Source organism: Stylophora pistillata, chromosome 9 (assembly GCF_964205215.1).
Source record: "Stylophora pistillata chromosome 9, jaStyPist1.2, whole genome shotgun sequence".
Lineage (NCBI taxonomy): Eukaryota > Metazoa > Cnidaria > Anthozoa > Scleractinia > Pocilloporidae > Stylophora > Stylophora pistillata.
Window position 1 is genome coordinate 24,470,262 of NC_142527.1, and position 72,089 is coordinate 24,542,350.

A 72,089-nucleotide genomic window follows, 5' to 3' on the forward strand; every position below is an offset into this window, starting at 1 on the left:
TCGCCGTGACGAGTCATAGCGACGTAATGCATAGCATGTCCTAACCTTTTAACATTTAGTTATGTTTCACCACGGTCTAGTTGCATCCGCCTTCTTTCGGCTCTGTATAAGGTCTCTATTATCGAGAATGGAGACCTTAGTGCTTTATTTTAGCTCACTTGAACGTATCGCAAGTACAAAAAAAATCTTCATCCTCACTTGAAAAAAAAAAAGACCCCAACTGACTAACTCAACCGGTTAAAGTTGGGTGACAGGCGTTTGATGGGGGAAAAATTATATGTCATAAAAGACTTGTCTTATATATGATAAAGAAACAGGTATTTTAATAATGTCTAGGTTTACATTTATTAGGAAACAGAGTTACGTAATACAACCTTAGAAATTAAGAACTTCCGTTTGATCATTAACTATTCACGGGGGGTAACAGGTTTGTAATTAGGCGAGATTCCTCAGATGTCCTCAGAGTTTAGCCTCCATAGTTTCCAAGTTGCCACGCTTACGAGTCCCAATATTTCATACCATCCGGTTTCCCTCTCGCTGTACATTATGGTCTGATGCATTTTGTTCCTGAACACAGGGCAGCCAACGAAAGGTGCGGCGAAAGGCTCGGCGAAAGTCACTATTTCTGAAGTAATAGATCAATGGGTTCATCGCTGATGAAGTAAAAGCGATTGCCTCACACCAAGGCATTGCAACAAACCAAATTTGCTTTGCATTGCATTTCGGTCCTGCATTTTTCTTATAAAATTTTATCGAAAGCAGAATTAAACTGGGCATCCATGTGATGATACAAGCACCTAAAACAAAACCGACTGTTTTGATAGCTTTAAAATTTTGCATAGTACAAACTCTTATATTTTCACCGGAGTCAGGATGTGGATTGGCTGGAAAAATTCTCCTAAATTGTTTTCTGGCTAACTTGAAAATGAATATATAGCAAAAGGAGACAACTATTAATGAACCTACAAACACTATACATACAGGTAGTTTCAATTCTCTTTCTTTTAACAACGCCATCGTCAACAAAGGAAGACTCAGTGAAATAAACCATACCAAAATAATGACCACAAAGCATCTCCTTTTACTTAAAATGTCCTGATACCGGAAAGGAAAGCGAATCGCGATAAAACGGTCGATTGAAACACGGCAAACGTTGAAAGCAGTGGCTGTGGTTGTGTGAACCCACAACACTTGTCTAATCATCAACAAAGCGCTTTAAGGTGGTGGCTGAATCCAACATCGGATAACAATCCAAACAGGATCTATGACAAGGCCGACAAAACCGTCCGCCACAGATAACGAGGCTAAAAAGCGGTTGGAAACTGTTCGTAAAGACTCGTTTTTGTACAACAGCCACAAAAAAACGACATTTCCAGTGGCAGCGGCTAAACCAGACAAGGAGAACCACACTGATAGAACGATGGATGCTGCACTGCTGAGATGTTCGTCTGTGCAGTTACCTGTCATGCTAAGTTGGTGTAAAATAACAACGGAGTTCGTCGAGAAATAAGTTTGGAAACCGTCCGAAACTTTCAATTGTCCGCCCTCGCCAAGGAACAGATGTTATTGACTGTTGCTGATATGCTTCTTCGTCCTTTTTTATGAATGCAATTATTCAAAATTTTCTTCTTAATAAGCAGCTTATTGACTGGCATCTCTAACTGTTTTGCGGCGTCTATTTGAGGAAAGATAATTGTGACATTAAAAATATCTCAAAGTTTTTTAAAAATATGCTATGAAACTTAAATTTTGTGTTATCCGTCTCCAGTCCATCAGTGTATAAAATAGTTACATCTAAGCCTATCGGTAGAAGTTTAATAAAAATCAACAGACGTTTCCCATCGATAGGCAGCTGCTTTATTGACGAGAATTCCACAAAACAACAGTGACTCAAACTTTTTGAAACGCTTTAAGAACCTTTCTCACGCTAATCTCATAATTGGTCACACTCGTGAACAGACTCAGGGGCCCCATATTTGAATCTAATTAAACCAAATGTTAAGTTTGTTGCGGCATTTTAAAGTTAGTAGCCTAATTTAAATGAAGAAATGTGTTGAGTTTTAAGTCGATCTTAAAATAGTCGGTCATTTAATACGTGCTGTGAATAATACGCAAGTTAAACAAGTTCAAATTGGGGGGAGGGGGTGGATGGGGGGTTAACGGCGTTTTAAACAACTGCTTTGTTAAAAAAAATACGTAAATAAATGAAACTTCTCGTTTATTTCAAAATTTCACATATGAATTAACTCAATGGGTCGTTTTTTCGATACAACATCAGTCTAAATTTTACTTGATTGGAACTTGGGCCTATCAGGCCTCACAAGAATATAATAGAATTTTCTGGTAAACTGTTTGTCTCCATTCAAGAAAGAAGTCGTTATATGTTAGTCTCTTAGTTTTATGGTCCGTGATGCGCTCAAGAATCGATTACCACAGTACCTGAGGTTGTGTAACTGGGCTCTGACGGGGAAATCTTCGATAAGAGAGGTTTTAAGGAAGACTTTTATGGCATTTGGTTAAAATTAAAAGAATAGACTTCGCCCCATCTGGTTTCCGCCCCTTGTTCGCTGAAACGCAAAAATTTGCACAAGTCTTACCCGACTTACACCAAACTGGTAGTTCTCATTCATCTTGTTCGTTTAAGAAAATAAATGGTCAAACTCTAATAAATATTCTCCAACATTGTTTCAACCGTATTTTTTTCATTTCCAGGCCAAAACTACCCTTTAAATAGTTCAAATCTAGAATCTAAATATGAAACAATTTTTAGTGTAATAGAAAAAATCCGAGCCCCAGATGGGACTTGAACCCACGACCCTTCGTGATCTAGTCGGACGCTCTAACCACTGAGCTACTGGAGACTCTATGGTGAGCAAGGGTCAACTTGTGGGCCTCCACTGGAACCGCATCGCGCGGCTACACAGCCATGTATTGGTAAGCATCTGTGAAAACTCACTAACATCATCACGCTGTCACATTAAGGCATATCAAGATGCGGCCAACTAACCTCCAAAGTGAGCATGTAAATATGAAACAATTTTTAGTGTAATAGAAAACATCCAAGCCCCAGATGGGACTTGAACCCACGACCCTCCGTGATCTAGTCGGATGCTCTAACCACTAGAATCAGTCACGTTTCCACGTTGAACCTGATAAGCACCGTTTCCTGTCCCCAGAACTTAGCTCATCCACAGTCATCGTTTCAACATTCATACAATGATTTTATTTGCTTTCGGTATTTAGGGTATTAAACAAATATAAAATTGATATGCACGCCTAGTGTAATGCGACCAACCAAAACAGTAAGTCAAACGATAAAACAAAGGCTTAATTAAAAATAACTCATTTTTAGTGATCATAGTATGAATCATCTCATTGGTCGATAGGCGTATTTAAAGGAGGGTTTTTAAACTTGGTTGCGACGGCAGGTTTTGTAATAGGAATGAGGAACTTTTTCTGTGTCACCTAGCCTCACCAAAACGCTCGTGGAGTTGGGAGGATTCACGAAAATTATGCGTACCCGCTGTTAAGTCTTGACTATACATAACTCACTCAAATTTTCCTAACCTTCCTTTTGTTTGGATGAGGCTATGTAAACACGGAAAAATGAAAGGCCTCTCATGGAAGTTGTAGTCACTGTGATACACATTACTGTGTAGTCGGACAGAAACGTTGGGAACGGGCGGCTGAATACAACATCCGATAATAATCAACCGAGGGTCTGCAAAAAGCCGAACTAAAAGTCTCCTACGGACAATGAGGCTAAAAAACGATTGGAAATTGTTCGTAGAGACTCGTTTTTGTAGAACAATCACAACATAACTGCGTTACCAGTTACAGCTGCAAAACTGCACAAGGAGAGCCCTTGTAATGGAATAATAGATTCTGCACAGCTTAGATGTTCGTCCAGGCGGCTATCATTCATGTTAAGATGGTGTACTGCTAATAGTAGAGAACAAAACGTTAGCTTGGGAAATGCTTGAAATTGTCTTTTCCTCTCTAAGAGCCAGATAGATGTTACTGAAACTCAAACGTTCTTGCATGATTCCTCATATCCATCTTCTTCAGATGTGCATATGCTTATAAAGGATATAGACTCATTACAATAGGCATGCGTATGAACTCTAAAGGCCGAAAGAAAGTAGAGGTACGAGACGATGACTGTGAATAAAGGAAGCTCTGGTGGACAGCGAACGGCACTCATCAGGTTCAAAATGAAAACGTGAATGATTCTAAATTTGAACCATAAATGGGATATTTTTGGCCTGAAACTGGAAAAAGGACGGAATTCGGGGGGGCAGACATCCATTTTTATTGAAATAAAAATTTGGCTGAACCAATGACTTGGCTCCGAAAAACGTATAGCAAACGCCGTCGGCATGGGGGCGCAATAGGCGATGGGTGAATAGAAAGTACCCCCTACTCTTTTCCTTTCCCATCATCCCTTTCTAGGCCGGGAATGGCACTCCCGTGCCGCAACTGTTAAGTAAACGTTTGCAAAGAGTCAGCCTTTGGCGACCCTAAGCGCAGCATCACACGAAAATTAATTCTTACAAGAAAAGGCTTTTGATACTCTACATAAAATCTTTTGTAGTTAGCTATTTACCCTCAGAAGAAAAACATTTTTTTATTTAGTAATTAAAATAAGTAGCTAGTTAAATGAATAAATAATGGATACGTAAGAAGTCAATGATATGTAAAAAAATAAAAGATAAACGAACTGGTAAATACCAATAATAAACGATCTAATGAATCAATCAGGTGAAGTTCAATAGAATTCTTGTTCAGGAAACTTTTCAGTTAAAAGATCCTAATTTCTCTCTTATCACAGTGACTACAACTTCGATGAGAGGCCTTTAATTTTTCCTTCTTTACATAACCTCATCTAAAAATAAAGAAAGGTTGGGAAAATTGGAGTGAGTTACGTATGGTCAAGACTTAACAGCGAGTGCGCATAACTTTCTTCAATCCTCCCATCTACCCGAGCGTTTAGATGAGGCTAGTTGACACAGAAAAAAGTTCCTCATTCCTTTTTACAAACGTGCCGTCACGACCAAGTTTAAAGAACCCCGTTTAAACACGCCTATCGATCAATAAGACGATTCATACTACCTTAAAATACGTTGTATTTGTATGTCCTTACTTTTTTTTTCACAATGATGAAGACAAACCAAGGAGTCGCGATATTCGCTGGAGGTCTTCATAATTAGGCAAATATAAATTAAAATGAGTTATTTTTAATTAGGCCTTTGTTTTATTGTTTGACTTACAGTTTTGGCTGATCGCATTACACCAGGCATGCATATCAATTTTATATTTGTTTAACACCCTAAATGCCGAAAGCAAATAAAAGCATGTATGAATGTTGAAACGATGACCGCGGATGAGCTAAGTTCTGGGGACAGCAAACTGTGCTCATCAGGTTCAGCATGGAACTATTTCAGGGATATTTTTTGCTAGAAACTGAGTAAAATACGGTTGTAACAATACTGGAGATTATCTATTAGAGTTTAATCATTTATTTTCTTAAACGAACAAGATGAATGTGAACGACCAGTTTGGTGTAAGTCGGCTAAGACTTATGCAAATTTTTGCGCTTTAGCGAACAAGCGGCAGAAACCAGATGGTACGAAGTCGATTTTGTTTTCACCAATTGCCATAAAAGTCTTCCTTAAAACCTCTCTAATCGAAGATTTCCTCGTCAGAGCCCAGTTACCAACCTCAGGTGTCGTGCTATGTGATTCTTCAGCGCAACATGGACCGTAAAACTAACAGACTAACGAGTAACGACTTCTTTCTTGAATGGAGACAAACAGTTTACCGAAAATTCTATATATTGTATTTTTGAGAGGCCTGATAGGCCTAAGTTCCAATTAAGTAAACTTTAGACTGAGGATATATCGAAAAAATGACCCATTCAGTTCATTAACGCTTGAAAATTGAAATGAGTAAGAGGCTTTATTTATCTACGTATTTTTTTTTATCGAAGCAGTTGTCTAAAATGCCGTGAACCCCGCCTCCACCCCCCGCCCATTTGAGTTTGTTTAACTTGCGTATTATTCGCAGCACGTATTAAATTACCAACTATTTTAAAATCGACTTTAAACTCGAATAGTGAGATTCCAATAGTGAGATTAGCGTGAAAAAGCTTCTTAAAACGTTTTAAAAATTCTTAGTCAAATTTGTTCTGTGCGCTTCATGTCAATAAAGCAGCTGCCTATCGATGGGAAACGTTTGTTGATTTTTATTAAACTTCTGGCGATAGATTGAGATATAACTATTTTCCCATTGATGGATTGAAGACGGATAACTGACAAAATTTAAGTTTCATAGCATATCTTCAAAACATTTTGAGATCTTTTTCATGTCACAAGCACCTTTCCTCAAACAGTCGCCGCAAAAATAAATTAGATGTGCCTGTCAATAAGCTGCATTAATAAGAGAAAAATTGTGAATAATTGCATGCATAAAAAAGGAAGAAGAAGCATGTCATCAACAGTCAGTAACATCTGATCCCTGACGAGGGCAGGTAATTGAAAAATCTCAGACAGTTTCCAAACTTATTTCTCGACTTCTGTTGTTACTTTAAACCAACTTAGCACGACAGGTAACTGCCCAGACGAGCATCTCAGCAGTGCAGCATCCATTGTTCTATCAGTGTGGTTCTCCTTGTCTGGTTTAGCCGCTGTCACTGGAAATGTCGTTGTGATGTGGCTGTTCTACAAACACGAGTCTTCACGAACAATTTCCAACCGCTTTTTAGCCTCGTTATCCGTGGCGGACGCTTTTGTCGGCCTTGTTATAGATCCTGTTTGGATTGTTATCCGATGTTGGATTCAGCCAGCATTTGAAAGCCCTTTGCTCATGATGACTTCAGTGTTGTGGATTCACACTTCCGCAGCCACTGCTTTGAACTCGTGCTGTGTTTCAATCGACCGTTTTATTGCGATTCGGTTTCCTTTCCGGTATCAGGACATTTTAAGTAAAAGGAGATGCTTTGCGGTCATTATTTTGGTGTGGTTTATTTCATTGAGTCTTCCTTTGCCCGCGTTGTTGTTGGAAAAACATAATGAATGGGAACTATTGTTATCCTTTGTATGTACCATAGCGTTTGTTGTTCCATTAATAGTGGTCTCCTTTTGCTATATATTCATTTTCAAATTGGCCAGAAAACAATTCAAGAGAGTTTTGCCAGCTAATCCACTTCCTAACTCCGGTGAAAATATAAGAGTTCGTAACATGCAAAATTTTAAAGCTATCAAAACAGTCGGTTTTGTGTTAGGTGCTTGCATCATCACATGGATGCCCAGTTTAGTTATGCTGTTTGTTAGCTTATATAATTGGGAAGCAAATCGGAAGTGTAATGATAAGAAAATTGCATATCAAGTATGGACTTGGGTTCAGGCAATAGCTTTTACTTCATCAACGATTAACCCATTTATCTATTACTTCAGAAATAGCGACTTTCGCCGAGTCTTTCGCCGTACCTTCCGTTGGTTGCCCTGCATGTCTTCATGAACAAAATGAGTCAGACCAGAGTGCATAGCCAGAGCGAAACCAGATGGTATGAAACGTCGCGACTCGCACACATGGCAACTTAGCAACTAAGAAGACTAAACTCTCAGGACAATCCTAGCGAAAAAGCACTCTCGTGTAATTTCAAACTTGGTGCCCCTCATAAACAGTTAAAGATCAAACGGAAGCCTTAATTCCTAAGCTTGTATAATGTAACTGTTTCGTAGTAAATGCAAAGAAAAACAATAAAAATACCATTTTTTGTCATATCAAACGATTCTTTCATGACATCTAATTTTGCCCCCGTCCAATATTTGTTATTCTGTTCTAACAATAAATCCTGCAAGATGTATGGAGAAAACTCTTATATGATGAAAGTTTACATTGTTTGGATCTAAAAAATTAAGAAAAGAAAGAAGATTCATCATTTCTATAATCTTGGCAGCATCGTAAATATCCACTCTCAAACTTACCTTTTCATTTTTCTGTTCTTTTTATTTTTTCGAGTAAGGATGACGAGCCTTTGTACTTATGTTAATGTGAGCTAAAATAAAGCACTTAGGTCTCCATCTTTGATAATAGAGACCTTATACAGAAGCGAAAGAAGGCGATTGCAACGAGAACGTGGTGAAAGAAAATTTAATGTTTAATGGTCAGGACACGCCGAGCAATACGTCAGTACGACTTGTCACGGCGATAAGACGCCCTAACATACCGCCTCCCGTGACAAACTGAATGTTTGTGTAATCCGTCGGTACAACTAAGTCTTCTCAACGCACATTTGTTTACATTCTTCTTAAATATCGCATTCTAAAGGTTGGCTCCCTATAGAACAACTGAGTAACCGGGGCACTGCTAAAGAAACTCGTAAAATTTAAGGAATGTGAGGGTATAAAACAAATTACCCAGAGACAACCAAGGTAAACATTGCTACCAAGAGAAAACTTTTAATCAAATTCCAAATGTACTCAAGGAGCGGTCTGTTTCAACATCACCTATCAATAGCAACAGCAACAGAGTCCTTTTCCCTTTTGTTATATTCTTAGAGCCCAGTCCCTCTAACCGCTAAATCTTCAGATCTTACCTCATTTCGTGCCATAAAGTGTTCTGCAAGCTGCTAGTTCCATCCTGGTTTTTCTTGTACTTTCCTTGCTGTGTCCACAGCGCAACAAGCGAAAGGCAAGGCGAAATTCTCTATTTCGAAATTTTTCAAAAGCTAAACAATTTGGCGAATTTCAGCGCGCTTTAATAATAACTGACCAGCATATACATATATATATATATATATAGATATATATATATATATATATATAACTAACTGCAGACAGTACTGTTTCGGCCTTCTGGGCCTCATTTAGGCCTTCTGGGCCTATTTAGTAGCACAGTACGCGGAACGAAGAAAATCGAAAGTCGCTAAAAAGAGCGTGACGACCACAACTACAGAATAAAGGTAATTAAGGAGACTTACCACGTCATATTCATCGCGTTTCACGGTATCCTTTATATTTTTTCCCTATCTTTTGAGTGTGTGCTTTCGATTTCGCGGCACACACTTACGCTTAAAATTCAAACTTAATATGTTAGGTATTCCCATTAATGGCCTTTAGATCCTAAACACAGTACACCTGGGCTGCTTGTGCTATGATTTGTGCACTCATAGCTTAAAACATGAGGGGATACTCATATCCAAAATGTTATAGGTATCCCTTCTCAAAAAGAATATTTTAGCATTTACAAAGGGACAGACATATGCATCATCATTTAGTTACTATAGAGAAGGGGAAAGGAGGTTGCTCAACCTCAGTTGTTCAACCTGCATTTTGAAGAGGAGGGGACACCTGTATCCGAGTGATCTAAGTATTCCTTACAATACTCACATTATGAAATAGTGGTACTTCCCAATCGGCATGGCATGCATTCTTGCACTCTCGGCACCCTAGATACTTTGATTCAAAGGAGTAATCTGAAAAATAAGTTAACAATTTCCGTTCCGCTCGACTCCGATCTCTGCTGACAATTTTTCTTGGAGGTTTCTTGCACATAACAAGTGAACCCTGCAAACTACTCAAAAAGAACTATCATTACGCTGCCAAACTGACCTGACCATACCAAAGGAGATCGCTGAGTCGATGTTGAAAACTTAATATCAACAGACGTTACAAAAGGGAAATTATAGCGTAGTACAAACGAGTACAAGAACGATGATATCACAATGGTTTTAATAAGTATCATAAAAGCCCGCCATTACTAGGCGTAATACAACAACAACGACATCCGGGATACCTTTCATTCTACTGCGCATGCCCGAAGGGCTTATGACATTACAACATCGTTACAGAAATTGCTTAAAACGATTTCTAGAGAAAGAGAAGACCTGCTCCGCATTTTTTTTACAAACATTTAGTCGAAGTTGGTTCCATATATGGGAAATGGGCAACTGCCATAGAAACTCGTAAAATATAATGAATGTGAGGACATAACACGTATTATCAAGAGAGAACAAAATTTAGGACTAGTGCAAAGAGAATTTTTTTTTGTCAGATTTCAAATCTATATTTTTACAAAAAAAATTGGAAAATCTAAAGTTGCAGTCCAACATCGTCCATCAATGGCCGAGTCAAAGTGATAGAGCGATGGACGCTGTTCTGCTGAGCTGAACTGAACCACTGGGTCGCTATCATTCATGGTAAGATGGTGGGCAGCAACAGCAGAAGAATGAAAGTAAGCTTGGTGAATGCTTGAAATTTTCCTTTCCCCTCTACACACCAAACAGATTTTTACAAAACTGAATGTTTTTGCATGAATTATCATGATATCTTTTGAAAGATGATATATTGTTTATTGACAGACGCGTCTGATTGATCGATCTTTTTAAGTTCTGGGAGAAAACGGTGATAGAGATCGGATGAAAATAAATACAAATAACCCAAAATTAAATCGTAATCTTAGTCTTAATTATTTGTATTCGAGAGTAACAACGCATGTGGGTCAGAAGAAACTCGTTTTACTTGATCCCAATTTCCTGTCGATTTCAGAGTGGAAGTCGAATGGGACATCCATTTTTATCTACATTAAAGCTTGGCTGAACCAATGACTTAGCCCCGTAAACGTGTAGCAAACGCCGTCGGCATGGGGGGGGCACTAGGGGATGGGTAAATAAAAAGCATTTCCTGCTCTTTTCCTTTCCCATCATCCCTTTCTAGGTTGGGCATGGCACTCCCGTGCCGCAACTGCTAAGTAAATGATTAGAAAGAGTCAACCTTTGGCAACCCCAAGCGCAACATCACACGAAAATTGTTACAAGAAAAGGCTTTTAATACTTAACATAAAATCTTTTGTAGCTAACTTCTTTCCCTTAGCAGAAATAACTTTTTTATTCAGTAATTTAAATAAGTAACCAGTGATTGATTTTGTAATTAAATAAGTAACTAATTAAATGAATAAATTAATGATATGTAAAAAAAAACGATAACAAATCAGGTGAAGTTCAATAGAATTCTTGTTCAGGAAACTTTCCAGTTAATAGATCCTAATTCCTCTCTTATCATTACAACTTCCTTATGAGGCCTTTACATAAGAGGTCTTTACATAGCCACATTTAAACAAAAGGAAGGTTCGGAAAATGAGTGAGTTATGTATTGTCAAGACTTAATAGCGGGTACGCATAACGTTCTTGAATCCTGCCAACTCCCCGTGCGTTTAGAGGAGGCTAGGTGACACAGAAATAAGTTCTTCATTTCTTTTACAAAACCTGCCGTCACAACCAAGTTTAAAATACCTAGTTAAACCCACCTATCGACCAATGAGACGATTCATACTACCTTAAAACATGTTGTATACATATGCCCTTACTTTTTTACAATGAAGACAAACCAAGGACTCGCCAAGCTCGCTGGTGGTCTCTATAATTAGGCAAATATGTAAACTAAAGATCCGTTCTTTTTTAAGCCTTTGTTTGACTCACTGTTTTGGTTGGTTGCATCACACTAGGCATGCGTATGAATTTTATATTTGTTTAAAACCCTAAATGCCGAAAGCAAATAAAAGCATGTCTGAATGTTGAACAGCAAACGGTGCTCATCATGTTCAACATGCAAACGTGACTGATTCTAGATTTGAACTATTTCAGGGGTATTCTTGGCCTGGAAAAGAAAAATATAAGGCGCCAGACTCAAGTTCTGGTCTCCAAATGGAGGCGTGGGTTCGAATCCCACTCCTGACACAGTTTCTTTTTGACTAGCACGTATGGTTCGTCAGTTCCCTTCTAGTCTTCCCCACTGCCTTGTTATGTAACCCAATTTGTTATTATTGTGTGTTCTTTTGTTTTATTTTCCCATATATTTGCAGTGAAATGGAAAAAATTATTAGAGTTTGACCATTTATTTTCTTAAACGAACATGATGAATGTGAGCTACCAGTTTGGTGCAAGTAGGCTAAGACTTATGCAAATTTTTGCGTTTTAGCGAACAAGCAGCAGAAACCAGATGGCATGCACGAAGTCGAATTTTTTAACCAATTGCCATAAAAGTCTTCCTTAAAACCTCCCTAATCCAACATTTCCTAGTCAGAGCCCAGTTACACAACCTCAGGTATCGTGCTAATTGCTTCTTCAGCGCGTCACGGACCATAAAACTAACAGACTAACATGTAACGACTTCTTTCTTGAATGGAGACAAACAGTTTACCAGAAAATTATATTCTATTCTTGTGAGGGCTGATAGGCCTAAGTTCCAATCAAGTAAAATTTAGACTGATGATGTATCGAAATAACCACTCATTCAGTTCATTCAAGCTTGAAAATTTGAAATAAACGAGAAGTTTCATTTATTTACGTATTTTTTTCAACAAAGCAGTTGTCTAAAATGTCGTGAACCCCCCACCCACCTACCTCCCCATTTGAATTTGTTTAACTTGCGTATTATTCGTAGCACGTATTAAATGACCAATTATTTTAAGATTGACTTGAAATTCGAAACTCGACACATTTATTGATTTAAATTAGGCTACTAACTTTCATATGCAGCAACAAACTTGACATTTGGTTTAGTTAGATTCAAATAAGGGGGCCCCCTGAGTCTGTCCACGAGTGTGACCAATTGTAAGATTAGTGTGAAAAAGCTTCTTTAAGCGTTTTAAAAACTTTTATTCGTTGTTGTTTTGTTGATTTTAATTAAACTTCTACCGATAGACTGAGATATAACTATCTTTACAATGATGGACTGGAGACGGATAAAACAAAATTTAAGTTTCATAGCATATTTTCAAAAAACTTTGAGATATTTTTAATGTCACAAGTACCTTTCCTCAAACAGACGCCGCAAAATAAATTAGATGTGTCTGTCAATAAGCTGCATATGAAGAGAAAATTGTGAATAATTGCATGCAGAAAAAAGGACGAAGAAGCATTTCAGTAACTGTCAGTAACATCTTTTCCCCGACGATGGCAGACAACTGAAAATTTCAGACGGTTTGCAGACTTATCTCTCGACTTCTGTTGTTACTTTACACCAAGTTACTATGAAAGGTAACTGCACAGACCAACATCTCAGCAGTGCAGCATCCATCGTTCTATCAGTGTGGTTCTCCTTGTCTGGTTTAGCCGCTGTCACTGGAAATGTCGTTTTTTTGTGGCTGTTCGGCAAAAACGAGTCTTTACGAACAGTTTCCAACCGCTTTTTAGCCTCGTTATCTGTGGCGGACGCTTTTGTCGGCCTTGTTATAGATCCTGTTTGGATTGTTATCCGATGTTGGATTCAGCCACCACCTCAAAGCGCTTTGTTGATGATTAGACAAGTGTTGTGGGTTCACACAGCCGCAGCCACTGCTTTCAACGTTTGCTGTGTTTCAATCGACCGTTGTATCGCGATTCGCTTTCCTTTCCGGTATCAGTATATTTTAAGTAAAAGGAGATGCTTTGTGGTCATTATTTTGGTGTGGTTTATTTCACTGAGTCTTCCTTTGTCGACGATGGCGTTGTTAAAAAAATAGGATTGAAACTGCTTCTATCTATAGTGTTGGTAGGTTCATTAATAGTTGTCTCCTTTTGCTATATATTCATTTTCAAATTAGCCAGAAAACAATTCAGGAGATTTTTTCCAGCCAATCCACTTCCTGACTCCGGTGAAAAAATAAGAGTTCGTACTATGCAAAATTTTAAAGCTATCAAAACAGTCGGTTTTGTGTTAGGTGCTTGTATCACCACATGGATGCCCAGTTTAATTCTGCTTTCAATAAAATTTTATAAGAAGAAAATAGAACCGAAATGCAATGCAAAGCAAATTTGGTTTGTTGGAATGGCTTGGTGTGAGGCAATCGCTTTTACTTCATCAGCGATGAACCCATTGATCTATTACTTTAGAAATAGCAACTTTCTTCGAGCCTTTCGCCGCACCTTCCGTTGGTCACCCTGTGTTCACGAACAAAATGTATCAGACCAGAATGTACAGCGAGAGGGAAACCAGATGGTATGAAAAATTGGGACTCGTAAGCGTGGCAACTTGGAAACTATGGAGGCTAAACTATGGAGGCTAAACTCTGAGGACAATCCTAGCAGAAAAGGAATCTCGCCTAATTACAAAGCTGGTGCTCTTCGTGAACAGTCAATGATCAAACGGAAGTCCTTAATTTCCAAGCTTGTGTTACGTAACTCTAATTCCTAATAAATGCAAACCTAGACATTATTAAAATACCTGTTTCTTTGTCATATATGAGACAAGTCTTTAATGACATATAATTTTGGCGCATCAAACGCTTGCCGCCAAACGTTGGTTGTTAGTCAGTTAGGGCCTTTTTTTCTTTTTCTTTATTTTTTTTTCGAGTGAGGATGAAGATTTTTTTGTACTTACGATGCGTTTAAGTGAGCTAAAATAAAGCACTAAGGTCTCCATCCCCGATAATAGAGACCTTATAAAGAACCGAAAGAAGGCGGATGCAGCTAGACCGTAGTGAAGCAAAACTAAATGTTAAAAGGTTAGGACACGCTAAGCATTACGTCGTTATGACTCGTAACGGCGACAAGTCGACTTAATATATTGCCTCGTGTGACATGCTGAATGTTTGTTAAATCCGTCACTGCGACTGAATATTCTCAGCGCACGCCTGTTTGTATTCTTTTTAAATATCAACCCCTAAAGGTTGGCTCCATATAGAGCAACTCAGTAACTAGAGCACTGCTAAAGAAACTCGTGAAATTTAAGAAAACGTGAGGGTATAATACGAATTACAAATAGACAACCAAGCTAAACATTGTTACCAAGACCAAATTTTTAATCAAATTCCAAATGTACTCAAGCAGCAGTTCGTTTCAACATCGTCTATCAATGGCGACAGATTTCACATCATTTCGTGCCATAAGGTGTTCTGTTAAAGTCCCGCCCAGTTTTTCTTGTGCTTTCCTTGCTGTTTCCACAAGGTAACAAGGGAAAGCTACGGCGAAAGGCTCGGCGAAATTCTTATTTCGAAAGTAACATAGAAGTGTGTTACAATAAATTTGAAGGGCCAGTGGTCCATCCACATAGGAGGGTTCAGTCCCCTCGCGTCAGTGTATATGTTAGTCTTCGCCCCTAAAGTTTCATTAGTGATATGTAGTTTGTCGTTGTATTTTCGTAATGCTGCGTTTCGTGTACCTTTAGAGATCCAAACAGTCAGGTATGTGCACACACCCGCTGTCACTACTTTGAATATGTGTTGTCTCTGTCGACCGCTTTATTGCCATTTGGTTTCGTTTCCGTCATCGCCACATTGTAACAAAGAAATGATGTTACACATTGATAATTTGGGTGTGGTTGTTTGGGTGTGGTTGTTTGGGTGTGGTTGTTTGGGTGTGGTTATTTGGGTGTGGTTGTTTGGGTGTGGTTGTTTGGGTGTGGTTGTATGGGTGTGGCTGTTTGGGTGTGGCTATTTGGGTGTGGCTGTTTGGGTGTGGTTGTTTTCATTAGGTCCTCCCATCCTGACCCTGTTCATAAATTAAAGGATAAGATTTTGTCGAAACGGTAAATGATTAATCTTGCAGTGCTGTGGATCTCCGTTGCTTTTATAAATACATCTTATTAACCAAGCGCGAGGGTCGTACTGGGAGAATATCGGCCCGAGGTCTTGACAGTACGGACCTCGCTGCGCTCGGTCCGTACAAAAAAGAACGAGGTCCGATATTCTTCCAGTGCGGTCCCGAGCAAGCTTGGTTAATAAGAGATTTATTATACGACTTAAGTTCAAAGGGACACAAGTGCGGTATCATTCGGGACCATTCTGGACAATGCCCGGTCCAATACTGAGAGAATATTGAACGGCAATAGAGCATTTTGATTGGTTGATTTTAGTTATTGGCCCTCTGACTGCCCGAGTCGTATAATAATGTTTGTTATTCCTTTGCTAGTGGTCTCAAGTTCTTATATTAGTATTTTCATTATCGGTACCAGACTTTTTGGTTAGGCTTCTTGCAATGAGCCTCGGTCGATTATTATCGGATGTTGTATTCAGCCGCCCGTTCCCAGCGTTTTGTCCGCGTAATGTTGTGGGTTCACACAACCGCTGTCACTACTTTGAACATGTGCTGTGTCTCTGTCGACCGGTTCATTGCCATTGAGTTTCCTTCCGTCATCACGACATTGTAACAAAGAAAGGATGTGATAATTTGGATGTGGTTATTTTCATTAGGTCTTCCAATCCTGACGCTTTTCATTGAGGATCAGATTTTGTCTAAAGGGTACATGATTAATCTTGCAGTACTGTTGATTTCCGTTGCATTTATGTTTGTTGTTCCTTTGCTAGTGGTCTCAAGTTCTGATATTAGTATTTTCAAATCGGCAAAAAACAGTTTTATAGAATATTAGCAGGGGAAAATCTTACAATATTGAAAGACAATGTTAGAGTTTGTACGATGCTGGATTTTAAAGCTATTAAAACAATCGGTTTTGTTTTGGGTGATTTTATTATCACATGGATGCCCAGTTTAGTTATGCTGTTTGATGACTGTTATTATAACGTGGTAAATTACTAGGATAAACCTAATGCATTGTGGCCCTGGGTTGAAGAAATTCCTTTGACTTCATCAGCAATCAATCCACGTTGTAACGAACGCGTACGTAACATTTCTCAAAGGTTACCCGAACCACACATTTTATTCTTTACCAGTGGTTTTTGAAACAGAATAAATTACACTAAATCTTACTATCAACGATAAATGACAACAAACGAAATAAACCCGGCGAAATGAAAGCTTAAAACATAACTGACGGTTTGGATGTCTAAAGGGACACGAAACGCAGCATTACGAAAGTACAACGACAAACTACATATCACTAATGAAACTTTAGGGGAGAAAACTAACATATACATTGACACGAGGGGACTGAACCCTCCTATGTGGATGGACCACTGGCCCTTCGAATTTATTGTAACACACTTCTATGTTACTTTCGAAATAAGAATTTCGCCGAGCCTTTCGCACTACCTTTCGTTTGTTGACTTGTGGGAACAGCAAGGAATGTACAAGAAAAACTGGGCTAGAACTAGCAGAACACCTTATGGCACGAAATGATGTGAGATCTATCGCCATTGATAGACGATTTTGAAACGAACTGCTGCTTGGGTACATTTGGAATTTGATTAAAAGTTCGGTCTTGGTAACAATGTTTAGCTTGGTTGTCTATTTGTAATTCGTATTATACCCTCACTTTTCTTAAATTTTACGAGTTTCTTTAGCAGTGCTCTAGTTACTGAGTTGCTCTATATGGAGCCAACCTTTAGGGGTTGATATTTAAAAAGAATGCAAACAGGTGTGCTCTCAGAAAATTCAGTCGCAGCGACGGATTTAAGAAACATTCAGCATGTCACACGAGGCGATATGTTAGATCGACTTGTCGCCGTGACGAGTCATACCGACGCAATGCTTAGCATGTCCTAAAATTTTAACATTTAGTTATGTTTCACCACGGTCTCGTTGCATCCGCCTTCTTTCGGCTCTGTATAAGGTCTCTATTATCGAGGATGGAGACCTTAGTGCTTTATTTTAGCTCACTTGAACGTATCGCAAGTACAAAAAAAATCGTCATCCTCACTTGAAAAAAAAAAAAGACCCCAACTGACTAACTGAACCGGCTAAAGTTGGGTGACAGGCGTTTGATAGGGGAAAAATTATATGTCATGGAAGACTTGTCTTGTATATGATAAAGAAACAGGTTTTAATGATGTCTAGGTTTACATTTATTAGGAAACAGAGTTACGTAATACAACCTTAGAAATTAAGAACTTCCGTTTGATCATTAAATATTCACGAGGGGCACCAGGTTTGTAATTAGGCGAGATTCCTCAGATGTCCTCAGAGTTTAGCCTCCATAGTTTAGCCTCCATAGTTTAGCCTCGATAGTTTCTAAGTTGCCACGCTTACGAGTCCCAATATTTCATACTATCCGGTTTCCCTCTCGCTGTACATTATGGTCTGATGCATTTTGTTCCTGAACACAGGGCAGCCAACGAAAGGTGCGGCGAAAGGCTCGGCGAAAGTCACTATTTCTGAAGTAATAGATCAATGGGTTCATCGCTGATGAAGTAAAAGCGATTGCCTCACACCAAGGCATTGCAACAAACCAAATTTGCTTTGCATTGCATTTCGGTCCTGCATTTTTCTTATAAAATTTTATCGAAAGCAGAATTAAACTGGGCATCCATGTGATGATACAAGCACCTAAAACAAAACCGACTGTTTTGATAGCTTTAAAATTTTGCATAGTACAAACTCTTATATTTTCACCGGAGTCAGGAAGTGGATTGGCTGGAAAAATTCTCCTAAATTGTTTTCTGGCTAACTTGAAAATGAATGTATAGCAAAAGGAGACAACTATTAATGAACCTACAAACACTACACATACGAGTAGTTTCAATTCTCCTATTTTTAACAATGCTATCGTCAACAAAGGAAGACACAGCGAAATAAACCATACCAAAATAATGACCACAAAGCATCTCCTTTTACTTAAAATGTCCTGATACCGGGAAGGAAAGCGAATCGCGATACAACGGTCGATTGAAACACAGCACGAGTTCAAAACAGTGGCTGCGGAAGTGTGAATCCACAACACTAAAGTCATCTTGAACAAAGGGCTTTCAAATGCTGGCTGAATCCAACATCGGATAACAATCCAAACAGGATCTATGACAAGGCCGACAAAAGCGTCCGCCACAGATAACGAGGCTAAAAAGCGGTTGGAAACTGTTCGTAAAGACTCGTTTTTGTAGAACAGCCACAAAAAAACGACATTTCCAGTGGCAGCGGCTAAACCAGACAAGGAGAACCACACTGATAGAACGATGGATGCTGCACTGCTGAGATGTTCATCTGTGCTGTTACCTGTCATGCTAAGTTCGTGTAAAATAACAACCGAAGTCGTCGAGAAATAAGTTTGGAAACCGTCCGAAACTTTCAATTGTCTGCCCTCGCCAAGGAACAGATGTTATTGACTGTTGCTGAGATGCTTCTTCGTCCTTTTTTATGAATGCAATTATTCAAAATTTTCCTCTTAATAAGCAGCGTATTGACTGGCACATCTAATTGTTTTGCGGCGTCTATTTGAGGAAAGGTAATTGTGACATTAAAAATATCTCAAAGTTTTTTAAAAATATGCTATGAAACTTAAATTTTGTGTTATCCGTCTCCAGTCCATCAGTGTAAAAATAGTTATATCTTAGCCTATCGGTAGAAGTTTAATAAAAATCAACAGACGTTTCCCATCGATAGGCAGCTGCTTTATTGACGAGAATTGCACGAAACAACAGTGACTCAAAGTTTTTGAAACGCTTTAAGAACCTTTTTCACGCTAATCTCATAATTGGCCACACTCGTGAACAGACTCAGGGGGCCCATATTTGAATCTAATTAAACCAAGTGTTAAGTTTGTTGCGGCATTTCAAAGTTAGTAGCCTAATTTAAATGAAGAAATGTGTTGAGTTTTAAGTCGATCTTAAAATAGTCGGTCATTTAATACGTGCTGTGAATAATACGCAAGTTAAACAAGCTCAAATTGGGGGGAGGGGGTGGATGGGGGGTTAACGGCATTTTAAACAACTGCTTTGTTTAAAAAAAAAAAAACGTAAATAAATGAAACTTCTCGTTTATTTCAAAATTTCACATATGAATTAACTCAATGGGTCGTTTTTTCGATACAACATCAGTCTAAATTTTACTTGATTGGAACTTGGGCGTATCAGGCCTCACAAGGATACAATAGAATTTTCTGGTAAACTGTTTGTCTCCATTCAAGAAAGAAGTCGTTATATGTTAGTCTCTTAGTTTTATGGTCCGTGATGCGCTCAAGAATCGACTAGCACGGTACCTGAGGTTGTGTAACTGGGCTCTGACGGGGAAATCTTTGATAAGAGAGGTTTTAAGGAAGACTTTTATGGCAATTGGTTAAAAATAAAAAAATAGACTTCGCGCCATCTGGTTTCCGCCCCTTGTTCGCTGAAACGCAAAAATTTGCACAAGTCTTAGCCGACTTACACCAAACTGGTAGTTCTCATTCATCTTGTTCGTTCAAGAAAATAAATGGTCAAACTCTAATAAATAATCTCCAACATTGTTACGACCGTATTTTTTGTTTCATTTCCAGGCCAAAACTACCCTTTAAAGAGTTCAAATCTAGAATCTAAATATGAAACAATTTTTAGTGTAATAGAAAAAATCCGAGCCCCAGATGGGACTTGAACCCACGACCCTCCGTGATCTAGTCGGATGCTCTAACCACTAGAATCAGTCACGTTTCCACGTTGAACCTGATAAGCACCGTTTCCTGTCCCCAGAACTTAGCTCATCCACAGTCATCGTTTCAACATTCATACAATGATTTTATTTGCTTTCGGTATTTAGGGTATTAAACAAATATAAAATTGATATGCACGCCTAGTGTAATGCGACCGACCAAAACAGTAAGTCAAACGATAAAACAAAGGCTCAATTAAAAATAACTCATTTTTAGTGATCATAGTATGAATCATCTCATTGGTCGATAGGCATATTTAAAGGAGGGTTTTTAAACTTGGTTGCGACGGCAGGTTTTGTAATAGGAATGAGGAACTTTTTTCTGTGTCACCTAGCCTCACCAAAACGCTCGTGGAGTTGGGAGGATTCACAAAAATTATGCGTACCCGCTGTTAAGTCTTGACCATACATAACTCCCTCAAATTTTCCTGACCTTCCTTTTGTTTAGATAAGGCTATGTAAAGACGGAAAAAGGAAAGGCCTCTCATGGAAGTTGTAGTCACTGTGATACACATTACTGTGTAGTCGGACAGAAACGTTGGGAACGGGCGGCTGAATACAACATCCGATAATAATCAACCGAGGGTCTGCAAAAAGCCGAACTAAAAGTCTGCTACGAACAATGAGGCTAAAAAACGATTGGAAATTGTTCGTAGAGACTCGTTTTTGTAGAACAATCACAACATAACTGCGTTACCAGTTACAGCTGCAAAACTGCACAAGGAGAGCCCTTGTAATAGAATAATAGATTCTGCACAGCTTAGATGTTCGTCCAGGCGGCTATCATTCATGTTAAGATGGTGTACTGCTAATAGTAGAGAACAAAACGTTAGCTTGGGAAATGCTTGAAATTGCCTTTTCCTCTCTAAGAGCCAGATAGATGTTACTGAAACTCAAACGTTCTTGCATGATTCCTCATATCCATCTTCTTCAGATGTGCATATGCTCAGAAAGGATATAGACTCATCACAATAGGCATGCGTATGAACTCTAAAGGCCGAACGAAAGTAGAGGTACGAGACGATGACTGTGAATAAAGGAAGCTCTGGTGGACAGCGAACGGCACTCATCAGGTTCAACATGAAAACGTGAATGATTCTAAATTTGAACCATAAATGGGATATTTTTGGCCTGAAACTGGAAAAAGGACGGAGATAGTAATACTGGCGATTATCTATTTTCGGAATGAAACCGAAACATATCCATGGATTGCTTTTATTTTTACCAAAAGGAGTGTGGTGACTCCCGACATTCCTTAGTTGTTGCGTGACGATAAAGTCATGGAATATTCTAGAGTTATTTCGTGACATTTAGGTCTAGGAGGGGAATTTTGCAATTCCCCCCAATGGTAAACACGTGCATTTGAGCAAAGAGTTGTTATTCGAGTGTTGTTGTTGTTCGCAAATAGAGAAGGTTAACTCTTTTTGGTGCTCGTCTAATTCAAACACTTAAGGGGACTTTAAATATCATAAACTCATCTATGTGGATGTCCTTATTTTTCGGTACAAGAAAGCTTCCTCTAGCGTTCTTATACTTATGTACTTATAGACTGAGTGGAAGGGCCAGACGGGAAAACATTTGACTCGAGGTCATTACGTGCGTCATAAACGAGAGCAAACTGCGGTCGAACCTGTATTTAACGGCACCGTGCTAAGCGGTCACCCTGTGCTTAGCTGGTCGGTTGTCAAAATAACGGGATTTTTCCTCTTAATTACTGGAATTTTCACCTGTTAACACTCAAATAAAACCGAATATTTTACCACAAGATCACTGGATAAGTTTTGAAAATTTCGAAAGTATAAATAATAGCTTCATTGCTATGCAATTTGGGATGAATTAGCACGAGTAAATTTTTCAAAAGCTACACAATTCGGCGAATTTTAACAAGCTTTTAATATAACTGATCAGCCCTATGTATATACCTATCTATATATATTTAGTAATATAACACGCGAAACAAAGAAAGTCGCCAAAAACTGATACTTCCCAATCGGCATGGCAGGCATTGTTGCACTCTCGGCAACCTAGATGCTTTGATTCAAAGGAGTAATCTGAAAAACAAGTTAACAATTTCCGTTCCGCTTGATTCCGATAATCTGCTGACAATTTTTCCTGGAGGTTTCTTGGACACCAACAAGTGAACCCTGCAAAGTACTCAAACAGAACTATCACTACGCTGTTAAATTGAACTCTAAAGGCCGAACGAAAGTAGAGGGGACCATATGTGACGAATCCGCGCCACAAAGGTGGGCGCCCTCCAGCGTACACAAAACATGAAACATAAACAAGCCTGAGAAGACACGCCACAACACAACTATTAAAACGTAGACCTAGAAATATTTGTTACTCTAAGTAAGACAATATAGTAATTAACAATTACAAATAACAACAAAAAAACAAACCAAATATTTTACCCTAATTACATTAATACGATAAAACTAAATTGCTGAATTATTTACCTAAATTACTTTGGACGAGTTTACAAGAACGTAATAATTTAAAACTAGGGTGCGCTGACTATATTTACGAGAGTATTATTAAGATAAAAAGGTAGGGTTTTTTTTTTCACTTCAGTTCGGTTTGGTTTCACCATACGCGCGCCCGCGTCCGTGTTCTTTTCTTGTCCACAACTCACCACGCTCCACCAACAAACGGTAACCTGCCAAACCAAACTCCCGTTTCTCCAACCAGGTTCCCGTCTCAGAAGTTTTCAACTTTGCTCGTTTCCTTTTGAGCTTTGCTTCGTCTTCTGAAAACTTTGCAGTTTTCAACTTTTTACTTCTCGTAACTTGACTCACTCAAACTTCTCGTAACTTGACTCACTCAATCTTCTCGTAACTTGACTCACTCAAACTTCTCGTAACTTGACTCACTCAAACTTCTCGTAACTTAACTCACAAAATCTTCTCGTAACTTGACTGACTCAAACTTCTTGTAACTTGACTCACTCAGACTTGTCGCAACTTGACTCACTCAGACTTCTCGTAACTTGACTCACTCAGACTTCTCGTAACTTGACTCACTCAAACTTCTCGTAACTTCACTCACAAAATCTTCTCGTAACTTAACTCACTCAAACTTCTCGTAACTTGACTCACTCAGACTTGTCGCAACTTGACTCACTCAGACTTCTCGTAACTTGACTCACTCAAACTTCTCGTAACTTGACTCACTCAAACTTCTCGTGACTTGACTCACTCAGACTTCCTTCTCGTAACTTGACTCACTCAGACTTGTCGTAACTTGACTCACTCAGACTTCTCGTAACTTGACTCACTCAGACTTCTCGTAACTTGACTCACTCAGACTTCTCGTAACTTGACTCACTCAGACTTGTCGTAACTTGACTCACTCAGACTTGTCGCAACTTGACTCACTCAGACTTCTCGTAACTTGACTCACTCAGACTTCTCGTAACTTGACTCACTCAAACTTCTCGTAACTTGACTCACTCAGACTTGTCGTAACTTGACTCACTCAGACTTCTCGTAACTTTACTCACTCAGACTTGTCGTAACTTGACTCACTCAGACTTCTCGTAACTTTACTCACTCAGAGTTCTCGTAACTTGACTCACTCAGACTTCTCGTAACTTGACTCATTCAGACTTGTCGTAACTTGACTCACTCAGAGTTCTCGTAACTTGACTCACTCAGACTTCTCGTAACTTGACTCACTCAGACTTCTCGTAACTTGACTCACTCAGACTTCTCGTAACTTGACTCACTCAGACTTCTCGTAACTTGACTCACTCAGACTTCTCGTTACTTGACTCACTCAGACTTGTCGTGACTTGACTCACTCAGACTTCTCGTAACTTGACTCACTCAAACTTGTCGTAACTTGACTCATTCAAACTTCTCATAACTTGACTCAGTCAAACTTCTCGTAACTCGACTCGTTCAGACTTCTTGTTGAATCAGTTACTATCTCTTCTTCCTTTAGCTCACAGTCTGGTAGATTCTTTGTACACCCGTTCCCCGGCAAATGGTTTTCTACCGTGAAGTGGAACGATTTTTCTGACTGAATTTGTCAGAAATTATATTGTACCGTGTCTCCGTTCCCTCAAATTTTTCCACGCTCTTCGCTCGTAACTCACAAACCTTCACCTTACTTCTTCGTAACCGTGCCCAAATCCTTCATTATATACGGGTGCAAGGTGCGAGAAAAAAAGGGAAGAAAACTATAATTGAATATATAGAATAAAGGTTAATTACACGAGAAAAGAATGTGAATTACGTGATAGATACAAATACCACACACTAGACATATCCTAAGCAGTGGCGGATCAGGGGGAGGGTCCGGGGGGTCTGGAACCCCCCCCCCCACCCCATCAGACCTAACGCTTACAACTTTGAGACAGGATGGTATATCACCTTTTAACTGGCTGATTTTTTTAATGAATCCAAGTAAACGGTAAGCGGCCAAGGAATTATAACGTGCAACGGCGACTGGTGGGAGGGGGTGTGGGGGGTTTGGGGGAGAAGCAAATTGCCTGAAAAGAGTCCAACAGTCCTTTCTGAACCAAAGTTTGGACCCCTCAATCAAAAATTCCTGGATCCGCCTCTGCTAAGAGAGTAAAAAAATGCATTACATAATCCTAAGTTAATTCTTTTGAATACTTTCATGAAACCATACCAAAGGAGAACGTTGAGTCGACGCTGAAAACCTAAAATCATCGGAAGTTCTCAATTCCAAAATGAAAATTGCTTAAAGCAATTTTTAGAGAATGAGAAGACTTGTTCCGCATTATCTTTTTAACAAAGATTTAGCTGAAGTTGGTTCCATATAAGGGAACTGGGCAACTGCCATAGAAACTCGTAAAATATAGAGAATGTGCGGACATAGTAGGTATTACCAGGAGAGAGTAAAATTTAGGATTAATGCAAAGAGGATTTGTTTTTCAGATTTCAAATCTATATTTTTACAAAAACATGGACAAACTAAAGTTGCAGTCTAACGTCGTCCATCAATGGCAGAGCCAAAGTGATAGAGCGATGGACGCTGTAGCGCTGGGCTGAACCACTGGGTCGCTATCATTCATAGTAAGATGGTGGAAAATAACAGTAGAAGATAGAAAATAAACTTGGTGAATGCTTGACATTTTCCTTTCCTCTCTACAAACCAAACAGATTTTTCCGGAACTGAATATTTTTGCATGAATTATCATATCGTTTGAATGATGTACTGTTCATCAACAGACGTGTCTAATTGATAGAGAGATGATAGAGATCGGATGAAAATAATTACACGTTCCTGGTCTTAATCAATGTCTTAATCCTCCTCTGCTTCTCATTACCGATTAAAAAGAGTTACTGCTACGATTTATTGTAAAACATAAAAAGCCATGATGATGTTTTAGTGAATATGCAAACATTCGCGTCGTTAGCTCCGACAAAGGGCTAACGCTCGAAACGTCAGCTTTTGTAATCGTTACGGTGGCCAATTTACCATTTCAACTTTGTTGATATATCCAAATTATTTCGTTACCCCCACCGACGCAGCCCCAAACAGTTTCTTTAGAAACTATCAGCCTTTAAACATGTAAATAATTAATCAAGATATTTTTTTATTGTTCATATAGTAATTGCAGTTTTAATTAATTATTGATTGTAAAATTAGCCCTTTAATTCAGTTTCAATTCATGCAAACATGTAAATAGTTAGGATATTTTTATTGTTCTTACAGTAATTGTAGATTTAATTGATTATTGATTGTAAATTTAGCCCTTTAATTCAGTTAATTCTGCAATGTGGCAAATAAACGGTATATCATTATATTATTATTATTATTATTATTTGATAAGTTGCAGGACCTCTATGAGAAAACTCTTAGTTTGGGTAGTAAAATTTTTAACGGCTCCTAGTTAAAAGTTAAAAGGATCCGGAGTTCACGCGAATCACATAAGTGAAAAAATTCATGGTTCAGAAGGCGTGAATTTGATTCAGTCAGTGGAAAAATTGATGCCAAACGTAGCAGTCGGAACCTTAATTTGACAACAGAAAACACATTTGTGGCCAGAATAAAGGAAAAATCCCAAAAATAAATCGTAATCTTAGTCTTAATTATTTGTCTTTAAGAGTAACAATGCATGTGGATCATAAGAAACTCCTTTCACTTGTTCCCAATCTCCTGTCGATTTCAGAGTATAAAGATTATTACTCACTTTTTCAGAAGTCGGGGGGGCAGACATCCATTTTTATTGAAATAAAAATTTGGCTGAACCAATGACTTGGCTCCGAAAAACGTGTAGCAAACGCCGTCGGCATGGGGGCGCAATAGGCGATGGGTGAATAGAAAGTACCCCCTACTCTTTTCCTTTCCCATCATCCCTTTCTAGGCCGGGAATGGCACTCCCGTGCCGCAACTGTTAAGTAAACGTTTGCAAAGAGTCAGCCTTTGGCAACCCTAAGCGCAGCATCACACGAAAATTAATTGTTACAAGAAAAGGCTTTTGATACTCTACATAAAATCTTTTGTAGTTAGCTATTTACCCTCAGAAGAAAAACATTTTTTTTATTTAGTAATTAAAATAAGTAGCTAGTTAAATGAATAAATAATGGATACGTAAGAAGTCAATGATATGTAAAAAAATAAAAGATAAACGAACTGGTAAATACCAATAATAAACGATCTAATGAATCAATCAGGTGAAGTTCAATAGAATTCTTGTTCAGGAAACTTTTCAGTTAAAAGATCCTAATTTCTCTCTTATCACAGTGACTACAACTTCGATGAGAGGCCTTTAATTTTTCCTTCTTTACATAACCTCATCTAAAAATAAAGAAAGGTTGGGAAAATTGGAGTGAGTTACGTATGGTCAAGACTTAACAGCGCGTGCGCATAACTTTCTTCAATCCTCCCATCTACCCGAGCGTTTAGATGAGGCTAGTTGACACAGAAAAAAGTTCCTCATTCCTTTTTACAAACGTGCCGTCACGACCAAGTTTAAAGAACCCCGTTTAAACACGCCTATCGACCAATAAGACGATTCATACTACCTTAAAATACGTTGTATTTGTATGTCCTTACTTTTTTTTTCACAATGATGAAGACAAACCAAGGAGTCACGATATTCGCTGGAGGTCTTCATAATTAGGCAAATATAAATTAAAATGAGTTATTTTTAATTAGGCCTTTGTTTTATCGTTTGACTTACAGTTTTGGCTGATCGCATTACACCAGGCATGCATATCAATTTTATATTTGTTTAACACCCTAAATGCCGAAAGCAAATAAAAGCATGTATGAATGTTGAAACGATGACCGCGGATGAGCTAAGTTCTGGGGACAGCAAACTGTGCTCATCAGGTTCAGCATGGAACTATTTCAGGGATATTTTTGGCTACAAACTGAGTAAAATACGGTTGTAACAATACTGGAGATTATCTATTAGAGTTTAATCATTTATTTTCTTAAACGAACAAGATGAATGTGAACGACCAGTTTGGTGTAAGTCGGCTAAGACTTATGCAAATTTTTGCGCTTTAGCGAACAAGCGGCAGAAACCAGATGGTACGAAGTCGATTTTGTTTTCACCAATTGCCATAAAAGTCTTCCTTAAAACCTCTCTAATCGAAGATTTCCTCGTCAGAGCCCAGTTACCAACCTCAGGTGTCAGATTCTTCAGCGCAACATGGACCGTAAAACTAACAGACTAACGAGTAACGACTTCTTTCTTGAATGGAGACAAACAGTTTACCGAAAATTCTATATATTGTATTTTTGAGAGGCCTGATAGGCCTAAGTTCCAATTAAGTAAACTTTAGACTGAGGATGTATCGAAAACATGACCCATTCAGTTCATTAACGCTTGAAAATTGAAATGAGTAAGAGGCTTTATTTATCTACGTATTTTTTTTTATCAAAGCAGTTGTCTAAAATGCCGTGAACCCCGCCTCCACCCCCCGCCCATTTGAGTTTGTTTAACTTGCGTATTATTCGCAAGTTAAACAAAGTATATACGATTCATACTACCTTAAAACATGTTGTATACATATGCCCTTACTTTTTTACAATGAAGACAAACCAAGGACCCGCCAAGCTCGCTGGTGGTCTCTATAATTAGGCAAATATGTAAACTAAAGATCTGTTCTTTTTTAAGCCTTTGTTTGACTCACTGTTTTGGTTGGTTGCATTACACTAGGCATGCGTATGAATTTTATATTTGTTTAAAACCCTAAATGGCGAAAGCAAATAAAAGCATGTCTGAAGGTTGAACAGCAAACGGTGCTCATCATGTTCAACATGCAAACGTGACTGATTCTAGATTTGAACTACTTCAGGGGTATTCTTGGCCTGGAAAAGAAAAAAATACGGTTGTAACAATACTAGTGATTATCTCTTAGAGTTTGACCATTTATTTTCTTAAACGAACATGATGAATGCGAGCTACCAGTTTGGTGCAAGTAGGGAAAAATTATATGTCATGAAAGACTTGTCTTATATATGATAAAGAAACAGGTATTTTAAAAATGTCTGGGTTTACATTTATTAGGAAACAGAGTTACGTAATACAACTTTAGAAATTAAGAACTTCCGTTTGATCATTAACTATTCACGAGGGGCACAAGGTTTGTAATTAGGCGAGATTCCTCAGATGTCCTCAGAGTTTAGCCTCCATAGTTTCCAAGTTGCCACGCTTACGAGTCCCAATATTTCATGCCATCCGGTTTCCCTCTCGCTTTACATTATGGTCTGATGCATTTTGTTCCTGAACACAGGGCAGCCATCGAAAGGTGCGGCGAAAGGCTCGGCGAAAGTCACTATTTCTGAAGTAATAGATCAATGGGTTCATCGCTGATGAAGTAAAAGCGATTGCCTCACACCAAGGCATTGCAACAAACCAAATTTGCTCTGCATTGCATTTCGGTCCTGCATTTTTCTTATAAAATTTTATCGAAAGCAGAATTAAACTGGGCATCCATGTGATGATACAAGAGCCTAAAACAAAACCGACTGTTTTGATAGCTTTAAAATTTTGCATAGTACAAACTCTTATATTTTCACCGGAGTTAGGAAGTGGATTGGCTGGAAAAATTCTCCTAAATTGTTTTCTGGCTAACTTGAAAATGAATATATAGCAAAAGGAGACAACTATTAATGAACCTACAAACACTACACATACAGGTAGTTTCAAATCTCCTTCTTTTAACAACGCCATTGTCAACAAAGGAAGACACAGTGAAATAAACCATACCAAAATAATGACCACAAAGCATCTCCTTTTACTTAAAATGTCCTGATACCGGAAAGGAAAGCGAATCGCGATAAAACGGTCGATTGAAACACAGCAAACGTTGAAAGCAGTGGCTGCGGAAGTGTGAATCCACAACACTAAAGTCATCTTGAACAAAGGGCTTTCAAATGCTGGCCGAATCCAACATCGGATAACAATCCAAACAGGATCTATGACAAGGCCGACAAAAGTGTCCGCCACAGATAACGAGGCTAAAAAGCGGTTGGAAACTGTTCGTAAAGACTCGTTTTTGTAGAACAGCCACAAAAAAACGACATTTCCAGTGGCAGCGGTTAAACCAGACAAGGAGAACCACACTGATAGAACGATGGATACTGCACTGCTGAGATGTTGGTCTGTGCAGTTACCTGTCATGCCAAGTTGGTGTAAAATAACAACAGAAGTCGTCGAGAAATAAGTTTGGAAACCGTCCGAAACTTTCAATTGTCTGCCCTCGCCAAGGAACAGATGTTATTGACTGTTGCTGAGATGCTTCTTCGTCCTTTTTTATGAATGCAATTATTCAAAATTTTCCTCTTAATAAGCAGCGTATTGACTGGTACATCTAATTGTTTTGCGGCGTCTATTTGAGGAAAGGTAATTGTGACATTAAAAATATCTCAAAGTTTTTAAAAAATTTGCTATGAAACTTAAATTTTGTGTTATCCGTCTCCAGTCCATCAGTGTAAAAATAGTTATATCTTAGCCTATCGGTAGAAGTTTAATAAAAATCAACAGACGTTTCCCATCGATAGGCTGCTGCTTTATTGACGAGAATTGCACAAAACAACAGTGACTCAAACTTTTTGAAACCCTTTAAGAACCTTTTTCACGCTAATCTCATAATTGGTCACACTCGTGAACAGACTCAGGGGGCCCATATTTGAATCTAATTAAACCAAGTGTTAAGTTTGTTGCGGCATTTTAAAGTTAGTAGCCTAATTTAAATGAAGAAATGTGTTGAGTTTTAAGTCGATCTTAAAATAGTCGGTCATTTAATACGTGCTGTGAATAATACGCAAGTTAAACAAGCTCAAATTGGGGGGAGGGGGTGGATGGGGGGTTAACGGCATTTTAAACAACTGCTTTGTTTAAAAAAAAAAATACGTAAATAAATGAAACTTCTCGTTTATTTCAAAATTTCACATATGAATTAACTAAATGGGTCGTTTTTTCGATACAACATCAGTCTAAATTTTACTTGATTGGAACTTGGGCGTATCAGGCCTCACAAGAATACAATAGAATTTTCTGGTAAACTGTTTGTCTCCATTCAAGAAAGAAGTCGTTATATGTTAGTCTCTTAGTTTTATGGTCCGTGATGCGCTCAAGAATCGACTAGCACGGTACCTGAGGTTGTGTAACTGGGCTCTGACGGGGAAATCTTCGATAAGAGAGGTTTTAAGGAAGACTTTTATGGCAATTGGTTAAAAATAAAAAAATAGACTTCGCGCCATCTGGTTTCCGCCCCTTGTTCGCTGAAACGCAAAAATTTGCACAAGTCTTAGCCAACTTACACCAAACTGGTAGTTCTCATTCATCTTGTTCGTTCAAGAAAATAAATGGTCAAACTCTAATAAATAATCTCCAACATTGTTACGACCGTATTTTTTTTTTTCATTTCCAGGCCAAAACTACCCTTTAAATAGTTCAAATCTAGAATCTAAATATGAAACAATTTTTAGTGTAATAGAAAAAATCCGAGCCCCAGATGGGACTTGAACCCACGACCCTCCGTGATCTAGTCGGATGCTCTAACCACTGAGCTACTGGAGACTCTATGGTGAGCAAGGGTCAACTTGTGGGCCTCGACTGGAACCGCATCGCGCGGCTACACAGCCAAGTATTGGTAAGCATCTGTGAAAACTCACTAACAGCATCACGCTGTCAAATTAAGGCATACCAAGATGCGGCCAACTAACCTCCAAAGTGAGCATGTAAATATGAAACAATTTTTAGTGTAATAGAAAAAATCCGAGCCCCAGATGGGACTTGAACCCTCGACCCTCCGTGATCTAGTCGGATGCTCTAACCACTAGAATCAGTCACGTTTCCACGTTGAACCTGATAAGCACCGTTTCCTGTCCCCAGAACTTAGCTCATCCACAGTCATCGTTTCAACATTCATACAATGATTTTATTTGCTTTCGGTATTTAGGGTATTAAACAAATATAAAATTGATATGCACGCCTAGTGTAATGCGACCGACCAAAACAGTAAGTCAAACGATAAAACAAAGGCTTAATTAAAAATAACTCATTTTTAGTGATCATAGTATAAATCATCTCATTGGTCGATAGGCGTATTTAAAGGAGGGTTTTTAAACTTGGTTGCGACGGCAGGTTTTGTAATAGGAATGAGGAACTTTTTCTGTGTCACCCAGCCTCACCAAAACGCTCGTGGAGTTGGGAGGATTCACGAAAATTATGCGTACCCGCTGTTAAGTCTTGACTATACATAACTCACTCAAATTTTCCTAACCTTCCTTTTGTTTAGATGAGGCTATGTAAAGACGGAAAAATGAAAGGCCTCTCATGGAAGTTGTAGTCACTGTGATACACATTACTGTGTAGTCGGACAGAAACGTTGGGAACGGGCGGCTGAATACAACATCCGATAATAATCAACCGAGGGTCTGCAAAAAGCCGAACTAAAAGTCTGCTACGGACAATGAGGCTAAAAAACGATTGGAAATTGTTCGTAGAGACTCGTTTTTGTAGAACAATCACAACATAACTGCGTTACCAGTTACAGCTGCAAAACTGCACAAGGAGAGCCCTTGTAATAGAATAATAGATTCTGCACAGCTTAGATGTTCGTCCAGGCGGCTATCATTCATGTTAAGATGGTGTACTGCTAATAGTAGAGAACAAAACGTTAGCTTGGGAAATGCTTGAAATTGTCTTTTCCTCTCTAAGAGCCAGATAGATGTTACTGAAACTCAAACGTTCTTGCATGATTCCTCATATCCATCTTCTTCAGATGTGCATATGCTTATAAAGGATATAGACTCATTACAATAGGCATGCGTATGAACTCTAAATGCCGAACGAAAGTAGAGGTACGAGACGATGACTGTGAATAAAGAAAGCTCTGGTGGACAGCGAACGGCACTCATCAGGTTCAACATGAAAACGTGAATGATTCTAAATTTGAACCATAAATGGGATATTTTTGGCCTGAAACTGGAAAAAGGACGGAGATAGTAATACTGGCGATTATCTATTTTCGGAATGAAACCGAAACATATCCATGGATTGCTTTTATTTTTACCAAAAGGAGTATGGTAACTCCCGACATTCCTTAGTTGTTGCGTGACGATAAAGTCATAGAATATTCTAGAGTTATTTCGTGACATTTAGGTCTAGGAGGGGAATTTCGCAATTCCCCCCAATGGTAAACACGTGCATTTGAGCAAAGAGTTGTTATTCGAGTGTTGTTGTTCTTCGCAAATAGAGAAGATTAACTCTTTTTGGTGCTCGTCTAATTCGAACACTTAAGGGGACTTTAAATATCATAAACACAAATATGTGGATGTCCTTATTTTTCGGTACAAGAAAGCTTCCTCTAGCGTTCTTATACTTATGTACTTATAGACTGAGTGGAAGGGCCAGACGGGAAAACATTTGACTCGAGGTCATTACGTGCGTCAGGAACGAGAGCAAACTGCGGTCGAACCTGTATTTAACGGCACCGTGCTAAGCGGTCACCCTGTGCTTAGCTGGTCGGTTGTCAAAATAACGGGATTTTTCCTCTTAATTACTGGAATTTTCACCTGTTAACACTCAAATAAAACCGAATATTTTACCACAAGATCACTGGATAAGTTTTGAAAATTTCGAAAGTATAAATAATAGCTTCATTGCTATGCAATTTGGGATGAATTAGCACGAGTAAATTTTTCAAAAGCTACACAATTCGGCGAATTTTAACAAGCTTTTAATATAACTGATCAGCCCTATGTATATACCTATCTATATATATTTAGTAGTATAACACGCGAAACAAAGAAAGTCGCCAAAAACTGATACTTCCCAATCGGCATGGCAGGCATTCTTGCACTCTCGGCAACCTAGATGCTTTGATTCAAAGGAGTAATCTGAAAAACAAGTTAACAATTTCCGTTCCGCTTGATTCCGATAATCTGCTGACAATTTTTCCTGGAGGTTTCTTGGACACCAACAAGTGAACCCTGCAAAGTACTCAAACAGAACTATCACTACGCTGTTAAATTGAACTCTAAAGGCCGAACGAAAGTAGAGGGGACCATATGTGACGAATCCGCGCCACAAAGGTGGGCTCCCTCCAGCGTACACAAAACATGAAACATAAACAAGCCTGAGAAGACACGCCACAACACAACTATTAAAACGTAGACCTAGAAATATTTGTCACTCTAAGTAAGACAATATAGTAATTAACAATTACAAATAACAACAAAAAAACAAACCAAATAATTTACCCTAATTACATTAATACGATAAAACTAAATTGCTGAATTATTTACCTAAATTACTTTGGACGAGTTTACAAGAACGTAATAATTTAAAACTAGGATGCGCTAACTATATTTACGAGAGTATTATTAAGATAAAAAGGTAGGGTTTTTTTTTCACTTCAGTTCGGTTTGGTTTCACCATACGCGCGCCCGCGTCCGTGTTCTTGTCTTGTCCACAACTCACCACGCTCCACCAACAAACGGTACCCTGCCAAACCAAACTCCCGTTTCTCCAACCAGGTTCCCGTCTCAGAAGTTTTCAACTTTGCTCGTTTCCTTTTGAGCTTTGCTTCGTCTTCTGAAAACTTTGCAGTTTTCAACTTTTTACTTCTCGTAACTTGACTCACTCAAACTTCTCGTAACTTGACTCACTCAATCTTCTCGTAACTTGACTCACTCAAACTTCTCGTAACTTAAGTCACTCAAACTTCTCGTAACTTAACTCACAAAATCTTCTCGTAACTTGACTGACTCAAACTTCTTGTAACTTGACTCACTCAGACTTCTCGTAACTTGACTCACTCAGACTTCTCGTAACTTGACTCACTCAAACTTCTCGTAACTTGACTCACTCAGACTTCTCGTAACTTGACTCACTCAGACTTGTCGTAACTTGACTCACTCAGACTTGTCGTAACTTGACTCACTCAGAGTTCTCGTAACTTGACTTACTCAGACTTCTCGTAACTTGACTCACTCAAACTTCTCGTAACTTAACTCACAAAATCTTCTCGTAACTTGACTCACTCAAACTTCTCGTAACTTGACTCACTCAGACTTGTCGCAACTTGACTCACTCAGACTTCTCGTAACTTGACTCACTCAAACTTCTCGTAACTTGACTCACTCAAACTTCTCGTGACTTGACTCACTCAGACTTCCTTCTCGTAACTTGACTCACTCAGACTTGTCGTAACTTGACCCACTCAGACTTCTCGTAACTTGACTCACTCAGACTTCTCGTAACTTGACTCACTCAAACTTCTCGTAACTTGACTCACTCAGACTTCTCGTAACTTGACTCACTCAGACTTCTCGTAACTTGACTCACTCAGACTTCTCGTAACTTGACTCACTCAGAGTTCTCGTAACTTGACTCACTCAGACTTCTCGTAACTTGACTCATTCAGACTTGTCGTAACTTGACTCACTCAGAGTTCTCGTAACTTGACTCACTCAGACTTCTCGTAACTTGACTCACTCAGACTTCTCGTAACTTGACTCACTCAGACTTCTCGTTACTTGACTCACTCAGACTTGTCGTGACTTGACTCACTCAGACTTCTCGTAACTTGACTCACTCAAACTTGTCGTAACTTGACTCATTCAAACTTCTCATAACTTGACTCAGTCAAACTTCTCGTAACTCGACTCGTTCAGACTTCTTGTTGAATCAGTTACTATCGCTTCTTCCTTTAGCTCACAGTCTGGTAGATTCTTTGTACACCCGTTCCCCGGCAAATGGTTTTCTACCGTGAAGTGGAACGATTTTTCTGACTGAATTTGTCAGAAATTATATTGTACCGTGTCTCCGTTCCCTCAAATTTCTCCACGCTCTTCGCTCGTAACTCACAAACCTTCACCTTACTTCTTCGTAACCGTGCCCAAATCCTTCATTATATACGGGTGCAAGGTGCGAGAAAAAAAGGGAAGAAAACTATAATTGAATATATAGAATAAAGGTTAATTACACGAGAAAAGAATGTGAATTACGTGATAGATACAAATACCACACACTAGACATATCCTAAGCAGTGGCGGATCAGGGGGAGGGTCCGGGGGGTCTGGAACCCCCCCCCCCACCCCATCAGACCTAACGCTTACAACTTTGAGACAGGATGGTATATCACCTTTTAACTGGCTGATTTTTTTAATGAATCCAAGTAAACGGTAAGCGGGCAAGGAATTATAACGTGCAACGGCGACTGGTGGGAGGGGGTGTGGGGGGTTTGGGGGAGAAGCAAATTGCCTGAAAAGAGTCCAACAGTCCTTTCTGAACCAAAGTTTGGACCCCTCAATCAAAAATTCCTGGATCCGCCTCTGCTAAGAGAGTAAAAAAATGCATTACATAATCCTAAGTTAATTCTTTTGAATACTTTCATGAAACCATACCAAAGGAGAACGTTGAGTCGACGCTGAAAACCTAAAATCATCGGAAGTTCTCAATTCCAAAAGGAAAATTGCTTAAAGCAATTTCTAGAGAATGAGAAGACTTGTTCCACATTATCTTTTTAACAAAGATTTAGCTGAAGTTGGTTCCATATAAGGGAACTGGGCAACTGCCATAGAAACTCGTAAAATATAAAGAATGTGCGGACATAGTAGGTATTACCAGGAGAGAGTAAAATTTAGGATTAATGCAAAGAGGATTTGTTTTTCAGATTTCAAATCTATATTTTTACAAAAACATGGACAAACTAAAGTTGCAGTCTAACGTCGTCCATCAATGGCAGAGCCAAAGTGATAGAGCGATGGACGCTGTAGCGTTGGGCTGAACCACTGGGTCGCTATCATTCATAGTAAGATGGTGGAAAATAACAGTAGAAGAAAGAAAATAAACTTGGGGAATGCTTGACATTTTCCTTTCCTCTCTACAAACCAAACAGATTTTTCCGAAACTGAATATTTTTGCATGAATTATCATATCGTTTGAATGATGTACTGTTCATCAACAGACGTGTCTAATTGATAGAGAGATGATAGAGATCGGATGAAAATAATTACACGTTCCTGGTCTTAATTAATGTCCTAATCCTCCTCTGCTTCTCATTATCGATCAAAAAGAGTTACTGCGAAGATTAATTTGTAAAACATAAAAAACCATGATGATGTTTTAGTGAATATGCAAACATTCGCGTCGTTAGCTCCGACAAAGGGCTAACGCTCGAAACGTCAGCTTTTGTAATCGTTACGGTGGCTAATTTACCATTTCAACTTTGTTGATATATCCAAATTATTTCGTTACCCCCACCGACGCAGCCCCAAACAATTTCTTTAGAAACTATCAGCCTTTAAACATGTAAATAATTAATCAAGATATTTTTATTGTTCATACAGTAATTGCAGTTTTAATTAATTATTGATTGTAAAATTAGCCCTTTAATTCAGTTTCAATTCATGCAAACATGTAAATAGTTAGGATATTTTTATTGTTCTTACAGTAAGTGTAGATTTAATTAATTATTGATTGTAAATTTAGCCCTTTAATTCAGTTAATTCTGCAATGTGGCAAATAAACGGTATATCATTATATTATTATTATTATTATTTGATAAGTTGCAGGACCTCTATGAGAAAACTCTTAGTTTGGGTAGTAAAATTTTTAACGGCTCCTAGTTAAAAGTTAAAAGGATCCGGAGTTCACGCGAATCACATAAGTGAAAAAATTCATGGTTCAGAAGGCGTGAATTTGATTCAGTCAGTGGAAAAATTGATGCCAAACGTAGCAGTCGGAACCTTAATTTGACAACAGAAAACACATTTGTGGCCAGAATAAAGGAAAAATCCCAAAAATAAATCGTAATCTTAGTCTTAATTATCTGTCTTTAAGACTAACAATGCATGTGGGTCATAAGAAACTCCTTTCACTTGTTCCCAATCTCCTGTCGATTTCAGAGTATAAAGATTATTACTCACTTTTTCAGAAGTCGGGTGGGCAGACATCCATTTTTATTGAAATAAAAATTTGGCTGAACCAATGACTTGGCTCCGAAAAACGTGTAGCAAACGCCGTCGGCATGGGGGCGCAATAGGCGATGGGTGAATAGAAAGTACCCCCTACTCTTTTCCTTTCCCATCATCCCTTTCTAGGCCGGGAATGGCACTCCCGTGCCGCAACTGTTAAGTAAACGTTTGCAAAGAGTCAGCCTTTGGCAACCCTAAGCGCAGCATCACACGAAAATTAATTGTTACAAGAAAAGGCTTTTGATACTCTACATAAAATCTTTTGTAGTTAGCTATTTACCCTCAGAAGAAAAACATTTTTTTTATTTAGTAATTAAAATAAGTAGCTAGTTAAATGAATAAATAATGGATACGTAAGAAGTCAATGATATGTAAAAAAATAAAAGATAAACGAACTGGTAAATACCAATAATAAACGATCTAATGAATCAATCAGGTGAAGTTCAATAGAATTCTTGTTCAGGAAACTTTTCAGTTAAAAGATCCTAATTTCTCTCTTATCACAGTGACTACAACTTCGATGAGAGGCCTTTAATTTTTCCTTCTTTACATAACCTCATCTAAAAAAAAAGAAAGGTTGGGAAAATTGGAGTGAGTTACTTATGGTCAAGACTTAACAGCGCGTGCGCATAACTTTCTTCAATCCTCCCATCTACCCGAGCGTTTAGATGAGGCTAGTTGAAACAGAAAAAAGTTCCTCATTCCTTTTTACAAACGTGCCGTCACGACCAAGTTTAAAGAACCCCGTTTAAACACGCCTATCGATCAATAAGACGATTCATACTACCTTAAAATACGTTGTATTTGTATGTCCTTACTTTTTTTTTTCACAATGATGAAGACAAACCAAGGAGTCGCGATATTCGCTGGAGGTCTTCATAATTAGGCAAATATAAATTAAAATGAGTTATCTTTAATTAGGCCTTTGTTTTATCGTTTGACTTACAGTTTTGGCTGATCGCATTACACCAGGCATGCATATCAATTTTATATTTGTTTAACACCCTAAATGCCGAAAGCAAATAAAAGCATGTATGAATGTTGAAACGATGACCGCGGATGAGCTAAGTTCTGGGGACAGCAAACTGTGCTCATCAGGTTCAGCATGGAACTATTTCAGGGATATTTTTGGCTACAAACTGAGTAAAATACGGTTGTAACAATACTGGAGATTATCTATTAGAGTTTAATCATTTATTTTCTTAAACGAACAAGATGAATGTGAACGACCAGTTTGGTGCAAGTCGGCTAAGACTTATGCAAATTTTTGCTTTTTTAGCGAACAAGCGGCAGAAACCAGATGGTACGAAGTCGATTTTGTTTTCACCAATTGCCATAAAAGTCTTCCTTAAAACCTCTCTAATCGAAGATTTCCTCGTCAGAGCCCAGTTACCAACCTCAGGTGTCGTGCTATGTGATTCTTCAGCGCAACATGGACCGTAAAACTAACAGACTAACGAGTAACGACTTCTTTCTTGAATGGAGACAAACAGTTTACCGAAAATTCTATATATTATATTTTTGAGAGGCCTGATAGGCCTAAGTTCCAGTTAAGTAAACTTTAGACTGAGGATGTATCGAAAAAATGACCCATTCAGTTCATTAACGCTTGAAATTTGAAATGAGTAAGAGGCTTTATTTATCTACCTATTTTTTTTTATCAAAGCAGTTGTCTAAAATGCCGTGAACCCCGCCTCTACCCCCCGCCCATTTGAGTTTGTTTAACTTGCGTATTATTCGCAGCACGTATTAAATTACCAACTATTTTAAAATCGACTTTAAACTCGAATAGTGAGATTCCAATAGTGAGATTGCAATAGTGAGATTAGCGTGAAAAAGCTTCTTAAAACGTTTTAAAAATTCTTAGTCAAATTTGTTCTGTGCGCTTCATGTCAATAAAGCAGCTGCCTATCGATGGGAAACGTTTGTTGATTTTTATTAAACTTCTGGCGATAGATTGAGATATAACTATTTTCCCATTGATGGATTGAAGTCGGATAACTGACAAAATTTAAGTTTCATAGCGTATCTTCAAAAAATTTTGAGATCTTTTTCATGTCACAAGCACCTTTCCTCAAACAGTCGCCGCAAAAATAAATTAGATGTGCCTGTCAATAAGCTGCATTAATAAGAGAAAAATTGTGAATAATTGCATGCATAAAAAAGGAAGAAGAAGCATGTCATCAACAGTCAGTAACATCTGATCCCTGACGAGGGCAGGTAATTGAAAAATCTCAGACAGTTTCCAAACTTATTTCTCGACTTCTGCTGTTACTTTAAACCAACTTAGCATGACGGGTAACTGCCCAGACGAGCATCTCAGCAGTGCAGCATCCATCGTTCTATCAGTGTGGTTCTCCTTGTCTGGTTTAGCCGCTGTCACTGGAAATGTCGTTGTGATGTGGCTGTTCTGCAAACACGAGTCTTTACGAACAGTTTCCAACCGCTTTTTAGCCTCGTTATCCGTGGCGGACGCTTTTGTCGGCCTTGTTATAGATCCTGTTTGGATTGTTATCCGATGTTGGATTCAGCCAGCATTTGAAAGCCCTTTGCTCATGATGACTTCAGTGTTGTGGATTCACACTTCCGCAGCCACTGCTTTGAACTCGTGCTGTGTTTCAATCGACCGTTTCATTGCGATTCGGTTTCCTTTCCGGTATCAGGACATTTTAAGTAAAAGGAGATGCTTTGCGGTCATTATTTTGGTGTGGTTTATTTCATTGAGTCTTCCTTTGCCCGCGTTGTTGTTGGAAAAACATAATGAATGGGAACTATTGTTATCCTTTGTATGTGCCATAGCGTTTGTTGTTCCATCAATAGTGGTCTCCTTTTGCTATATATTCATTTTCAAATTGGCCAGAAAACAATTCAAGAGAGTTTTGCCAGCTAATCCACTTCCTAACTCCGGTGAAAATATAAGAGTTCGTAATATGCAAAATTTTAAAGCTATCAAAACAGTCGGTTTTGTGTTAGGTGCTTACATCATCACATGGATGCCCAGTTTAGTTATGCTGTTTGATAGCTTATATAATTGGGAAGCAAATCGAATGTGTTATCATAAGAAACTTGTACATCAAGTATGGCCTTGGGTTGAGGCAATAGCTTTTACTTCATCAGCGATTAACCCATTTATCTATTACTTCAGAAATAGCGACTTTCGCCGAGTCTTTCGCCGCACCTTCCGTTGGTTGCCCTGTGTTCATGAACAAAATGCATCAGACCATAGTGCATAGTCAGATTTAAACCAGATGGTATGAAGCGTCGGGACTCGCACGCGTGCCAACTTGGCAACTAAGAAGACTAAACTCTGAGGACAATCCTGGTAAAAACGTACTCTCGCGTAATTTCAAACTTGGTGCCCTTCATAAAAAGTTAAAGATCAAACGGAAGCCTTAATTCCTAGGCTTGTATAATGTAACTGTTTCGTAGTAAATGCAAAGAAAAACAATAAAAATACCGTTTTTTTTTGGTCATATCAGACGATTCTTTCATGACATGTGATTTTGCCCCGTCCAATATTTGTTATTCTGTTCTAACAATAAATCCTGCAAGATGTATGGAGAAAACTCTTATATGATGAAAGTTTACATTGTTTGGATCTAAAAAATTAAGAAAAGAAAGAAGATTCATCATTTCTATAATCTTGGCAGCATCGTAAATATCCACTCTCAAACTTACCTTTTCATTTTTCTGTTCTTTTTATTTTTTCGAGTAAGGATGACGAGCCTTTGTACTTATGTTAATGTGAGCTAAAATAAAGCACTTAGGTCTCCATCTTTGATAATAGAGACCTTATACAGAAGCGAAAGAAGGCGATTGCAACGAGAACGTGGTGAAAGAAAATTTAATGTTTAATGGTCAGGACACGCCGAGCAATACGTCAGTACGACTTGTCACGGCGATAAGACGCCCTAACATATCGCCTCCCGTGACAAACTGAATGTTTGTGTAATCCGTCGGTACAACTAAGTTTTCTCAACGCACACTTGTTTACATTCTTCTTAAATATCGCATTCTAAAGGTTGGCTCCCTATAGAACAACTGAGTAACCGGGGCACTGCTAAAGAAACTCGTAAAATTTAAGGAATGTGAGGGTATAAAACAAATTACCCAGAGACAACCAAGGTAAACATTGCTACCAAGAGAAAACTTTTAATCAAATTCCAAATGTACTCAAGGAGCGGTCTGTTTCAACATCACCTATCAATAGCAACAGCAACAGAGTCCTTTTCCCTTTTGTTATATTCTTAGAGCCCAGTCCCTCTAACCGCTAAATCTTCAGATCTTACCTCATTTCGTGCCATAAAGTGTTCTGCAAGCTGCTAGTTCCAGCCTGGTTTTTCTTGTACTTTCCTTGCTGTGTCCACAGCGCAACAAGCGAAAGGCAAGGCGAAATTCTCTATTTCGAAATTTTTCAAAAGCTAAACAATTTGGCGAATTTCAGCGCGCTTTAATAATAACTGACCAGCATATACATATATATATATATATATATTTAGTAATGGCCTTTAGATCCTAAACACAGTACACCTGGGCTGCTTGTGCTATGATTTGTGCACTCATAGCTTAAAACATGAGGGGATACTCATATCCAAAATGTTATAAGTATCCCTTCTCAAAAAGAATATTTTAGCATTTACAAAGGGACAGACATATGCATCATCATTTAGTTAAAATCAGCGCGCTTTAATAATAACTGACCAGCATATACATATATATATATATATATATATATATATATATATATCCAAAATGTTATAAGTATCCCTTCTCAAAAAGAATATTTTAGCATTTACAAAGGGACAGACATATGCATCATCATTTAGTTAAAATCAGCGCGCTTTAATAATAACTGACCAGCATATACATACATACATATATATATATATATATATATATATATATTTAGTAGCACAGTACGCGGAACGAAGAAAATCGAAAGTCGCTAAAAAGAGCGTGACGACCACAACTACAGAATAAAGGTAATTAAGGAGACTTACCACGTCATATTCATCGCGTTTCACGGTATCCTTTATATTTTTTCCCTATCTTTTGAGTGTGTGCTTTCGATTTCGCGGCACACACTTACGCTTAAAATTCAAACTTAATATGTTAGGTATTCCCATTAATGGCCTTTAGATCCTAAACACAGTACACCTGGGCTGCTTGTGCTATGATTTGTGCACTCATAGCTTAAAACATGAGGGGATACTCATATCCAAAATGTTATAAGTATCCCTTCTCAAAAAGAATATTTTAGCATTTACAAAGGGACAGACATATGCATCATCATTTAGTTACTATAGAGAAGGGGAAAGGAGGTTGCTCAACCTCAGTTGTTCAACCTGCATTTTGAAGAGGAGGGGACACCTGTATCCGAGTGATCTAAGTATTCCTTACAATCCTCACATTATGAAATAGTGGTACTTCCCAATCGGCATGGCATGCATTCTTGCACTCTCGGCACCCTAGATACTTTGATTCAAAGGAGTAATCTGAAAAATAAGTTAACAATTTCCGTTCCGCTCGACTCCGATCTCTGCTGACAATTTTTCTTGGAGGTTTCTTGCACATAACAAGTGAACCCTGCAAACTACTCAAAAAGAACTATCATTACGCTGCCAAACTGACCTGACCATACCAAAGGAGATCGCTGAGTCGATGTTGAAAACTTAATATCAACAGACGTTACAAAAGGGAAATTATAGCGTAGTACAAACGAGTACAAGAACGATGATATCACAATGGTTTTAATAAGTATCATAAAAGCCCGCCATTACTAGGCGTAATACAACAACAACGACATCCGGGATACCTTTCATTCTACTGCGCATGCCCGAAGGGCTTATGACATTACAACATCGTTACAGAAATTGCTTAAAACGATTTCTAGAGAAAGAGAAGACCTGCTCCGCATTTTTTTTACAAACATTTAGTCGAAGTTGGTTCCATATATGGGAAATGGGCAACTGCCATAGAAACTCGTAAAATATAATGAATGTGAGGACATAACACGTATTATCAAGAGAGAACAAAATTTAGGACTAGTGCAAAGAGAATTTTTTTTTTTGTCAGATTTCAAATCTATATTTTTACAAAAAAAATTGGAAAATCTAAAGTTGCAGTCCAACATCGTCCATCAATGGCCGAGTCAAAGTGATAGAGCGATGGACGCTGTTCTGCTGAGCTGAACTGAACCACTGGGTCGCTATCATTCATGGTAAGATGGTGGGCAGCAACAGCAGAAGAATGAAAGTAAGCTTGGTGAATGCTTGAAATTTTCCTTTCCCCTCTACACACCAAACAGATTTTTACAAAACTGAATGTTTTTGCATGAATTATCATGATATCTTTTGAAAGATGATATATTGTTTATTGACAGACGCGTCTGATTGATCGATCTTTTTAAGTTCTGGGAGAAAACGGTGATAGAGATCGGATGGAAATAAATACAAATAACCCAAAATTAAATCGTAATCTTAGTCTTAATTATTTGTATTCGAGAGTAACAATGCATGTGGGTCAGAAGAAACTCGTTTTACTTGATCCCAATTTCCTGTCGATTTCAGAGTGGAAGTCGAATGGGACATCCATTTTTATCTACATTAAAACTTGGATGAACCAATGACTTAGCCCCGTAAACGTGTAGCAAACGCCGTCGGCATGGGGGGGCACTAGGGGATGGGTAAATAAAAAGCATTTCCTGCTCTTTTCCTTTCCCATCATCCCTTTCTAGGTTGGGCATGGCACTCCCGTGCCGCAACTGCTAAGTAAATGATTAGAAAGAGTCAACCTTTGGCAACCCCAAGCGCAACATCACACGAAAATTGTTACAAGAAAAGGCTTTTAATACTTAACATAAAATCTTTTGTAGCTAACTTCTTTCCCTTAGCAGAAATAACTTTTTTATTCAGTAATTCAAATAAGTAACCAGTGATTGATTTTGTAATTAAATAAGTAACTAATTAAATGAATAAATTAATGATATGTAAAAAAAAACGATAATAAATCAGGTGAAGTTCAATAGAATTCTTGTTCAGGAAACTTTCCAGTTAATAGATCCTAATTCCTCTCTTATCATTACAACTTCCTTATGAGGCCTTTACATAAGAGGTCTTTACATAGCCACATTTAAACAAAAGGAAGGTTCGGAAAATGAGTGAGTTATGTATTGTCAAGACTTAATAGCGGGTACGCATAACGTTCTTGAATCCTGCCAACTCCCCGTGCGTTTAGAGGAGGCTAGGTGACACAGAAATAAGTTCTTCATTTCTTTTACAAAACCTGCCGTCACAACCAAGTTTAAAATACCTAGTTAAACCCACCTATCGACCAATGAGACGATTCATACTACCTTAAAACATGTTGTATACATATGCCCTTACTTTTTTACAATGAAGACAAACCAAGGACTCGCCAAGCTCGCTGGTGGTCTCTATAATTAGGCAAATATGTAAACTAAAGATCCGTTCTTTTTTAAGCCTTTGTTTGACTCACTGTTATGGTTGGTTGCATTACACTAGGCATGCGTATGAATTTTATATTTGTTTAAAACCCTAAATGCCGAAAGCAAATAAAAGCATGTCTGAATGTTGAACAGCAAACGGTGCTCATCATGTTCAACATGCAAACGTGACTGATTCTAGATTTGAACTATTTCAGGGGTATTCTTGGCCTGGAAAAGAAAAATATACGGTTGTAACAATACTGGTGATTATCTATTAGAGTTTGACCATTTATTTTCTTAAACGAACATGATGAATGTGAGCTACCAGTTTGGTGCAAGTAGGCTAAGACTTATGCAAATTTTTGCGTTTTAGCGAACAAGCAGCAGAAACCAGATGGCATGCACGAAGTCGAATTTTTTAACCAATTGCCATAAAAGTCTTCCTTAAAACCTCCCTAATCCAACATTTCCTAGTCAGAGCCCAGTTACACAACCTCAGGTATCGTGCTAATTGCTTCTTCAGCGCGTCACGGACCATAAAACTAACAGACTAACATGTAACGACTTCTTTCTTGAATGGAGACAAACAGTTTACCAGAAAATTCTATTCTATTCTTGTGAGGGCTGATAGGCCTAAGTTCCAATCAAGTAAAATTTAGACTGATGATATATCGAAATAACCACTCATTCAGTTCATTCAAGCTTAAAAATTTGAAATAAACGAGAAGTTTCATTTATTTACGTATTTTTTTCAACAAAGCAGTTGTCTAAAATGCCGTGAACCCCCCACCCACCTACCTCCCCATTTGAATTTGTTTAACTTGCGTATTATTCGTAGCACGTATTAAATGACCAATTATTTTAAGATTGACTTGAAATTCGAAACTCGACACATTTATTGATTTAAATTAGGCTACTAACTTCCATATGCAGCAACAAACTTGACATTTGGTTTAGTTAGATTCAAATAAGGGGGCCCCCTGAGTCTGTCCACGAGTGTGACCAATTGTAGGATTAGCGTGAAAAAGCTTCTTTAAGCGTTTTAAAAACTTTTATTCGTTGTTTTGTTGATTTTGATTAAACTTCTACCGATAGACTGAGATATAACTATCTTTACAATGATGGACTGGAGACGGATAAAACAAAATTTAAGTTTCATAGCATATTTTCAAAAAACTTTGAGATATTTTTAATGTCACAAGTACCTTTCCTCAAACAGACGCCGCAAAATAAATTAGATGTGTCTGTCAATAAGCTGCATATGAAGAGAAAATTGTGAATAATTGCATGCAGAAAAAAGGACGAAGAAGCATTCCAGTAACTGTCAGTAACATCTTTTCCCCGACGACGGCAGACAACTGAAAATTTCAGACGGTTTGCAGACTTATCTCTCGACTTCTGTTGTTACTTTACACCAAGTTACTATGAAAGGTAACTGCACAGACCAACATCTCAGCAGTGCAGCATCCATCGTTCTATCAGTGTGGTTCTCCTTGTCTGGTTTAGCCGCTGTCACTGGAAATGTCGTTGTGATGTGGCTGTTCTGCAAAAACGAGTCTTTACGAACAGTTTCCAACCGCTTTTTAGCCTCGTTATCTGTGGCGGACGCTTTTGTCGGCCTTGTCATAGATCCTGTTTGGATTGTTATCCGATGTTGGATTCAACCACCACCTCAAAGTGCTTTGTTGATGATTAGACAAGTGTTGTGGGTTCACACAGCCGCAGCCACTGCTTTCAACGTTTGCTGTGTTTCAATCGACCGTTGTATCGCGATTCGCTTTCCTTTCCGGTATCAGTACATTTTAAGTAAAAGGAGATGCTTTGTGGTCATTATTTTGGTGTGGTTTATTTCACTGAGTCTTCCTTTGTCGACGATGGCGTTGTTAAAAAAAGAGGATTGAAACTGCTTGTATCTATAGTGTTGGTAGGTTCATTAATAGTTGTCTCCTTTTGCTATATATTCATTTTCAAATTAGCCAGAAAACAATTCAGGAGATTTTTTCCAGCCAATCCACTTCCTGACTCCGGTGAAAAAATAAGAGTTCGTACTATGCAAAATTGTAAAGCTATCAAAACAGTCGGTTTTGTGTTAGGTGCTCTTATCACCACATGGATGCCCAGTTTAATTCTGCTTTCAATAAAATTTTATAAGAAGAAAATAGAACCGAAATGCAATGCAAAGCAAATTTGGTTTGTTGGAATGGCTTGGTGTGAGGCAATCGCTTTTACTTCATCAGCGATGAACCCATTGATCTATTACTTTAGAAATAGCAACTTTCTTCGAGCCTTTCGCCGCACCTTCCGTTGGCCACCCTGTGTTCACGAACAAAATGTATCAGACCAGAATGTACAGCGAGAGGGAAACCAGATGGTATGAAAAATTGGGACTCGTAAGCGTGGCAACTTGGAAACTATGGAGGCTAAACTATGGAGGCTAAACTCTGAGGACAATCCTAGCAGAAAAGGAATCTCGCCTAATTACAAAGCTGGTGCTCTTCGTGAACAGTCAATGATCAAACGGAAGTCCTTAATTTCTAAGCTTGTGTTACGTAACTCTATTTCCTAATAAATGCAAACGTAGACATTATTAAAATACCTGTTTCTTTGTCATATATGAGACAAGTCTTTAATGACATATAATTTTGGCGCATCAAACGCTTGCCACCAAACGTTGGTTGTTAGTCAGTTAGCGCCTTTTTTTCTTTTTCTTTATTTTTTTTTCGAGTGAGGATGAAGATTTTTTTGTACTTACGATGCGTTTAAGTGAGCTAAAATAAAGCACTAAGGTCTCCATCCCCGATAATAGAGACCTTATAAAGAACCGAAAGAAGGCGGATGCAGCTAGACCGTGGTGAAACAAAACTAAATGTTAAAAGGTTAGGACACGCTAAGCAATACGTCGTTATGACTCGTAACGGCGACAAGTCGACTTAATATATTGCCTCGTGTGACATGCTGAATGTTTGTTAAATCCGTCACCGCGACTGAATATTCTCAGCGCACGCCTGTTTGTATTCTTTTTAAATATCAACCCCTAAAGGTTGGCTCCATATAGAGCAACTCAGTAACTAGAGCACTGCTAAAGAAACTCGTGAAATTTAAGAAAAGTGAGGGTATAATACGAATTACAAATAGACAACCAAGCTAAACATTGTTACCAAGACCAAACTTTTAATCAAATTCCAAATGCACTCAAGCAGCAGTTCGTTTCAACATCGTCTATCAATGGCGACAGATCTCACATCATTTCGTGCCATAAGGTGTTCTGTTAAAGTCCAGCCCAGTTTTTCTTGTGCTTTCCTTGCTGTTTCCACAAGGCAACTAGGGAAAGGTACGGCGAAAGGCTCGGCGATATTCTTTATTTCGAAAGTAACATAGAAGTGTGTTACAATAAATTTCAAGGGCCAGTGCTCCATCCACATAGGAGGGTTAGTCCCCTCGCGTCAGTGTATATGTTAGTTTTCGCCTGTAAAGTTTCATTAATGATATGTAGTTTGTCGTTGTATTTTCGTAATGCTGCGTTTCGTGTCCCTTTAAAGATCCAAACAGTCAGGTATGTGCACACACCCGCTGTCACTACTTTGAATATGTGCTGTCTCTGTCGACCGCTTTATTGCCATTTGGTTTCGTTTCCGTCATCGCGACATTGTAACAAAGAAATGATGTTACACATTGATAATTTGGGTGTGGTTGTTTGGGTGTGGTTGTTTGGGTGTGGTTGTTTGGGTGTGGTTGTTTGGGTGTGGTTGTTTGGGTGTGGTTGTTTGGGTGTGGTTGTTTGGGTGTGGTTGTTTGGGTGTGGCTGTTTGGGTGTGCTTGTTTGGGTGTGCTTGTTTTCATTAGGTCTTCCCATCCTGACCCTATTCATAAATTAAAGGATAAGATTTTGTCGAAACGGTAAATGATTAATCTTGCAGTGCTGTGGATCTCCGTTGCTTTTATAAATACATCTTATTAACCAAGCGCGAGGGTCGTACTGGGAGAATATCGGCCCGAGGTCTTGACAGTACGGACCGAGCGCAGCGAGGTCCGTACAAAAAAGACCGAGGTCCGATATTCTTCCATTGCGGTCCCGAGCAAGCTTGGTTAATAAGAGATTTATTATACGACTTAAGTTCAAAGGGACACAAGTGCGGTATCATTCGGGACCATTCGGGACAGTGCCCGGTCCAATACTGAGAGAATATTGAACGGCAATAGAGCATTTTGATTGGCTGATTTTAGCTATTGGCCCTCTGACTGCCCGAGTCCTATAATAATGTTTGTTATTCCTTTGCTAGTGGTCTCAAGTTCTTATATTAGTATTTTCATTATCGGTACCAGACTTTTTGGTTAGGCTTCTTGTAATGAGCCTCGGTCGATTATTTTCGGATGTTGTATTCAGCCGCCCGTTCCCAGCGATTTGTCCGCGTAATGTTGTGGGTTCACACAACTGCTCTCCCTACTTTGAACATGTGCTGTGTCTCTGTCGACCGGTTCATTGCCATTGAGTTTCCTTCCGTCATCACGACATTGTAACAAAGAAAGGATGTGATAATTTGGATGTGGTTATTTTCATTAGGTCTTCCAATCCTGACGCTTTTCATTGAGGATCAGATTTTGTCTAAAGGGTACATGATTAATCTTGCAGTACTGTTGATTTCCGTTGCATTTATGTTTGTTATTCCTTTGCTAGTGGTCTCAAGTTCTTATATTAGTATTTTCAAATCGGCAAAAAACAGTTTTATAGAATATTAGCAGGGGAAAATCTTACAATATTGAAAGACAATGTTAGAGTTTGTACGATGCTGGATTTTAAAGCTATTAAAACAATCGGTTTTGTTTTGGGTGATTGTATTATCACATGGATGCCCAGTTTAGTTATACCGTTTGATGACTGTTATTATAACGTGGTAAATTACTAGGATAAACCTAATGCATTGTGGCCCTGGGTTGAAGAAATTCCTTTGACTTCATCAGCAATCAATCCACGTTGTAACGAACGCGCAGGTAACATTTCTCAAAGGTTACCCGAACCGCACATTTTATTCTTTACCAGTGGTTTCTGAAACAGAATAAATTACACTAAATCTTACAATCAACGATAAATGACAACAAACGAAATAAACCCGGCGAAATGAAAGCTTAAAACATAACTGACGGTTTGGATCTCTAAAGGGACACGAAACGCAGCATTACGAAAGTACAACGACAAACTACATATCACTAAGGAAACTTTTGGGGCGAAAACTAACATATACATTGACACGAGGGGACTGAACCCTCCTATGTGGATGGACCACTGGCCCTTCAAATTTATTGTAACACACTTCTATGTTACTTTCGAAATAAGACTTTCGCCGAGCCTTTCGCCATACCTTTCGCTTGTTGCCTTGTGGGAACAGCAAGGAATGTACAAGAAAAACTGGGCTGGAACTAGCAGAACACCTTATGGCACGAAATGATGTGAGATCTATCGTCTTTGAGAGACGATTTTGAAACGAACTGCTGCTTGGGTACATTTGGAATTTGATTAAAATTAGCTTGGTTGTCTATTTGTAATTCGTATTATACCCTCACTTTTCTTAAATTTTACGAGTTTCTTTAGCAGTGCTCTAGTTACTGAGTTGCTCTATATGGAGCCAACCTTTAGGGGTTGATATTTGAAAAGAATGCAAACAGGTGTGAGCTGAGAAAATTCAGTCGCAGCGACGGATTTAAGAAACATTCAGCATGTCACACGAGGCGACATGTTAGGTCGACTTGTCGCCGTGACGAGTCATACCGACGTAATGTTTAGCATGTCCTAACCTTTTAACATTTAGTTATGTTTCACTACGATCTAGTTGCATCCGCCTTCTTTCGGCTCTGTATAAGGTCTCTATTATCGAGAATGGAGACCTTAGTGCTTTATTTTAGCTCACTTGAACGTATCGCAAGTACAAAAAAAATCTTCATCCTCACTTGAAAAAAAAAAAGACCCCAACTGACTAACTCAACCGGTTAAAGTTGGGTGACAGGCGTTTGATGGGGGAAAAATTATATGTCATGAAAGACTTGTCTTATATATGATAAAGAAACAGGTATTTTAATAATGTCTAGGTTTATATTTATTAGGAAACAGAGTTACGTGATACAACCTTAGAAATTAAGAACTTCCGTTTGATCATTAACTATTCACGAGGGGCACCAGGTTTGTAATTAGGCGAGATTCCTCAGATGTCCTCAGAGTTTAGCCCCCATAGTTTCCAAGTTGCCACGCTTACGAGTCCCAATATTTCATACCATCCGGTTTCCCTCTCGCTGTACATTATGGTCTGATGCATTTTGTTCCTGAACACAGGGCAGCCAACGAAAAGTGCGGCGAAAGGCTCGGCGAAAGTCACTATTTCTGAAGTAATAGATCAATGGGTTCATCGCTGATGAAGTAAAAGCGATTGCCTCACACCAAGGCATTGCAACAAACCAAATTTGCTTTGCATTGCATTTCGGTCCTGCATTTTTCTTATAAAATTTTATCGAAAGCAGAACTAAACTGGGCATCCATGTGATGATACAAGCACCTAAAACAAAACCGACTGTTTTGATAGCTTTAAAATTTTTCATAGTAAACTCTTATATTTTCACCGGAGTCAGGATGTGGATTGGCTGGAAAAATTCTCCTAAATTGTTTTCTGGCTAACTTGAAAATGAATATATAGTAAAAGGAGACAACTATTAATGAACCTACAAACACTATACATACAGGTAGTTTCAATTCTCTTTCTTTTAACAACGCCATCGTCAACAAAGGAAGACTCAGTGAAATAAACCATACCAAAATAATGACCACAAAGCATCTCCTTTTACTTAAAATGTCCTGATACCGGAAAGGAAAGCGAATCGCGATAAAACGGTCGATTGAAACACGGCAAACGTTGAAAGCAGTAGCTGTGGTTGTGTGAACCCACAACACTTGTCTAATCATCAACAAAGCGCTTTGAGGTGGTGGCTGAATCCAACATCGGATAACAATCCAAACAGGATCTATGACAAGGCCGACAAAAGCGTCCGCCACAGATAACGAGGCTAAAAAGCGGTTGGAAACTGTTCGTAAAGACTCGTTTTTGTAGAACAGCCACAGAAAAACGACATTTCCAATGGCAGCGGCTAAACCAGACAAGGAGAACCACACTGATAGAACGATGGATGCTGCACTGCTGAGATGTTCGTCTGTGCAGTTACCTGTCATGCTAAGTTGGTGTAAAATAACAACGGAATTCGTCGAGAAATAAGTTTGGAAACCGTCCGAAACTTTCAATTGTCCGCCCTCGCCAAGGAACAGATGTTATTGACTGTTGCTGATATGCTTCTTCGTCCTTTTTTATGAATGCAATTATTCAAAATTTTCCTCTTAATAAGCAGCTTATTGACTGGCACCTCTAACTGTTTTGCGGCGTCTATTTCAGGAAAGATAATTGTGACATTAAAAATATCTCAAAGTTTTTTAAAAATATGCTATGAAACTTAAATTTTGTGTTATCCGTCTCCAGTCCATCAGTGTAAAAATAGTTATATCTAAACCTATCGGTAGAAGTTTAATAAAAATCAACAGACGTTTCCCATCGATAGGCAGCTGCTTTATTGACGAGAATTGCACAAAACAACAGTGACTCAAACTTTTTGAAACGCTTTAAGAACCTTTCTCACGCTAATCTCATAATTGGTCACACTCGTGAACAGACTCAGGGGGCCCATATTTGAATCTAATTAAACCAAATGTTAAGTTTCTTGCGGCATTTTAAAGTTAGTAGCCTAATTTAAATGAAGAAATGTGTTGAGTTTTAAGTCGATCTTAAAATAGTCGGTCATTTAATACGTGCTGTGAATAATACGCAAGTTAAACAAGCTCAAATTGGGGGGAGGGGGTGGATGGGGGGTTAACGGCGTTTTAAACAACTGCTTTGTTAAAAAAAATACGTAAATAAATGAAACTTCTAGTTTATTTCAAAATTTCACATGTGAATTAACTCAATGGGTCGTTTTTTCGATACAACATCAGTCTAAATTTTACTTGATTGGAACTTGGGCCTATCAGGCCTCACAAGAATACAATAGAATTTTCTGGTAAACTGTTTGTCTCCATTCAAGAAAGAAGTCGTTTTATGTTAGTCTGTTAGTTTTATGGTCCGTGATGCGCTGAAGAATCGATTACCACGGTACCTGAGGTTGTGTAACTGGGCTCTGACGGGGAAATCTTCGATAAGAGAGGTTTTAAGGAAGACTTTTATGGCATTTGGTTAAAATTAAAAGAATAGACTTCGCGCCATCTGGTTTCCGCCCCTTGTTCGCTGAAACGCAAAAATTTGCACAAGTCTTACCCGACTTACACCAAACTGGTAGTTCTCATTCATCTTGTTCGTTTAAGAAAATAAATGGTCAAACTCTAATAAATATTCTCCAACATTGTTACAACCGTATTTTTTTCATTTCCAGGCCAAAACTACCCTTTAAATAGTTCAAATCTAGAATCTAAATATGAAACAATTTTTAGTGTAATAGAAAAAATCCGAGCCCCAGATGGGACTTGAACCCACGACCCTTCGTGATCTAGTCGGATGCTCTAACCACTGAGCTACTGGAGACTCTATGGTGAGCAAGGGTCAACTTGTGGAACTGGAACCGCATCGCGCGGCTACACAGCCAAGTATTGGTAAGCATCTGTGAAAACTCACTAACAGCATCACGCTGTCACATTAAGGCATATCAAGATGCGGCCAACCAACCTCCAAAGTGAGCATGTAAATATGAAACAATTTTTAGTGTAATAGAAAAAATCCAAGCCCCAGATGGGACTTGAACCCACGACCCTCCGTGATCTAGTCGTATGCTCTACCACTAGAATCAGTCACGTTTCCACGTTGAACCTGATAAGCACCGTTTCCTGTCCCCAGAACTTAGCTCATCCACAGTCATCGTTTCAACATTCATACAATGATTTTATTTGCTTTCGGTATTTAGGGTATTAAACAAATATAAAATTGATATGCACGCCTAGTGTAATGCGACCGACCAAAACAGTAAGTCAAACGATAAAACAAAGGCTAAATTAAAAATAACTCATTTTTAGTGATCATAGTATGAATCATCTCATTGGTCGATAGGCTTATTTAAAGGAGGGTTTTTAAACTTGGTTGCGACGGCAGGTTTTGTAATAGGAATGAGGAACTTTTTCTGTGTCACCTAGCCTCACCAAAACGCTCGTGGAGTTGGGAGGATTCACGAAAATTATGCGTACCCGCTGTTAAGTCTTGACTATACATAACTCACTCAAATTTTCCTAACCTTCCTTTTGTTTAGATGAGGCTATGTAAAGACGGAAAAATGAAAGGCCTCTCATGGAAGTTGTAGTCACTGTGATACACATTACTGTGTAGTCGGACAGAAACGCTGGGAACGGGCGGCTGTATACAACATCCGATAATAATCAACCGAGGGTCTGCAAAAAGCCGAACTAAAAGTCTGCTACGGACAATGAGGCTAAAAAACGATTGGAAATTATTCGTAGAGACTCGTTTTTGTAGAACAATCACAACATAACTGCGTTACCAGTTACAGCTGCAAAACTGCACAAGGAGAGCCCTTGTAATAGAATAATAGATTCTGCACAGCTTAGATGTTCGTCCAGGCGGCTATCATTCATGTTAAGATGGTGTACTGCTAATAGTAGAGAACAAAACGTTAGCTTGGGAAATGATTGAAATTGTCTTTTCCTCTCTAAGAGCCAGATAGATGTTACTGAAACTCAAACGTTCTTGCATGATTCCTCATATCCATCTTCTTCAGATGTGCATATGCTTATAAAGGACATAGACTCATTACAATAGGCATGCGTATGAACTCTAAAGGCCGAACGAAAGTAGAGGTACGAGACGATGACTGTGAATAAAGGAAGCTCTGGTGGACAGCGAACGGCACTCATCAGGTTCAACATGAAAACGTGAATGATTCTAAATTTGAACCATAAATGGGATATTTTTGGCCTGAAACTGGAAAAAGGACGGAGATAGTAATACTGGCGATTATCTATTTTCGGAATGAAACTGAAACATATCCATGGATTGCTTTTTTTTTACCAAAAGGAGTGTGGTGACTCCCGACATTCCTTAGTTGTTGCGTGACGATAAAGTCATAGAATATTCTAGAGTTATTTCGTGACATTTAGGTCTAGGAGGGGAATTTCGCAATTCCCCCCAATGGTAAACACGTGCCTTTGAGCAAAGAGTTGTTATTCGAGTGTTGTTGTTGTTCGCGAATAGAGAAGATTAACTCTTTTTGGTGCTCGTCTAATTCGAACACTTAAGGGGACTTTAAATATCATAAACACAAATATGTGGATGTCTTTATTTTTCGGTACAAGAAAGCTTCCTCTAGCGTTCTTATACTTATGTACTTATAGACTGAGTGGAAGGGCCAGAGGGGAAAGTATTTGACTCGAGGTCATAACGTGCGTCATGAACGAGAGCAAACTGCGGTCGAACCTGTATTTAACGGCACCGTGCTAAGCGGTCACCCTGTGCTTAGCTGGTCGGTTGTCAAAATAACGGGATTTTTCCTCTTAATTACTGGAATTTTCACCTGTTAACACTCAAATAAAACCGAATATTTTACCACAAGATCATTGGATAAGTTTTGAAAATTTCGAAAGTATAAGTAATAGCTTCACTGCTATGCAATTTGGGATAAATTAGCACGAGTAAATTTTTCAAAAGCTAAACAATTCGGCGAATTTTAACAAGCTTTTAATATAACTGATCAGCCCTATGTATATACCTATCTATATATATTTAGTAGTATAACACGCGAAACAAAGAAAGTCGCCAAAAACTGATACTTCTCAATCGTCATGGCAGGCATGCATTCTTGCACTCTCGGCAACCTAGATGCTTTGATTCAAAGGAGTAATCTGAAAAATAAGTTAACAACTTCCGTTCCGCTTGATTCCGATAATCTGCTGACAATTTTTCCTGGAGGTTTCTTGGACACCAACAAGGGAACCCTGCAAAGTACTCAAACAGAACTATCACTACGCTGTTAAATTTACCTGACCATATGTGACGAATCCGCGCCACAAAGGTGGGCGCCCTCCATCGTACACAAAACACGAAACATAAACAAGCCTGAGAAGACACGCCACAACACAACTATTAAAACGTAGACCTAGAAATATTCGTTACTCTAACTAAGACAATATAGTAATTAACAATTACAAATAACAACAAAAAAACAAACTAAATAATTTACCCTAATTACATTAATACAATAAAACTAAATTGCCGAATTATTTACCTAAATTACTTTGGACGAGTTTACAAGAACGTAATAATTTAAAACTAGGATGCGCTGACTATATTTACAAGAGTATTATTAAGATAAAAAGGTAGGGTTTTTTTTTCACTTCAGTTCGGTTTGGTTTCACCTTACGCCCGCGTCCGTGTTCTTGTCTTGTCCACAACTCACCACGCTCCACCAACAAACGGTACCCTGCCAAACCAAACTCCCGTTTCTCCAACCAGGTTCCCGTCTCAGAAGTTTTCAACTTTGCTCGTTTCCTTTTGAGCTTTGCTTCGTCTTCTGAAAACTTTGCAGTTTTCAACTTTTTACTTCTCGTAACTTGACTCACTCAGACTTCTCGTAACTTGACTCGCTCAAACTTCTTGTTGAATCAGTTACTATCTCTTCTTCCTTTAGCTCACAGTCTGGTAGATTCTTTGCACACCCGTTCCCCGGAAAATGGTTTTCTACCGTGAAGTGGAACGATTTTTCTGACTGAATTTGTCAGAAATTATATTGTACCGTGTCACCATTCCCTAAAATTTTTCCACGCTCTTCGCTCGTAACTCACAAACCTTCACCTTACTTCTTCGTAACCGTGCCCAAATCCTTCATTATATACGGATGCAAGGTGCGAGAAAAAAGGGAAGAAAACTATAAGTGAATATAGTTTTCTTCCCTTCACAATAAGAAAGAACGGAGGAGATAAACTACGCAAGCTTTGTGAAGATCGTCGACGACAGTGGTTGGCAAACATTCGGAGAAAGGACTTAGACGACAAGAAGGCTGAAAGTACGCGTGTTTGCAGCGAGCATTTTGTTGACGGTGAGTAAAAAAATAAGGGGTAGATTCATGTTTAGGAAAATGCACGCGATACGATTTACGCAAAGATTTTTACGGACCTCAAGTTGATCGCGCGTGTTATCATTGCATTTTAGGTTCGCCTTCTAGTGTTTGGGATACCACAGATCCTGACTGGGCACCAACTCTTAAATTAGGCCATGGTGATATATGCAATTCTTCAATAGCAGTTGAACGCAATGCTCGCGCAAAAAGCAGAAAAAGACGTAGACAAGAAATAGCTGATATGTAGGCTGAAATTGTTGAAACAGTTGTTGAAAGTGTCGAAAGCCCACAAGTAGAGACTGAACCAACAATAGTTCAAGAATTCAAAGTTTCTGAACCAACTACTAGTGAGTTAATTTCTATTACTTCTGCATTCTATGTTTGTGTTCCCATATATTTCCTACAAAAGCTTATCTTGTGGTGTTATTATTTTGAATGTACGTATGATGCACGATCCTCGCAGTAGATAGCGCTATTTGTGCAATAGCGAAAATCAGACCTGAAAAAAATCAGGCCTGTACGGGACTCGAACCACTGACCTCTGCGATACTAGTGCAGCGCTCTACCAATTGAGCTAACAAGCCAACTGGGAGCAGGCCGTTAAGTTGATTCGTAATAAACCCGTGAAACTGATAAATGAGATAGAATAAATATTTGAAGTTCATATATTTTTGAACTGCGGTATTAGATACGTATGATGCACGATCCTCGCAGTAGATAGCGCTATTTGTGCAATAGCGAAAATCAGACCTGAAAAAAATCAGGCCTGTACGGGACTCGAACCACTGACCTCTGCGATACTAGTGCAGCGCTCTACCAATTGAGCTAACAAGCCAACTGGGAGCAGGCCGTTAAGTTGATTCGTAATAAACCCGTGAAACTGATAAATGAGAAAGAATAAATAAATGAAGTTCATATATTTTTGAACTGCGGTATTAGATACGTATGATGCACGATCCTCGCAGTAGATAGCGCTATTTGTGCAATAGCGAAAATCAGACCTGAAAAAAAAAAATCAGGCCTGTACGGGACTCGAACCACTGACCTCTGCGATACTAGTGCAGCGCTCTACCAATTGAGCTAACAAGCCAACTGGGAGCAGGCCGTTAAGTTGATTCGTAATAAACCCGTGAAACTGATAAATGAGATAGAATAAATATATGAAGTTCATATATTTTTGAACTGCGGTATTAGATACGTATGATGCACGATCCTCGCAGTAGATAGCGCTATTTGTGCAATAGCGAAAATCAGACCTGAAAAAAATCAGGCCTGTACGGCTTGCAGATTTGATATTTCAGTAGCAACCGCATCAAGAATATTTGATCGATGGATCCGTGCACTAAGTATTAGATTGAAATTTCTTATATATTGGCCAGAGCGTGAAGTACTGCAAGCTACTATGCCTAGAGTATTTCAAAAAAGTTTTGGCAAGAAAGTTTCTGTTATTATAGATTGTTTGAGATATTTATAGAAAGGCCAAGTAGTTTTTTCAGGTCTGATTTTCGCTATTGCACAAATAGCGCTATCTACTGCGAGGATCGTGCATCATACGTATCTAATACCGCAGTTCAAAAATATATGAACTTCATATATTTATTCTATCTTATTTTGAATGTTTTAATCTACAGTTCGTGATTCAAGTACTCTAAGTGACAACAATTACCAGGCAGAACAAGTTACTACTAGAGACCAGGAATGCCAAACAGACATAGACCTTACCCAAATGGAAAATGAAAAAAACTACCTACAACACTTGATAGAAGAACTATCCAATTTAAAGAGTCAACTCCTATCTGCTCGATTTTCAGAACAAACATTTAAGAACAATGATGAAAAAACTAAATTCTACACTGGCCTGCCAAACTACAAAACCCTGATGACTGTATTTAATCTTACCTCTCATTGTATCAAGAGAAACTTTCAGAATGGTCTTGAATCATTTAGTGAGTTTATTCTAGTTCTCTTAAGGTTGAAACTTAATCTCACACTTCAAGACTTGCCTTGCAGATTTCATATTTCGGTAGAAACCGCATCAAGAATATTTGATCGATGGATCCATGCACTAAGTATTAGATTGAAATTTCTTATATATTGGCCTGAGCGTGAAGAACTGCAAGCAACTATGCCTAGAGTATTTCAAAAAAGTTTTGGCAAGAAAGTTTCTGTTATTATAGATTGTTTGAGATATTTATAGAAAGGCCAAGTAGTCTAATAGCAAGGGCAATGACTTGGTCCAACTATAAGCATCACAATACCATAAAGTTTTTAATAGGCATAACCCCTCAGGGTACTATCTCCTTCATATTCAAAGCATGGGGAGGCAGAGTTTCAGACAAACACCTGACAGAGCACTCAAGAATACTACGAAAGCTTTTGCCTGGTGATATTGTACTAGCTGACAGTGGCTTTGACATATAAGATAGTGTTGGCTTTTATCAAGCCAAACTACACATTCCAGCCTTCACAAAAGGAAAAAACAATTGTCTGCTGTCGAGGTTGAGGACACAAGAAAAATTGCAAATGTACGCATACATGTTGAGCGGGTGATCGGTCTGGTCAGAAGGAAATACAACATTATGCAAGGGATACTGCCTGTACAGTTGGTCACGTCACGAAAAGGAGATGACCTTGCACCAATAGACAAAATAGTTATTATTTGTTGCGCACTGACAAACTTGCCTGGGTCAATTGTTCCATTCCAATAAAAATTCTTTTTTAATGACAAGAGTATTTAAATATAGAATACATATGTAGTCATTATATCTGACATACACTTTGCTAACAAGAAAAGTGAAAATTTCTGTGTTAATTAGTTCAATTTTGTATAATTTTTGAACAAAGTGTTACAGTGATAAACTGAATGCACTGTACTGTCTAGAAGTTGAAAGTTTGACAAGGTAATATATATATAGTGACCAGTATAACATAACAATAATATTTACATGTTCAGTACTAATCCCATATTTGACAAGACTCTAAAATCTATGAAATATACATTGTCATTTCAATTGAATGTCAAAAAAAGTTCTTTTTTAAGTCCTGGCTAATAATACTTTTTGTAAATAATTTTAAAAATAGAAATTGCTGCAAATTTTAGAATTTCAGAAATGTTACAATGTCGCAAATTGGGACAAAGTTGTTGATTGAATACCATAAGTGATTACTTTTATAGGGATTTATATTAAAAACTTCAAAGAAAAAAACATGATTATAACCTGTGTTTGGTTCAAGAGGGTCACACCCACATCCCTTCAGGTACACTACCAAGTCCCACACACTCCATATGAAACCACTTAACTCTGCAGTTCCTGGCACAGGCAATCAGTGTGCTTTCACATTTGTCCTCCTGGCAGGTGCACCATGGCCCGTCCTCTTCACTGTCTGATGGTAAATCACAGCCAGATGTCGGTTGACAGCCCCTTATAACCTCAGGTAGAATGCATTTTTTGTAAAAAGAAATGGCCTTTGGTAAATTTACATTCCAGAAGTGTTCATCAGGCATTAATCTTTGAACAAATAGGTCACACTCTGTCCAAACAACAAAATCGCAGTAGGCCATTTCAGTGACAAATAATTGACACTGCACCTGATAATAATATTGGTGCTTGTTGTCAAGTTCCAGTTCACTGTCGTTGAACCTTAAGCAGAAATCCTTGTCACTGTTGGCAGCTTCTTGAATAGTGGACTTTCTGTGCTTGTATGGACATTTTATTTCACAAAGGCCAATGCCACAGCATTCACACATAACTAGCCCATCAGGGGATGCTCCTAGAAATGGCAACCTTGGATTTAAATGCAGACCACAGTCAGCTACAGAAAGATTTAAATGGTCTCCAGCAATATTGAATATATAATCTTCTCTAGCTTTACTTTCATGACCAATACCCCATTTAGTAGCAGCACTGCTAAAGCGATGGGCTTCGGGATAACACACCGTCTTAATTAAACCCTTTGATGGTTTTTTTGGATTACTGCGGCACGTTGACGTAAATTTTGAGGCTGTTATTCTAGCAGCTCTTTGCGTATACCACAATTTTGCTTCATTCTGGTTTCTTGTGGCACTTTCAACTGTCTCTGCTTCTTTGGCATTGACATGAAGAGCAGAAAATACTTCGTCAATCAATTCTGGCTCTTCTAAAGTTTCTGAAGAGCATCTGGACTTGACTTGGTCTGCTACTGATTAAGGCAGTCCAGCAACCTGCTCTTCATGAAAAATAAAAGATGAATTGTATGGGGGAATCAGTGAAAGGATGGCAGACTTTCCATAGTTAAATATTTCTTTGAAAAAGTTATCTCTCTCTGATGCAGTAGGCACTTCAATTTGAGGCCGCTTTTTTTCTGTTCTTTGCTTGGATCCGTCTGGTTCTTCAGGCTGTTTTCGTAACTTATTTGCCGAAGTTAAGTCCATGTCACTGACTGGCATGTACGGGATCTCTTTAACATAACTCGGCATTATCCGTTGGCTTTTTTCTCCGGTACATGTCACCGAATCCCTCATTCGATATCCAGCTTCAACTGCGAATAATAGGGCACCAATATGGGAACATGCTTCGCAGAGGCCGGCCATACAATCACAGTGTCCTAGAATTACCTCACCACTCATGTCGGCGAGAAGCCATGTGCTCAATGGTGTTGTTCTGGTTCTTTGCGAGTGATTTACCCTCGCGGTAACAACAACTGAATTCGATTCAGCGACTTTCTTGGTGAATACAGTATTGACCCATCCGGAAACAAAGAAATTATACGCGTCTAAAGCTTTGTACGCCTTCATTTTTTCTCCTGTTGCCCACGAGGTTTGGAGGACGAGATAGTTTACAATATCCGGATATTGGATGCTCGGAAAATATCGTACATCATCACTACATTCGCTATTCTTTAAAAGATATGGGTCGAAACGACATAAATTAACTTTCTGACGATATCTAGCCTTCGCAGGTCCAGTAAAAGACAAGTATTTTTGAGATAAAGCTACACCATCGTTAGTACAAATGTTTCCGTCCGCCATCTTGAATTGGTGCTATGGTCCACCAGCAATGGCGTCCCCTATTACGTAGTCGATTCTAGACACGTGATTGCAAACGAAGAATAGGTATTACCAAGAGAGAGTAAAATTTAGGATTAGTGCAAAGAGGACTTTTTTTTTCAGATTTCAAATCTATGTTTTTACTAAAAAATGGACAAACTAAAGTTGCAGTCTAACATCGTCCATCAATGGCAGAGCCAAAGTGATAGAGCGATGGACACTGTAGCGCTGGGCTGAACCACTGGGTCGCTATCATTCATGGCAAGATGGTGGAAAATAACAGCAGAAGAAAGAAAATAAACTTGGTGAATGCTTGACATTTTCCTGTCCTGTCTACAAACCAAACAGATTTTTCCGAAACTGAATATCTTTGCATGAATTATCATATCGTTTGAATGATGTACTGTTCATTGACAGACGTGTCTAATTGATAGAGAGATGATAGAGATCGGATGAAAATAATTCCACGTTCCTGGTCTTAATCAATGTCCTAATCCTCCTCTGCTTCTCATTATCGATTAAAAAGAGTTACTGCTACGATTAATTTGTAAAACATAAAAAACCATGATGATGTTTTAGTGAATATGCAAACATTCGCGTCGTTAGCTCCGACGAAGGGCTAACGCTCGAAACGTCAGCTTTTTTAATCGTTACGGTGGCCAATTTACCATTTCAACTTTGTTGATGTATCCAAATTATTTCGTTACCCCCACTGACGCAGCCCCAAACAGTTTCTTTAGAAACTAACAGCCTTTAAACATGTAAATAGTTCATTAAGATATTTTTATTGTTCTTATAGTAATTGCAGTTTTAATTCATTATTGATTGTAAAATTAGCCCTTTAGTTCAGTTTCCATTCATGCAAACATGTAAATCGTTAATTAAGATATTTTTATTGTTCTTACAGTAATTGTAGTTTTAATTAATTATTGATTGTAAATTTAGCCCTTTAATTCAGTTAATTCTGCAATGTGGTAAATAAACGGAATAATATTATATTATTATTATTATTATTATTATTATTACTTGATAAGTCGCAGGACCTCTATGAGAAAACTCTTAGTTTGAATAGTTAAATTTTTAACGGCTCCTAGTCAAAAGTTAAAAGGATCCAGAGTTCACGCGAATCACATAAGTGACAACATTCATGATTCAGAAGGCGTGAATTTGATTCAGTCAGTGGAAAAATTAATTCTAAACGTAGCAGTCTGAATCTTAATTTGACAACAGAAAACACCTTTGTGGCCAGAATAAAGGAAAAATCCCAAAAATAAATCGTAACCTTAGTCTTAATTATTTGTCTTTAAACACGAAGGCGCGCTATATAAGGAAGTCTTCCCTGGGAAGACCTAGGCTCATTTGTCACTCACCGTTGACGTGCGCGGGTCAAATTTAAAATGGCGGCCGATTTGAACACTCGAAAGGTAAGGTATACGAGAATTGCTGTGCCTTTCCTGTCTTTACTTGCCCTAGAATTGAAATATCTTTATCTAACACCAAGTAGTACTTCAAAGATTAGAATTTTATTAGACGAAAGTTTAATCGAGGAGCTGAACGGTTGGCTTACCGTGAACAACGAGGAGATCGTTCGAGTAGAGAAACCACGAAAGAAAAAATCAACGCCAGGGTAAGTTGGGTCTTCAACGAATCATATTTACAACAACATTACAAACTGATATTATTCCACTATTCGCAATGTATATGCCAATGTAATGTCAAGTCCGATCCGAGCGGATATTGTATAATACTGTCAGATCGTGATACGTAAATATTCAATGTGCTGTTTCCAATGATCGGGAACTCGCAAAACGGATAAATATTTCAAGGCCATATTTTGGGTCATACTTTTTAATCTAAATTGTATGCCCTCTTCTGCTAGCTACAAAATCTTATGGGCTTTTTAGTTTGCCGAAACATATTTTTACCCGCCATTTGCAACGTTCTCGAACGATGTCCTTACAGCGCTTTACCAGTTCAAAACAGGTTATGTTCTTTTGCATCATTCTAATTTTGCTTTCTTTGACAGTTTCCGAAGACAAGGAAGCCACGGAAAATGCAGCGGCAACATGTGTCGAGCTGCAGCACAAATCCTGATGGAGTGCCCTACTGTGCTCACCGTCGTTCATAAAATCAGCATTACAATACTCCATCAGCACTTCCCTCCAAAATGTATACATTTCTTTGTATAGTGACAATAAGGTACAACAGAAGCTATATTGTTTCACAATACACTGTATGCCCTAATTCTGAACTCCACTATGCAATATCTTGAGGGATTGATCAGCATTTTCCATGTTCTTCTTCCACTGCTGGTACCTTAGGTTGTGATCCTACTAGGAGAAAAAAAAGGAATTGGGTTGTAGTTTATTTCCTCTCAATAAAGATTATACACAGATGCTATTTATAATAATTGTCATTGAGTCGCAAAGATTTCTGAGCATATGAATCCAAAATGATGTCATCATTCAAGAGAATTAAATGAGCATCATCAACTTGAAAAAGGAGTCATTTCAACAGAAAATGGAAAAGCAACTGAAATAATACTTTGCCTTGAACCATCCTTGATCATCAATAAACTCATTCCAAGACCAAAGCTACATCATCTCTGAAAAGGAAAGTAAACAAGTAGTAGCCTTATATCGTGACACTTTAAGAGCTTCTGCAAACAACCTAGAAGCTGCCAAATACACACTAGGCAAGGCATATGGCAAAGCCTACAAGCATCGTCACTATTTTATACATGTAAATACAAGTATTGTCTTGAATAAAATAGATGCAAATGTGAAAGAGACACTAATTTCAAATGAATTCAGTCTTGACAATAAGTTGTGATTGATCATGACCATAGATAGATTACAACAATAACAACTTTATCAGTGAGGACAACAATGTCCATGTGTTGTAAATTGTAAAGTGCACTCAATGCATGACATGACACGAGTGGATGATTTAGTACTTTTTTTGATCAACAAACACCAAAAGTCTTATATAAGAACGATCCTTCGCAGTAAAGCACTATTTGAGCAATAGTGGAAATCAGACCTGAAAAAAATTTCAGGCCTGTACGGGATTCGAACCACTGACCTCTGCGATACTAGTGCAGCGCTCTACCAATTTGATGCCTTTAGATTATTAGATAACATGCTGGTAACAGATTAAATAAATTATTACAAAACTGAAGAGCACCACACAGTCATTGACATATGAACTTTTATAAATACTTACCATGCCAGGTGTCAAAGGAATTCTTGATGCCTCTTTGCTCAAACCAATTTTTCAAGGATCTGACGCAGTCATGGGCCACCTCTGTTAAGTTGTATGCTAAAAGCAGGGGTATGTTTGATATGTTATGTTATTCAGTAAGACAGGAATCCCACATCATAACAGCCAAAATGGAGAAACAGAGCTATTGATTTATTAAAAATGCTGCAGTGAGGGGGGGGGGGCAAAAATCACAAAGACAACTGATAAGATGATAGAAGTGGAAACAGGCTTTCAGAAAAGTGAGGCACAAGTTATCAAATTCATGGGGCTTAGCATTCGGTTGGAATTGCTTACCTCATAAAAATAGCTGTCACTGTAGAATGCAGTCATGTCTGGCATCTGTTATCATACTCTGAAAGAGTAATTAGAATAAAAAATGAATGGAAGGAAACTGAGCATTGAAGGTAACTTGAATGAAGGTACAAAATGACCTAGCACTGCATAAGGTGTTATTTCAAATTTTGCCCACTGCAAATAACTTCAACAACACTGAACATACACAATGAACAAGTAGCTGGTTGCATGTCAACTTACATCCTCACTTGCAATATAGCCTTGCATAGCTTTAACTTCTACCCTTGCACCAGCCATTGTCTTGTTGCACAATTCCTGAACTACAGACCTATATCCAAATCCCTGGTCTTTATATACTGCCAAACAAAATGATACAGCCCAATAAGCTGCAAGGTACAGTAAAAGCTAGATTTAAATCATGATATATATCTTGTTAACCAAGTGCGAGGGCCGTACTGGGAAAATATCGGCCCGAGGTCTTGACAGTATGGACCGAGTGCAGGGAGGTCCGTACAAAAAAAGAGCGAGGGCCGATATTCTCCTAGTACAGTCCCGGCCAAGCTTGGTTAATAAGAGATTTATCATACGACTGAAGAAAGCTTTTTCACAAGTGCAGGATCATTTAGGACAATGCCCGGTCCAATACTTAGAGAATATTGGACCGGCAATAGAGCATTTTGATTGGTTGATTTTAGATACTGGCCCTCTGGCTGCCTGAGTCTTGTAATAAAGTTTATTACATACTTCACAACACTGCTGTTAAAACACAGGGAGGATCACATCCTAGAAATAGTAAAGATAGTGTACAACAGTGTAAACGTTAAAAACCACATACTTGTGTCTATTGTTTTGTCCATCACACAGCCAATGCCAGTGGCCTCAGTAAAACCATGATACTGAGTTTCAGTAAGTCCAGTACATGTGAATGCAGGAACCATTCTGCAAATATATATTTTCTTAGTATCACTCACCTGAGCATACAGATTTATTACAAGAAACAAAACATGGGAGAACAGAATGGAAAGCCATAATTTACATAAACGAAGAGGATATATTTGTACATGTAAACTCATCATATATATATGTGACAAACTTTCCTGGGATATTTTTCTTCGATAATGCTTACCTGCAAAGTAGGTCATGTACATATTATACTCATCTAACATTGGCGTAGTACTTTGCAGGGTGTCCCAAAACTCCAAAACTGAGCCAAGTAACTGAGTCATTACACACAGGGAACTTCAATCTTACAAACGTGCCCTTGACTTGAAAAAGTAGCTGAAGCCTATTTGTAATCTTCGCCACAAAATTCACAAAATGGATTTTCGGCCATTCGAGCACATCAGTCTTGGTGATGGATGAAGAGCTACTATCCACAGCTGATGAACAAATCATTTCAAAATACGAGAGAAGTCTTTCCATTAAATCAGTATTTTGCGTCTGTCTACCTATACCAAGAGCCGATTTAGCGTTGCTTATCCTCTGTTTGATAGCTTCCAAACGACTTTGCTGATCCTTTTTTTACTTCAATTGTCAGACTGAAAATGGGTTTCGTTCCGCTGGATCTCGCCGTTCATTTGCACGTTTGTTGATTTTTGTACGTTTCTTTTTATCTGGAGGGGGAAAGCTGTCCATTTTCCGAGTCGAATCGTAGAATAACCTCAGCAAAAGGTCTCACACTAAGAGAAATTCTCTCAGACAACTCCGATCCTACGAAGCGAAGTGACGATTATTTCGTTCGCGTTACTGCTCGATCGGGCCTGGAATATATCGCATATTGGCGCATAAATTCACTGGAACACTGCTTGCCACGGTACCAGTTGAAATGAAGACTCACAATAGACAAAGATAGCCTCACGGATTGCCTGTTGGGTAGGGGTCAGGCTCAAAATGGCGGGCGATTTGAATTTGACAGTAACAACGCAAGTTTTTTACACGAAACGAGGAAATATTGAACTCCAAACAAAACTACTCCCAGAGAAATAACTCTACTGATATTTTGCGACCGTTTCTGGGTATGTTTTATTGCTTTTGACAAGTATAACAAATACTAAGTGTTCGTTGCGGTTCTCCTCATAGTCCGCCATCTTTATTTTTTGGGATGAATTCAAAATTAGGGGGAGGAGCTAATGCCCTTTTATAGCGCGCCTTCGTGTTTAAGAGTAACAATGCATGTGGGTCATAAGAAGCTCCTTTCACTTGTTCCCAATCTCCTGTCGATTTCAGAGTATAAGGATTAATACTCACTTTTTCAGAAGTCGGGGGGGACATCCATTTTCCTCGAAATAAAAATTTGGCTGAACCAATGACTTGGCTCCGAAAAACGTATACTACCTTAAAACGTATACTACCTTAAAATACGTTGTATTTGTATGTCCTTACTTTTTTTTTCACAGTGATGAGGACAAACCAAGGAGTCGCGATGTTCGCTGGAGGTCTTCATGATTAGGCAAATATAAATTAAAAATGAGTTATTTTTAATTAGGCCTTTGTCTTATCGTTTGACTTACTGTTTTAGTTGTTCGCATTACAACAGGCATGCATATCAATTTTATATTTGTTTAACACCCTAAATGCCGAAAGCAAATAAAAGCATGTATGAATGTTGAAACGATGACCGCGGATGAGCTAAGTTCTGGGGACAGCAAACTGTGCTTATCAGTTTGAACATGGAAATGTGATTGATTCTAGAATTGAACTATTTCAGGGTTATTTTTGGCCTGGAAATAAAACAAAAATACAGTTGTAACAATACTGGAGAATTATCTATTAGAGTCTGACCATGAACTGTGCTCATCAGGTTCAGCATGGAACTATTTCAGGGATATTTTTGGCCAGAAACTGAAATAAAATACGGTTGTAACAATACTGGGGATTATCTATTAGAGTTTGATCATTTATTTTCTTGAACGAACAAGATGAATGTGAACTACCAGTTTGGTGCAAGTCGGCTAAGACTTATGCAAATTTCTGCGTTTTAGCGAACAAGCGGCAGAAACCAGATGGCACGAAGTCGATTTTGTTTTCACCAATTGCCATAAAAGTCTTCCTTAAAACCTCTCTAATCGAAGATTTCCTCGTCAGAGCCCAGTTACCAACCTCAGGTATCGTGCTATGTGATTCTTCAGCGCAACATGGACCGTGAAACTAACAGACTAACGTGTAACGACTTCTTTCTTGAATGGAGACAAACAGTTTACCGAAAATTCTATATGTTGTATTTTTGAGAGGCCTGATAGGCCTAAGTTCCAATTAAGTAAACTTTAGACTAAGGATGTATGAAAAAATGACCCATTCAGTTCATTAACGCTTGAAATTTGAAATGAGTAAGAGGCTTTATTTATCTACGTATTTTTTTTAACAAAGCAGTTGTCTAAAATGCCGTGAACCCCCCCTCCACCCCCCGCCCATTTGAGTTTGTTTAACTTGCGTATTATTCGCAGCACGTATTAAATTACCAACTATTTTAAAATCGACTTTAAATTCGAAACTCGACACATTTCTTGATTTAAATTAGGCTACCAACTTTGATATGCAGCAACAAACTTGACATTTGGTTTAGTTAGATTCAAGTAAGGCCCCCCTGAGTCTGTCCACGAGTGTGACCAATTGTGAGATTAGCGTGAAAAAGCTTCTTAAAACGTTTTAAAAATTCTTAGTCATTGTTGTTCTGTGCGCTTCTTGTCAATAAAGCAGCTGCCTATCGATGGGAAACGTTTGTTGATTTTTATTAAACTTCTGGCGATAGATTGAGATATAACTAATTTTCCATTGATGGATTGAAGACGGATAACTGACAAAATTTAAGTTTCATAACATATTTTCAAAACATTTTGAGATCTTTTTCATGCCACAAGTACCTTTCCTCAAACAGTCGCCGCAATGAAAATTAGATGTGTCTGTCAATAAGCTGCATAAAAAGAGAAAAATTGTGAATAACTGCATGCATAAAAAATGAAGAAGAAGCATCTCATCAACAGTCAGTAACATCTGATCCCTGACGAGGGCAGGTAATTGAAAAATCTCAGACAGTTTCCAAACTTATTTCTCGACATCTGTTGTTACTTTACACCAACTTAGCATGACAGGTCGCTGCACAGACGATCATCTCAGCAGTGCAGCATCCATCGTTCTATCAGTGTGGTTCTCCTTGTCTGGTGTAGCCGCTGTCGCTGGAAATGTCGTTGTGATGTGGCTGTTCTACAAACACGAGTCTTTACGAACAATTTCCAACCGCTTTTTAGCCTCGTTATCCGTGGCGGACGCTTTTGTCGGCCTTGTTATAGATCCTGTTTGGATTGTTATCCGATGTTGGATTCAGCCAGCATTTGAAAGCCCTTTGTTCAAGATGACTTTAGTGTTGTGGATTCACACTTCCGCAGCCACTGCTTTGAACTCGTGCTGTGTTTCAATCGACCGTTTTATTGCGATTCGGTTTCCTTTCCGGTATCAGGACATTTTAAGTAAAAGGAGATGCTTTGCGGTCATTATTTTGGTGTGGTTTATTTCATCGAGTCTTCCTGTGTCCGCGTTGTTGTTGGGAAAAAATGATGAATGGGAACTAATGATATCCTTTGTATGTACCATAGCGTTTGTTGTTCCATTAATAGTGGTCTCCTTTTGCTATATATTCATTTTCAAATTGGCCAAAAAACAATTCAAGAGAGTTTTGCCAGCTAATCCACTTCCTAACTCCGGTGAAAATATAAGAGTTCATAACATGCAAAATTTCAAAGCTATCAAAACAGTCGGTTTTGTGTTAGGTGCTTGCATCATCACATGGATGCCCAGTTTAGTTATGCTGTTTGTTAGCTTATATAATTGGGAAGCAAATCGGTGTAATGATAAGAAAATTGCATATCAAGTAGGGACTTGGGTTCAGGCAATAGCTTTTACTTCATCAACAATTAACCCATTTATCTATTACTTCAGAAATAGCGACTTTCGCCGAGTCTTTCGCCGTACCTTCCGTTGGTTGCCCTGCATGTCTTCATGAACAAAATGCGTCAGACCAGAGTGCATAGCCAGAGCGAAACCAGATGGTATGAAACGTCGCGACTCGCACACTTGGCAACTTAGCAACTAAGAAGACTAAACTCTCAGGACAATCCTGGCGAAAAAGCATTCTCGCGTAATTTCAAACTTGGTGCCCCTCATAAACAGTTAAAGATCAAACGGAAGCCTTAATTCCTAAGCTTGTATAATGTAACTGTTTCGTAGTAAATGCAAAGAAAAACAATAAAAATACCATTTTTTGTCATATCAAACGATTCTTTCATGACATGTAATTTTGCCCCCGTCAAATATGACAATAAATCCTGCAAGATGTATGGAGAAAACTCTTATATAATGAAATTTTAAATTGTTTGAATCTACAAAATTAAGAAAAGAAAGAAGATTCATCATTTCTATAATCTTGGCAGCATCGTAAATATCTACTCTCAAACTTGCCTTTTCATTTTTCTGTTCTTTTTATTTTTTTCGAGTAAGGATGACGAGCTTTAGTACTTATGTTAATGTGAGCTAAAATAAAGCACTTGGGTCTCCATCTTCGATAATAGAGACCTTATACAGAGCCGAAAGAAGGCGAATGCAACGAGAACGTGGTGAAAGAAAATTAAATGTTATATGGTCAGGACACGCCGAGCAATACGTCGGTACGTCTTGTCACGGCGATAGGTCGCCCTACATATCGCCTCCTGTGACAAACTGAATGTTTGTGTAATCCGTCGGTACGACTGAGTTTTCTCAACGTACACCTGTTTCCATTCTTCTTAAGTATCGTCTCCTAAAGGTTGAGTAACTGAGGCAATGTTAAAGAAACTCTCATAAAATTTAAGGAATGTGAGGGCATTTTACGAATTAGCCAGAGACAACCAAGGTAAACATTGTTATCAAGAGAAAATTTTCGATCAAAATCCAAATGTATTCAACCCGCAGTCCGTTTCAAAATCATCTATTAATAGCGACAGAGTCCTGTTCCCTTTTGATATATCCTTTGAGCCCACTCTCTCTAACCACCAAATCCTCAGATCTCACATCAGTTCGCGCCATAAGGTGTTCTGCCAGCGGCTAGTTCCAGCCTGATTCTTCTCATACTTTCCTTGCCGTGTCCCTTAAGCGGCAACAAGCGATAGGCAAGGCGAAATTCTTTATTTCGAAAGTAAATGGATTGACTGCTGACGAACTAAAAGCAATTGTATCAACCCAGGGCCATACAACAAACACAA

The 72,089-nt window shown here is 38.5% G+C and overlaps 4 protein-coding genes and 3 pseudogenes across 13 annotated transcripts; 2 read left to right on the forward strand and 5 right to left on the reverse strand.

The window, feature by feature from the left end:
- Positions 1-301: 301 nt before the first annotated feature.
- LOC148723985 (beta-1 adrenergic receptor-like) lies at positions 302-1,539 on the reverse strand (annotated as a pseudogene).
- Positions 1,540-6,537: 4,998 nt separating this feature from the next.
- On the forward strand, positions 6,538-7,783 carry LOC148723986 (beta-2 adrenergic receptor-like; annotated as a pseudogene).
- A 9,922-nt stretch (positions 7,784-17,705) lies between these two features.
- LOC148723987 (beta-2 adrenergic receptor-like) lies at positions 17,706-19,229 on the reverse strand. Its single transcript, XM_088733571.1, has one exon. The coding sequence runs from the start codon at positions 18,867-18,869 to the stop codon at positions 17,916-17,918; it is 954 nt and encodes a 317-aa protein (XP_088589697.1). The 5' UTR covers positions 18,870-19,229; the 3' UTR covers positions 17,706-17,915.
- A 9,015-nt stretch (positions 19,230-28,244) lies between these two features.
- Positions 28,245-30,169, reverse strand: LOC148723988 (beta-1 adrenergic receptor-like). Its single transcript, XM_088733785.1, has one exon. The coding sequence runs from the start codon at positions 29,880-29,882 to the stop codon at positions 28,929-28,931; it is 954 nt and encodes a 317-aa protein (XP_088589911.1). The 5' UTR covers positions 29,883-30,169; the 3' UTR covers positions 28,245-28,928.
- A 9,503-nt stretch (positions 30,170-39,672) lies between these two features.
- On the forward strand, positions 39,673-41,165 carry LOC148723989 (beta-2 adrenergic receptor-like). Its single transcript, XM_088733633.1, has one exon. The coding sequence runs from the start codon at positions 39,982-39,984 to the stop codon at positions 40,921-40,923; it is 942 nt and encodes a 313-aa protein (XP_088589759.1). The 5' UTR covers positions 39,673-39,981; the 3' UTR covers positions 40,924-41,165.
- Positions 41,166-51,170: 10,005 nt separating this feature from the next.
- On the reverse strand, positions 51,171-52,410 carry LOC148723990 (beta-2 adrenergic receptor-like; annotated as a pseudogene).
- Positions 52,411-64,457: 12,047 nt separating this feature from the next.
- On the reverse strand, positions 64,458-67,846 carry LOC148723991 (uncharacterized). 10 transcript variants are annotated; one of them, XR_015991855.1, is made up of 6 exons: positions 66,986-67,842; positions 66,691-66,798; positions 66,100-66,215; positions 65,860-65,917; positions 65,527-65,622; positions 64,458-64,906 (listed from the first exon to the last, which is right to left on the reverse strand). XR_015991855.1 is itself a non-coding variant. In XM_088733742.1 (6 exons), the coding sequence occupies exons 2-4, from the start codon at positions 66,795-66,797 to the stop codon at positions 65,876-65,878; spliced, it is 291 nt and encodes a 96-aa protein (XP_088589868.1). In that variant the 5' UTR covers position 66,798; positions 66,986-67,846; the 3' UTR covers positions 64,458-64,906; positions 65,527-65,622; positions 65,860-65,875. The 10 variants fall into 10 exon arrangements, 9 of the variants coding, with proteins under 9 accessions (XP_088589868.1, XP_088589869.1, XP_088589861.1 ...); XM_088733742.1 differs by having other exon boundaries at positions 66,100-66,245; positions 66,695-66,798; positions 66,986-67,846; XM_088733743.1 differs by having other exon boundaries at positions 66,695-66,798; positions 66,986-67,811.
- Between the last annotated feature and the right edge of the window lie 4,243 nt (positions 67,847-72,089).

What these genes read in the sequence shown, in the direction of transcription:
- LOC148723987 (XM_088733571.1), bottom strand. Translation starts at nt 18,869, where the DNA reads ATGACAGGTAACAGCACAGATGAACATCTCAGCAGTGCAGCATCCATC.
- LOC148723988 (XM_088733785.1), bottom strand. Translation starts at nt 29,882, where the DNA reads ATGACAGGTAACTGCACAGACCAACATCTCAGCAGTGCAGTATCCATC.
- LOC148723989 (XM_088733633.1), top strand. Translation starts at nt 39,982, where the DNA reads ATGACGGGTAACTGCCCAGACGAGCATCTCAGCAGTGCAGCATCCATC.
- LOC148723991 (XM_088733740.1), bottom strand. Translation starts at nt 66,935, where the DNA reads ATGATGAGTTTACATGTACAAATATATCCTCTTCGTTTATGTAAATTA. An exon ending in GGACAAAACAATAGACACAA is followed by an intron (nt 66,246 to 66,694) that starts GTATGTGGTTTT and finishes TGTACCTTGCAG; the next exon opens with CTTATTGGGCTGTATCATTT. An exon ending in GCTATATTGCAAGTGAGGAT is followed by an intron (nt 65,918 to 66,099) that starts GTAAGTTGACAT and finishes TTACTCTTTCAG; the next exon opens with AGTATGATAACAGATGCCAG.